The sequence below is a fragment of the Megalops cyprinoides genome, chromosome 6, assembly GCF_013368585.1.
Source record: "Megalops cyprinoides isolate fMegCyp1 chromosome 6, fMegCyp1.pri, whole genome shotgun sequence".
NCBI classification, from domain to species: Eukaryota; Metazoa; Chordata; class Actinopteri; order Elopiformes; family Megalopidae; genus Megalops; species Megalops cyprinoides.
The window spans coordinates 3,923,581-3,984,528 of NC_050588.1; the positions used below are offsets into that span (position 1 = coordinate 3,923,581).

Here is a 60,948-nt window from a genome sequence, read left to right on the forward strand (position 1 = left end):
ATCCTCCAAACACATAAATCTGCTAGGCACACAAGTGTTTTCTTGCCAGCCAAGCAAGGTGAGGGTATTTCATGCAACCTGATGTTTTCCACCACACTAGAGAATTAGCATCAGCTGACAGTGGTTTTTCCTTCACATGAGACCACATCTTCTGTTGCAGTGTTGTTTCATGGTTGATGCTCCCAGTGTTGTCCTCCCCCCTGTATGAGTCCCCAGACAGATCACCCATTACAGGCAGGGCTGTTTTCTTGCCCACATCATGTTTTTTTCACAAGGCTCTCTCAAATCATCATCATCTACAGTAAATGGTGTCATTTCCACCATATTGATGATATGGACTTATATTTGTTGTTCTGTTAAGTGGAATGATGAAACTGTGGATCAAAGTATGTAGCTTCACTCAAAAGCATAAATCTTTATTCTCTCTGTGCTAGTGCTTTTTCAGACTTTAGTATCCATCTTTTTCAGGCCAGGCATTTCTCTATGGAAAGGCATATTAATTTGAGATACTAGTACATTCTGTAAGGATAAAACAGCAGATGCAGTGGGGTATTTATCTGTGGGCAAAGCTTTGGCTGTGATTTTGAAAAGTTTTCGGTGTCATTTATTTTTAGGTAGGTAATAACAGAATCATGAAATATGAAAATTGGACAGCATGTCTGAAATGCATTCTGCTATATTGTCTGCAGTGTTGCTTCCCCTGAGTTCATTGGTTTGAAGGACAAAATACTCAAGTTCCCATGAATTACAAATGCAGTGTGCTGTAACAGAGGCATGGCCTGGCTGAGGGAGTCCTATCCTGCAGTATTTTCGCATGCTTTCCTGAGTGGTATCAGAGATTTAACTATGTTTTTTTTTTCATTCGATGATTGGCTCAGATCACCTTCGACAATGCTGAGTAGTCACATAAGTGTCCCCCTGCATAGATTTGGCAAAGGAGTAATTGTTGTCTGAGAGAAAAATCAATGTAAATTGTGGCTTTTTTGAATCAGATGGCCCTGGAATTTCTTCCCTTATCTCCTTGTGTTCCCCCAGGTGATGATTTTAAAAGTGAATTGTCATGTTGCTCATTTTGGTGTGGTGGTTCATGCTTAACATTAAAAAAATATAGCAAATGCTATCTGAAAACTATGAGAAGCTTAGTAACGCTAATGAAAACATAAACCATGTAACATGTGCGCTACATAGCGTAAAAAATAAGTTACGTGTGAAAGGGTTAATCAATGATTTTGTTTTGAAGGAGGAGTTACTTGAGAAAAAAAACAACATGTTTTTTAAAGGCAGTTGGACCCGGTCGAGAGCTACTAGAATATTTGGGGAGACGAATGGCCAAGACCGAGACAGGTCCGAGTGCAAATACCAACAAGTCCAAGACAAGTCTGAGACAATAGTATAAACGTCTCGAGTATGGACTTGAGTACTACAGCTCTGCTGATTAGCAGTTTAGAGAGTCTGAAGAGCTCTTATCTCTGTATCTCTGCAGGCTGTCAGGCTGTCAAGTCACAGAGAGAGGCTGTGTTTCTCTGCCTTCAGCTCTGCATTCAAACCCCTCACACCTGAGGGAGCTGGATCTGAGCTACAATCACCCAGGGGACTCAGGAGTGAGAGCACTGAAGGACCCCAGCTGTAAGACACTGCTGTAAGTACAGAGGACAGCAGAGCTGTGAGAGTGAGTGGAGCTGTCCCACTGTCACAGGGTCTGAGTTTCCATACTGCACCGCACAGAGAGGTTGTGTGTCACCCAGTCACTGTCTATTCTTGTGCTGTTCCTACAGTGTGGACCATGGAGGAGAGAGCAGGAACAAACTAGGACCCAAGAAATGTGAGTGTTTCTGCACTGAACAAGTTTCACTTGAGAGATGGAAGACATGTCAGAGATGGAGGGAGGAGAGAGAAATGGAGCACAGAGAGGAGAAAAGATGTCCCTCAGTTTCCTCTCCTCTGTCTCTCCTTCATTCCCTATCACTCTTCTTTTTGTCTTTCTCCTGTTTAGCCCTTGTCCTTTTTGTCTTTCTCCTGTTTAGCCCTTGTATCTTATGTACACAAACACAGACCTCTAGAAAGACAGTCATATGGAGGCAGACAGACAGACTTTGACAGTCACACGTGTTACACGTCTCTGTATTTACATAGAAGCATGTACCAACATACATACTGAAGTATAGTATATACAGTATTACATAGGGTTGTGACGATAACCGCATCACCGCAATACCGCGGTCATAAGATGCTGTGGTGGATATCCCCCTGGTCTGGGCCAAATGGACAGAGGGTCTTCCTCCACATTTTGATGCCTTCCAGAAAATAATAAGTCCTCACAGAGTCTGATGTAATCATGGTTGTTTGGTTTATTGCATATGGTGATCAATCACATACAGTAAACCGGGTTGGTCCGCGGAGCAACAGGTGTATATGCGGTGTGTATACATTCACAAACACTCCCCAATCACTCCCCCCTTCCCTTCAGCCTACATCCATCCTTTATGCCTTTTCTCACTCCTCCTATCCCAGACCACAACTTCCAACTCCTCCCAGGCTCCTCCTTCTAGATCATCCCATTTTCCATTTTAATACAGAGTTCATTTTATTTTTAAGCATATATATGCCTGGAATATCACCATTATTTGTATTTATTTAAGGGTCAAATAACTCAGTTAGCCAGACAGCGGTGCTGCAGACTGTAAAAAAGGCACACAGATATCTATGTGCCATAAGCTACAAGGTTAGGCCTTAAAGCAAAGGGTTAATGTAAGAACTAGGCCCCGTCTAGACACGGCCCAGAAGATGGGCCAGAAGAACTAAACCCTGCAAAGGGGGGCCATTAGCTCAGCACTACTATGATGGGCAACTATGACAAATTGCAGTAAATCCACATACAGTTTGCAAGCATTTGTCAGTAGATGTCAGCTAGGCCAATGCAGGCAATCAGCTGTTATTTTCTAGCTGTATAACTCATAAAAGAAAATATAAAAATAAAATGGGATGCATATGTTAAAAGGGGCAAAAACAGGCTGATGTGCTGTAGGGGCATGTCAAAGGGAGGAGATACAATAAGCGAAGGTGGCATGACTATGAGTCAGAGGAAAAAGATACAATAAGCGTAGACCGTAAACCAATAGGAGAAGTGAAGGGAGAGAAGATACAATAAGCGTAGACCATGAACCAACAGAAGTTGGCATGACTATAGAACAGCAACATAGTGCACGAAGGTTCTGGGGTGACTTCCAGGGAGGGACAATGCTGAAGGCAGTGTTCCTTCTCCAAGGTCACCCACTGTCCTGTAATAACCCCAAGATTACCCCCCTAGCGGTGTCTTACAATGGCCTACATGCAATGTTTATGACCTAGGGTAACCCCCAGCATTATTTAGGCATAGAATCACATCATATTACTTTTCAGTAGTAGTGCTTAATGCAAACAATATTTTCCACCATACGAAGTATAATAGAATACATATTATTTAAGGCTAACATATTAGATTGTCTGGTTTCCTTATACACTTCCAGACCTCCACATGTACAGTAAAGATAAAGTAAATAGCTAATGTAATATATCAATAACTTAAGTTAATATGTCAATAACTGTGGTTAAAATCAAAAGCTAACATCTGTTGGCAATGCTTATGATGTTTGCTGGCAATAACTTATTTCCACCATGTAACAAGCTTAATCGTACCACGTCAAGCTCCGCTTTTCTCTGGGGGGAGGGTGAAAGTGGCAATACTCATAATTTACATATGGGGTATACACTTTATCAAAAATTTTCCACCACAATGCCTACCGCGGGGTTGAGCTCATTATTTTAGGGCTGTCAACGTTAACTCTAACGCGTTAATGTTTTAACGCAAATTAATCATATTACCAAGTTTGACCGCAAATTCCAGCACGGATATTTACCTTGCTGAATTACTGAAAGGCGTGGCAAACGCAGATGTGCTGAACAGCAAATTTTGTTTTAACCCTTTCGCATGTAACTTACTTGTTATGGTATGTAGCGCACGTGTTACCTTATATGGTTCGTTATGTTTTCATTTGCGTTAAGTTTCTTATAGATTTCAGTTAGCATTTGCTATATTTTTAGAGTTAAATCGCTGTTTCCTCAAAGCTAAAATTAGCTAGAATTTCTCCAATCTAGTGTTCTGAACGCAACAGTTTAATCACCCACGCGCGAAGGGGTTAAAACGAAATTTGCCATTCAGCACATCTGTGTTTGCCAGGTAAAATAAAAAAGACCGTAAAATAAAGAATGAGTACATTTCGATTTTTTGCAGCACTTTATACAAGCAGTGATTGTAGTACATCGCCTACCGACGTCATGAATGTTCAATTATGTTGCACATTTAAAAACCATTAGCCAAATGTTCTTCTTATTTGTCATTTGATTTGAAAAATAATTAAAACTGTTTTAATGCGGCTACATATAGCCTACCTGTTCATGCTGCTTTAGACGCCATTATTGTATAGCCTACAGAATTATGTGAATTAAAAATATAAAAATGTTAAATGTAAAAATGTTAAAATGTAAAATATTTGTAAGTTTGCAATCACTTTCTAAGTTGTAATCAGCCTTCCCGAGAATTTTGAAGAAAAAAAAACAAGTTGTTCATGTGCAAACGTTATGGGTTGCCTTTTTGTGTTGCGCGCTACCGCGGGAAGAAAAAATCATTACCGTCACAGGCCTAGTATTACATAGTACACTGTGTGTGTACATATATTAATTTTTCAAATGCTTTTGTTTACAGATAATGTTTACAATCAAAGACACATAGACATACAGACACACAGACATGCAAAAATTTAAACAATGACACACAAACAAAAACATACTCTACTATTTCTCTCTCACACACACATAATTACATGAATGTTAATAATCATAATTAATCTCTCTCTCTTGTCTGCAGATGCCTGTCAGCTCACACTGGACCCCAACACAGTGAACAGATACCTGTCTCTCTCTGAGGGGGACAGGAAAATGACAGAGCAGCCATATCCTGATCACCCAGAGAGATTTGACTCTGAGTGCCAGGTGCTGTGCAGAGAGCGTCTGTCTGGGACTCGCTGTTACTGGGAGGCTGAGAGGAGTGAGAGTGAGGGTGGGTTTGACGTAGCAGTGACATATAAAGGAATCAGCAGGAAAGGAGGAGGTGATGACTGTGAATTTGGAGAGAATATAAACTCTTGGAGTCTGGAATGCTTTTTTGGCCGTTACCATGTCCGACACAACAGAAAGAGAACAGCCATACCTACACCCTCCTCCCCCTCCCAGAGAGTAGGAATGTATCTGGACTGGTTGGCTGGCACTCTGTCCTTCTACAGCGTCTCCTCTGACACACTGACCCTCCTGCACAGAGTCCACACCACCTTCACTCAACCCCTCTGTTCTGGGTTTGCAGTTTATACCCACTCAGTTTCCCTGTACAAGCTGGAGTAGAGTCCTGAAACACACACACTCTCTCTCTCTTTCTCCCATACACATATACACTCAAAGACACACTATACCACACTCACTACACACATAAATTCCTATGATTGCACACCTACTACAATAACACTACACATACATACACACACATTTTTACAATCATACACACACTCACACGCATGCTGTTACTCACAAACACGTGAGCACAAACTCCTCATCCACTGTAACACATTCAGTCACATATTTATGCTCATTCACTCTATCCCACTGGCTCCCTGTAGCTGCCCGCATCATGTTCAAGGCTTTGATGTTTGCGTGCAGGGCAAGCAACAAAACTGCACCTACCTACTTGAACTCACTACTACAACTCTATGTTCCCTCCCGACCGCTATGCTCTGCTACTGAATGGCGTCTGGTGGTCCTGTTGCATTGCGGCATAAAATCACTATCCAGAACCTTCTCCGCCGTTGTCCCCCAATAGTGGAATGAATGAATGAAGACACAGCTCTTCCGCTCTCACCTGAAACACTACCCCCTAAATGAACATCTCTCATGTTTCAAACTGTCTCTTACTAAACTATAAAATATTATTATAAAAAATATGTAATCTAATGGTTTAACGCACTCGTTAGCTTTACCTGCTAGTTTGTACCTTGCCTGGCAAACCATTGAAACCTGGTCATGCAATGCTTCTAATGTTGTTGACTCCGTATGGTTTTTTGCTTGTGTTGTGCAAGACTATGCAAGACCCCAGAGCAAAGAGAGAGAGGAGCCCCAGTGAAGCTATGTGCAGATTCAGTCTGATAGGGAGCTGAGAGAGCCGTCCCCAGCCTGAGAAGATAGGGTTCCTCCTGAGGTGGGCAGGAGTGTTGCTGGAATGTTTGAGGGGAGATGAGGTGCTGCCTGTAACCTCCTGGCTCTACTCCCTGTGCCTCAGGCCCCACATCGCCTGCTGTTTGCCTGTTCTCTTTGTGTCACTGTCCTGAGGCAGTGCTGGGACAGCCACCCACAGCACAGCTCTGCCGCAGAGGTCGCCAAATAGGTTAACCCAAGAGGCTGTAGGGGAGTGAATTTAGGGTGCCATGGCATGTCCAGGCTCTGCTGGGCTTGTACTACTGGCCTCTGGGACCCATTGCTACTTCCAGATAACCTGCTGTTTGGCATGGAGCCACAAGACAACCAGTTGCCACAGGCTATCCCTGGGAGGAACACTAGGATACAGATGCACTAGGATAAACCAAGAAAAGAGTGAACACAATGTAAAGGACTAATAATATAACCTCAGAATGGGCGTAGAGAGACCACCAGATGATATTTCACACTGAAATGTGGATAATTTAATATTCCCCTCTGGTAATGTCTGAGTTCTGAAGACCCACCTAAAGGTTTAAAATCCCAAAAAGTAATTTGATTGGTTGCAAGGGTTTTGGGGCCTCGGGATACTGTAACTCCTGCTGTTTAGTTTGTTATTTTGGTACTTTTGGTTTTTGTTTAGTGGGCACACTGTGTTTTTTTATGTGATTGCACTCTGAACAGATGCCTTCTGCATTCTGTGACAGTCTTTTAGTTACTATGGAGTGATTTTGCCTCATTTCATTTATGCCCTGTTAATTTCTCATTCTTTATGCTTGTCTCTCAACTTCATGCTTTCATTTATTATTTTTATTTCACCACTTGAAGCTCTTGATATACTGATGCACAACAACTCTTGTTGAATGGAATTCTTTGCATAAAATTTGGCAAGATTATGTGCTTGTCCAGAAGATCATTTGTTTACACCTGAAATACTCTTACACACACTTTTGTCACATTACATTAATAAACATGCTCCACGACTCACCTTTTCTCATTTACAACCAGTTAAACAAATAACTTAAATTAACTTAAATTAATGTCAACAACGACAGTAAACACTTTATGTTAAAAAAGGTATCTCCCGTTAGGAGATACTCAACCATAGTGACAGAGTGCTGTCACTATGGTTGAGTATGCGCTCTGACTGCCATACCAACGAGTCTGGCTCTTTAGCGTCGCGGTCAAAGTCGCATGGTTGGTACCCTGTAAGGCCGGGTGGGATGACTGCTCTTGCCCTTTGCTACAAATGGTGTCAGAGTCGGATGGCTTGCCGCGAGGCCATCGGAGGCATGCCCAATGTGTGAGCTGTATGAGGGACCCCCCAGGTTCAGTTGACCCTGGTGTGCGAGGGACCCCAGAGATGGGTGAAGCACCAGTAAGTGGGGCACCCTGGGATGGGAGAAGTATGGTGGGGGGATGTGTGAGAGATGCCTTGGCGCATGAAGCGTGTGGGTGAAGCACGTGCGTGTGCCAATAAGGCCATCTTAGACAAATGAATACAGGCATTAGCATACCTTAAGTGAGAGGATCTGTGCTATCTTATGCTGCACCGAGTGAGCTGGTTTAGGGATCTAAACCAAAATCTTACAGCAGTGTGACAGAGTGCCATCACTACGGTTGAGTATGTGCTCTGACTGCCATACCAACGAGCCTGGCTCTTTGGTGTCGCAGTCAAGGTCGCATGGTTGGTACTCTGTAGACCTGAGTTCAAGGCTGGGTGGGATGACTGCTCTCGCCCTTCGCTACACTCCAACATCTGGTCTAATACTGGTGTGCCACTGATATTGTCCAGTCACTTGTTTGCTGCTAGCCAGCTTTTTCTGGTCTGCTCTGGGCCCGCCAGTGGCAAACATATTGCCCTGCTTATGGCTGCTGCTGCACAAATGGCTAGGTGAGTGTGCTATTTCATTTTATTCAGTCATTCATTTATTTAATAATTTGTATGGTCTCTAAAATCTCGACAATGAAATTTAATTTCTTATCTATTTCTGATCTGATCTATAATTTTGTTAGTAAGCAACCAAGCACACTACACACATGTTTAGAAAACAAAGTTTTAAATTACTGTCAGGCTACACTGTTATTGTTAGGGGGGGCAACTAAGAGGGCATTGAAGCTACAGGCTGTGCAAACAGTTTTAAATGTCTTATGGTAATGTGTTAGTGTGCTAACTAGCAAACTTCTTTCCACGCTGTTTGTCTCAGTCAGCAGCCACTGTTTCTGGGGCAATGGGAAGCAAAGGGTGGTTTGTTGCGCACATTGCGCTGGGACTGTATTTATAATATAATGTACATTGGGTGGTATATTCCAGTTAACACCTTTTTTCATATGTTTATTTTATGAACATGGGTAAATCTGAAAATGTGTAAAATGGCAGTTATAATTGAAATGCTACTTGTAATGTAGATTATTTCTGCTATTTATTGCATATTATCAGTTTGGATTAAAAAGATTAAAATTGTTTTGGATCATCCCAGCCAGCTAGGAGGGTATTTAAGGGAGTCTTCGCCCTCATTTTGGGTTGGTTGGTTGGTTGGATGGGAGTGAAGACTGGGAGTCAAAGTGTGTACAGTGTGAGTGGGTATTACTTGAAAACCCTATAAATACTGTAGAATGAGAGAACTGTAGTTTTGTCTACCTGTTTGTTGTTTTATTTTTTTGTTTATTTTGATACTTTTTCCACCTGCACTGTATATAGCCTTCACCTTCACCTGCACGCCTGGGAACCAATAAACACCCTTGCCACTTGTTTGGCTCCATTTTTGGAATTTTTTTTTGCCTGGCTGCTGCAGTTGTCCCGTCACAAACCAATAGGAAATTGTTTACAAATGATATCAACAGGCTGAGGCACTAAACTATGTCCATGACCCAACCATTACTCTCCAAAATTTTATTCATTTCAGACCTAAAATCTGGTAGCTATCATAATGAATTGACAGCCTTAGAAAACACCCACATGTATGTGCCACAGGTCTTCTCTCAAAGCCCTGGATGTTTGTAAAGTAAGTGGTTATAGTCTTGCCTAGAAACAGATCTGAGCCTGCACAAAGTCTCAGAAACAGAGACTGTCACTTTGTATCACACTCTCGCAGGTATGTTGTCAAATGCTTTGCTATTTCCTTTTCTTGGGTATTCATTGTGGTGGGGAACTTATGTGATCTTATAATTTTCCTTGTTGTTGGATGCATGTTTTCATACACAGCTCCCACTTCCTCAAGCTGCTTGTTGAGAGGGGCAAGCATGCTTGTCCACTGCTCAATAACAAAAGCAGGCTCTTGGATGAGAGTTTTGTGTGCCAATTCTTGTAGAATTTGTTCAAAGTTTTCTGCAGTTGGCACTCTTTGGCAGCTGTAGTGGTCTAAGATGTCCAATAATTCTTCCTGGTCTGAGCTTCTGAAGTTTGTTCGGCAAGGTTCCAAGACAATGCGGTCAGATTCTGAGACATACTTTAGAAAGTTATCAATAAGATCATGTACCCAAGGGCTGCTTGCTCTAAGCAAGTTTAATGGGGAGGTATTTCTCTTTTTGCCAACCAAAAGAAATGATCCACCCTACACTCTCCCATGTTTGCTTTCCGTAATCATGCCGAAGGAAGGGTACCTTGAAGGTGTTGCCCATGGTGCACTGTTCATGGAATTCATGCCGGAATTCAGAAAGGCAATCTCTGAGAACCCCTCCTTCATCCTGCCAGATTTTCATCACTGAAATGTGTAATAAGCTCAGAGAGTACCTGACTGTAATGGATGACAAGAATTTTTTTTTCTGGTGTCAGAGGCAAGGTGTCTTCCAGGCTTTGCTCTTCAATTGTAGATAGGTCTCCAGTGTATTGTAACAATATTTGATATTGCTATCTTCAAGTATATCCTCAGTGAGGACTGCAGAAGTGTTCTGACCTAAAGTGGGATCATCTGTGGGATAAAAGTTAGTTACATTATCACTACCAAAATTAGATTTATTTCCAGTGCTTCCAACATAAATCACATCTAAAATATCTGAGCCTTGTGATGATTCTGCCAATGTTTGATAAGCTTGGATGCTGGAAGAAGAAGAACCAGCACCACCCTGTAGGTTTTCCTGTGTGAGATCTATGCTGTTTGGTTCTTCCTGCGTCTCCACACAACTGCTGCCCCCTCTTTTTTTGTTGTCAAGTCGAACCTCAAGATTGTTAACTTTGTGGCCTCATGTAGCTCTCCTACTGTACTGTCATCATCTACTGAATGTTCTCCAAAATTCTTCAAATCCACCTCAAACTCTGAGATGCTTCTTTGACCATTTTTTCCATTTGGGAAAAATAAACGTACTGCCTCCTCTATTAACTGTTTCATTTTCCATTCCTCAGAAGCACTTTTGTGTTCCGCCTCCTTTTTTGGCCTCATTTGGACAAACCCTTGTGTTTCGTCATCATAAAGCATCCAGCCCAGCTCCACTTTTCTCATTGCCCTGTGTGCATTCCTTGTATCCGCCTCTTGGTGAGACTTATCGTTTCTGTCATGACTGCACTTTTGTTTTTTACACAACTTTGCTTTCAGTCTCTGAAAAAGCTTTGATTTTTTAGAGCTTGGCATATCTTCCTGCCTCCTGCAATACCCCATCATTGCCAATCCGTCTCCATGAGAAGGCAAATAGTTCCTCAGCTGCTCATCTGTCATTAACTGCAAGACACTGGCATCAACCTACAAAAGAAATTATTTTTCAATTTTAAAAGCACCTGGTGTATCGCAATCTCAAATCATAATATTACATGGATCATTGTGTCGCTCTTGCCTAAGGAGAGTATACCCTTTTGGTAGCTGAGTGAACATGGAAACTGAACAGGAAAATATCAAAGGGTCTTTACATTTAAAATCAGACAAGAATTGGGAGTAAGACAGGCTTAGGGCTCAAATTGTTTTCACATAATTTCACACCTTTCTAGTGAACAAAGCTGAACTTTGGTCATGATATTCTACATACTGCACATATAAAGATACAGAGGTCTGATTAAGCTCCAAAATGGTTGCTCTCTTGGAAGGGCAAAGCTCTTATACGTGTGTATTTTGGGTAATAAAGGATATGAAATTCAGATTTTTTCATGGTAATCACACTGAATACCCAGAGTACATAATCACCAATATATTACTCCAACTATGGATACAGTACAACACATATTACAAATATGTTTGTATGCCTGCAAGAAGAATGGCATATGGGAATATTATTACAATCTTGAAGTGCTCATAATATAGGAGTCCTGTTATGAAGTTCATGTGTTCAAAATGTTATAATTGTTATGAAATTCTTTCATTGTAAAAATTGTTGTTCAATCACAGCTCCCTATTGAGAAAAGCTGTATATAGCCTGTAAACCTTAACTTGGTGGGACTAAAAAAAAAGTAGAAAAATAAATTCTCAATGTAACAGTTAAATTGAATTAGTACCTCTAGTTGATCAGTAATTTGAATCAGAATTGGGGGAACCATTATCTTTGTAGTCAACAGCAAAGGAGAGGGGGGTCATCTGAATTCTGACTAAAACAGTGACCCCAGGTAACTAAAGGGAACACTTACAAAATACATTAAAACATTGCTTACAGGTGAATTTGTAATTTTACCATGAGACTTTCAAAATGGTAATTGAAAAATGTAAAGCTCTGGGTAAACAAATATGCCCACATATGATTTCCTACCATTGGAGATATACCACAAAACATTTTATAATGTTTTTTATAGATAAAATATGAGGAATTAAGGGCACAAGCTTCATATTTATCCATATGTATGAAAGTAAAACTGACTGATTTTCACACACCTGCTTTACAACCTGTCTGGTTTCAGATGGGATAACCCATAAGTAGTGTATGTAAAACTACTGCTCACAGTCTCCATCAACTGTTATATTCTCATATTGCTCTTTTTGTTCACTAAAATAATATGTACTACATTCATGAATGCTGATTACCTTATCCTCTATCATTTTATTTATGGTGGACTCTGATATATTTCTCTCCGTCTCCCTCAGGAAACCGATAAGGTCGTCCATCCTGTAATAGTGCATTAACACGAGTCCATTAATACATACAAGCTAATACAGTGACACAGTGTGTAGATGTACTAACACTGAAAAGTCACAGCAATCAGTTACTGGCCACTCTGATACCATACACATTTGAGTTAAGGAATATATCCCAAAACTTTATTTCACATAATGTTGGACAATCGTAATCTGCTGGCCAGCTAGTTTGGATTTCATGTTCACTACATTTTGAAAGCAATACGACGGGTGGCACTAGTACTGCCTTTATTGCCTTGGTTTGAGTTATGTTTGTCTAGGACTTCTAGTAACAATTGAATGACACGTCTGATATTTTTTACTGACCGTAATTAGAACGTATATTTTGTGCGATGCCACGATTGTTATGGTCTTGTAATGCACAATGCATTAACGTTAGATAGGCCCTCATCACAACTGATGAGGTGAAAGTTTTATTGCCCCTTTTCATTTCAAACCTGGTTAACGTTTACAAGATCATTATCGTTGCAAGTTTCTATGTAGACTACCACTCGCACACAACTGGAAATATTAAAATACCTGCACAGAGCTGACGCAGCCATTGTAGCCTTCACCCCTGTCTGCTACTGTACGCGCATTGCATTGAAGCCGGAGCAGAAGTGATGGCTCAAGATACTTGTTGGTTGTTAGAAAAGAACTCAGAATTACGAGAAATAAAGTAGGAATTCCGAGAAATAAAGTCGCAGTTAAGCAAACTTTTGTTTAATGTGGCGGAAACGGGCTTCCATAGGTTTTATCATTATTCTGTCCTGGTGAATAACAGGGTCAATGGCCCTTTAATACGGGATTTCTGAAAACGGTACCACCATGTAGGGGACTTGAACTGAGAGTGGGCTGAAATGGAGGGGGCCGCAAAAGACGCTACTGGAGAGCTAAGAAGCTAGAAGATTACATGTCCCTCTTCCTAGACAATTAGCTGTTGTAGCAGAAAATAATGTCATTTTAATTGCAACTGGCTCCTGATCGTGGGTATTAGAGAAGACAACGTCGTCGTTTGGGATTAAATAGCTTTAAGGAAACGCAACTACGCCATCTGACATTGCAAGAAATGCGTATCGTGGGGCTCAGAAAATACGGGACTTGGGTGAGGTGTATCGTTATTTTTTGTTCTCCAGGTGCTTGGAAGATGAATTTACATAGCAATGCACTGCTAACAACTTATAGTTTTTCATTTTTTTAATAAGCCGTGGTTCGTGCTGGCATTTTGTTTTGCTTTGCTTTCGTTTGTCCTCGCTGTTGCATTGGGTTGCCAAATTTTATCTATGGGAGTTTTCTCTCTGGAATGATCTTTTTTCCACACTTGTTTTTCTGGGTTTTCACTATTCGAATATATTTTTCCATGTTTTTTTTTATACAGGACGTTGAATTAGTTGTTTGTGTAATTGTTTTGCGAGTATACTGAATATCTGCTGTGGCCAGTTCGGTCACCAGTAAATTCATTTTATTTATATTCCGTTGAAGTCCCGTTGTTTAGAGAGAATTTAGGGGTCCATCCAAAAAAGGTGGGATTAATTGTTATAAATAGGCGACACAGAAGGATTCTGAACTGTACTAACATTGCATACAAGTTATAATGCTCATCTAATAACCCGAGTAAGTCTTACAGGGAAGAATATGTCACTGTGCTTTCAGTTAGCCAGCTGTGTGCTAAAGGCCTCCTCAGGTCCTCCTCACTTTCCTCTTCTGAAGTTTATGATATGTCCTGGTCAAATTTACTGTCCATATTAAGTGTCTGCATTTCTCTGGCAACACAAGAAGCATCAGGACAACTGTTTGAGGTTGTTCAGGTGCAGGGTTATGTGCTTGTTAATTTTGTCTTATTGTCCAGTGGTTTATGTCTTTACTTTCTGGTTCTTCTCTGCAGTGGATAGAGAGAGGTTAGTTACAGATAAATCAAAATCATTGTTAAAATGGTATCTGTTTGTTCCTTCATGACAGTCTAAATGGCATAAATTCATGGAATGCATCCACACTTTCACAAAGCTACTGCATGTCACCATTACATGGTTATCAACAGATAATAGCCAAAGTACATTTGAATGTTTGTACATTGTATTTTACTGTGTAGGCTAATTACAATAATAACATAAGTAAGATGTAAGGTTCCTCTTTTATAGTCAGCATATTCCATGGGATACAAAAAGTGGTGGAGGTCGGCGTGGGGGGTGTAAGTGGTAGAAATGGGTGTGGGGGTGTTAGTAACAGAAGTGGGTGTGGGGGGTATAAGTGGTGGGTGTGGCGGTGTTAGGGACAAGTGGGTGTGGGGGGGTGTAAGTGGTGGAGGTAGGTGTGGGGGGTGTAAGTGGTGGAGGGGGGTGTGGGGGGTGTAAGTGGTGGAGGTGGGTGTGGGGGGGTGTAAGTGGTGGAGGTGGGTGTGGGGGGGTATAAGTGGTGGAGGTGGGTGTGGGGGGGTGTAAGTAGTGGGTGTAGGGGGGTGTAAGTGGTGGAGGTGGGTTTGGGGGTGTAAGTGGTGGAGGTAGGTGTGGGGGGGTGTAAGTAGTGGAGGTGGGTGTGGGGGGTGTAAGTGGTGGAGGTGAATTTGAGGGTTTAATTGTTGAAGATTTAGTGGGGGGGGGGGGGTGTCAAAAAGAGGCAGCAAAGGTGGTGTGTGGCATTTCGACCGCTTTTTCAACAGGTATTTTATTTTCAACAGCTTTGCTAGTTGCCAGTTGTACAGCTTAAGCTCATCCCAATAAAACAATGTCTGCACTCATGCTAGAGTGAATGTAGTCCTCTAATACTTTTTTATGCCGATGCACCAGTTTTTTCCTTTAAAAGTCCCACAGTGCACTACTTTGAAATGGGCACTCATTGGACCATAGGAGCTACTCCACTGAAGTTATGTGAGCAACTCATAGGCGCTTTATGAATTGCAGGGTGCCTAAGAGCAATAATACGAGGGCAATAATATGCCTCCACGTGACTTGTCTTTCCCCTATTAGTTATTAAACTGATGTGCGTGATAAAAGTACCAACAGTCAACTGAAATTGCCTCTCTTGTAGAGCACTAGGGGACTTGTAGTTAGTAAAACAGCTGTTACTGTCACTGTTGCTTTAATTGGCATTAGACCTCCTGCAGAGCACTATGGGACTCGAATAAAGTAGCTGTTTGCTACAGATGAGTGGATCAGATGATATCATGCACCTCACTTCAGTGCTTTCTGTGTGGGATGAGAAGATGAATGTGTTTATTAGGGTCATTAAAAGTTATTTCACAGTCTGTCATAAATGTTGCCTGTTTCAACAGTGACAAAGGTTGATTAAGAACTAGAAATTCACTGCCCCACTCTTCTGAAGGTTGTAGTAAATGTGAGCAGGTCTGTACTTTGACTCATCTTGTACCAGGGATAAAGAGGGAGTTATTTATTTCAGTTTTTTTTACAGAAAGAACGGAGAGGAGCAAAGGAGGAATGAAACAACTCCGTAAGTACAGCAGAGTTTAAGGGTGGGGGGTGGGTGTGTAGTTGGGTTGCGGGATCATTAAGTACATTAAGCCACTGTTTTAAGTTAACTTCCTGTATTAACAAACACGGTCTGGATTACACAAAGGACATGCAGAACGGCTGCAACCCAACACTCATTATATACCTGGGGCCAGGGGAAATGACCATTTTTACATTTTGATGTTATTAAATGTATACATAGACTACACATAAGAGCACATACAGTATCTGGTCTCTTTTTAAAAGATGTTTTATTCTTTTGTTTTAATTTGTCTGCTTAAATACAACACAGAAACTGCACCCAGGGCCAGGACAGATTCAGACTGTGATCTGCAGAAGCAAAGGATTATCAGGCATAGTGTTTACATCTCAGCTTTCTAAGCGTATCATATTTGAAATGGTGCAACATGGATATCTTTATATTTTATTACTGAAGTCAATAAAATGAAGCACACCATTTTATAAAATTCACAGGATGATTAACAATTAAATAATGAATCATTGCTATTATTACAGCCTAATGGAAGTGTTCTTTATGACATAAACAAAATAGAGAAACCTTTTTAATGCATGCGTGTGATAATGCTGTGAATGAACTGGAACCATTTTAACTACTGGAGGATATTTTCAAGTGTTTCCTGATATTACATGAACACACATCATTTGGAAGCAGCTAAATCAAATGCATGGCAGCTGAGGCTTGCTTGATCTTGTTTTGGATTGCATGATCAGTGCTGCGGTCCTTGGAGAGAATATTGCCCGCATAGTTGATTGATGGAACAATTGTGAGTGGTTTGTGAAAAGTGGTGAAAATGGGCATAGTGGGAGGGGGCTGGAGCTCCACTGGCAGGTCACTTCTGTTGGGATGGTATTGACACGTAGTCCCATCCTACTGTAGGCCCTGACAACCACAGCAAGGATGAACTGAAGGTCCTCTGTGAAATGGGCCACTAGAGAGCAGTCATCGGCATACTGCAGCTCAAAGACCTGCTGCTGGGAGAGTTGCTTGGAGCCTCCTGATGGTGAAGAGGTTTCCACCAAAACTGACTTCCACTGCAACACTGCTGATATCCTCAATTTCCTTGTAGAGAATCTGGGTGGCACGTAAGAGGAAGATGTTGAAGAGTACTGGTGCCAGTGTGCACTTCTGCCTCACCCTGGTGGGTACAGTCAGTGGTACCAACTCTTGGCCACCTGTGGTCACCTGAACCATCATTCCATCATGGAAGTGATGGAGGATGTTAACATACTGAGCTGGGCAGCCAAATTTGAATAGGACGCCCTGTAAATGTTAAGTGCTAACAGTGCCGAAAGCCTTGGAGAAGTTGACAAAGGCCACAAAGAGGTCGTCATGTTGCTCTTGACACTTCTCTTGAAGTTACCATGCCACCAGAAACATGTCAGCCCTGTTCTTCCTGATCACACACTGTGACTCTAGCAACCGTACATCTGTGATGCCATTTATCAGTTTTTGTAGTATCACCTTGCTAGCAAGAGCCAGGAGAGATATCCCCTGCGGTTGCCGCAGATGGACTGTTTGCATTCCTCCATTGTTGAGGGATGACTTCCCTGTCCCAATCCACAGTGATGTACAGATGGAGTGCTCTTGTACCAAGATACCCATTGTGTTTTAGTAGTTCTGCAGGGATGTTGTCAGTTCTAGAAGGGATTGTGTTCATAATGGAGGGGATAGCTGAGACGTCCAGGAAGGTTACTGGGTGGTTGAGGTCGTGCATAGGTGGGTATTCAGCCAGCTCTTCCAGGATGGTGTGATCTGCTGGGGAGTGCTGATTGAGTAGGCACAGTGGAGTCACTTCTTACTGGACATAGGGTTAGGGTTAGGACAGGCAAGTAGGACACCACTGAGTGGTACTAGTTTTACTTCTTCCTGACTTATATCAGGATATAAATCCTCATGGTAGTATGTTCTATTTATCATCATTATTATCAAGTAAGAAATTGCTGTTCGTTGAGAGCTATTCATATGATAGTATGTGTGTATCACTTGATGGTAAATATTTGATTTTGCTGGGTGTAAGGTGGGTACAAGAGATGTCTAGCAATGTATAAATCATGGCATGCAATACAAGAGACCATTGTTCAAATACACAGTTTTGGGCCATCCCGTCAAGCACCAGGCCTCACAACGTATGGAGTGTGGCACGCAGGAGTAAACATTCCCAAGCCAAAACAGCAGCCACCCAGCTGAGGAATAAATCCCCACTCCTTCACACTAAGGAACCCCATGACAAGATGAGTCGCCACTGATTGGGAGACTCAGAGGGCCTGGGATCTTTATGACCCCAAATCCTTCAGGGACCCTCCCAGTGGTGAAATCACAGTCCTCGGTTATAAACTACTATTTCTGTATATTCTGTTTGGTTCAAGGTATACATGTCTTGTTTGGTCTCATTTTGATCCATACAGTGCGAGTAGCAAAGGGGTGCTAGTTCTATAACAGTATGGGGTCTCCAAACCATTCTGCTGGGAATTTGCCCAGAAAACTAAAAAGATGCACACCATTGCGCATGCCCCAGATAACGGGACATGAATAAACTCCGGCACTAATCAATCATCTGGGAATGACAAAACATATCAGGGCCCTTCCCATGATCTCATCTCACGTGCTGATCAATTCTTTTTTTGTTTGAGTATATAGAGGGAAAGATTTTGCACTTCAAGGAGCTCCGTCAGCGTGGGCTCCTGTGCGCCAAGCATATATCCATATAACTCGGTATAGGTATATGTGTATTTATCATCATTTGCACTATACCATACTATTTGCTGTAATTTTGGAATTTCTAACTGATTGGGATAATTTTGACTAATAAACGTATTAGTCTTAACCTCTGTTTGAGATCCCTCATTCGACCATTTTTAATGACGCAAAGAGCAGGATTTGAGGTTTTTCCGTAAGTTCTTGCCCTACCGTTCGAAACCCATTATTTTTATTATTTTAAAATGAGTTATAAACAAAATGCAAAGCGCCTGAGAGAACTATTAAGTTCCAGTGAAACGGAGTCTGAAATGACTACGGCGCTATCAGAAGAAGACCATGCGATGTTAGTGTCAATGAATGAACAGATGAAGCACCTAAGAAAGCTGGATCTGCTGCACGATGTCATAAAAGATATCGTGGAATTAAAAAATAGCAGTAGAATACAATAATAAACTTATAGAAGACCTAAAACAAGAAAATGTAATCCTAACAATCCTAACAAGAACAAAAACTCTCTGATGAAAATAAGCAAATGAAAGCTGAACTACTTGACTTAAATGTAAAAGCATGCAAAAGAATATTGTTGTAATGGGAGTGAAGGAGGAGGAAAACGAAAAATATACTGCGACTGAAAACCTGCTGAAACAGTTCTTGAAAAACGAACTTAAGATTTCTGACAAGCAGGTAGCAGAAGCTGAAATTGAGAGAGTGCATAGGATTGGCCACAAAAAGGATCCTAAGAAATCCAGACCGATAGTAGTGCGATTTCTCCATTTCAAAGTGAAAATGTCAGTGCTAGAGCTTGGAAGGGAACTCAAAGGCATAGCCTTTTCTATGTACGAGCAGTTCCCTCCTGAAATCGTGGAAAGGAGACGTGCTCTTTTACCCATAATGATAAGCAACAGGGCACAGAACAATAAAGTGCGATTGACAGTGGATAAATTGTATATTAACAACCAGCTTTTCAGGGACTCCCAAGATAACGTGGCTGTAAGTGGGTGCTTTCCTACTTTTTATTGGGTCTCACTGTTTTTGTTACTTTTTTTTTCTCTCAGAGGGAACAGATGGGCAACTTTGGGCGCTGTTTGATCACTTGGAATGGGAACTTTTCTCTCTCTCTTTTTTGTTCTTTTTTGAAGATGTACATTGGGATCACCAGCGAAAACACTGCCTTATTTAGAAGCATGAAACGTGTTTGTGGGATAGTGTCGAGGGATGCCCTTTGTGGATGAAGTGGTTTTGGAGGTGTGTGAAATGTGGTGAAGGAAGCAGAGGTGGGTGGACAGAGGTAGATGTTACTTCACAGTACGTTGGGAAAGGGATGACACTGGGATGGGGGAGGGAGGTGGGGGGACAATGCATAATTTATGTAAAACTCAACCATCTTAATTTTATGCATGACATAACTACACTGCCTTGTTTGACCCATTGGGTTAAAAACTCTGTCAAACTCAAACTTTAATATCTAAATATGGTTATAGGAGAACAGAGAATAGCCAGCTATAACTGCAATGGTTTAGCAGACCATAATAAAGAGACAAGCGATTTTCACCTGGCTGAAAGGTAAAGGATACAATATTTTTTGTTTACAAGAGACACATTCTATACCTGCGGATGAAACAGCTTGGGAGAAGGAATGAGGGGGACCAATTCATTTTTCTCATGGTACAAAAAACTCAAAAGGTGTTATGACACTTTTTCAAAACAACCTGGATGTTAAAGTAACATTTTCTCAAACTGACCCACAGGGAAGGTGGATCATCCTGACCATATTAATAGATAGTAAACATATTAGTATTATTAACTTATGTGGTCCAAATAATTATGACAACTTCTTTGAGATTATTTGTAATAATGTATCAGGCTTACAAGCTACAACCGATTACCTCATCATGGTAGGAGACTACAATACTGTTTTAAACCCTCAGCAAGGAAACCACTGTACAAATTATCACCTGCAAGCCTTTAAAGGAAACTGAAGTATTATGGATACCATGGACCTTGTAGATATATGGAGACTCAGAAATCCAGATTTACCCAGACATACTTGGAGGAGACAGAATCAAGCTAGTCGTATCGACTACTTCCTAATTTCATTCTCTCTGGTACCAAAAGTTAAAAAGGTATTAATTGAAGACAAAATGAGATCCAATCACTAGCTCATAGCGCTCCCCCTAGTACTTACTGATTTCCCTAGAGGCCGAGGATACTGGAAATTTAATCAGAATCTTGTAATGGACAATATGTTTTTAGCTAAAACAAAAGTTTTTATTACAAATTTCTTTTCTAATAATATAGGTTCAGCAGATCATCTTACTGTGTGGGATACACCCTTTAGAGGCCACACAATCCAATACTCTTCTTTTAAACAAAAGCAGATGAGGTCAAAAGAGAAAAAAACTAACAAAAGAGATTGAAAAGCTAACACTAATTATTGATAGCACTGATAATATATCAATAGGTGTGTTAGATAAGTTAGATGAAAAACACAACTTGAAGAACTTAATCGTGAAAGATCAAGTAATGAATATTTTAAAAATAAAGCAAAATGGATGGAGAAGGGGGGAAAATGTAACCAGTTCTTTTTAAATGTTCAATACAGAAACACATCTAAAAAGAATATACAGAAACTAATCACAACTAATGGTGAAACTCTTGTGGCCCCAGCTGACATATTAAAAGAAGAAGAAAAATATTTTACAGAAATGTTTTCATTTCAGTCTCCACCATTGCCACTGAATGAGGCTCATTGCAAAGACTTTTCCCCAAAAAATCATGTAAAGCTTTCAAATAAACAACAAGAATCCTGTGAAGGCCTAATTACAGAAGATGAGCTCAGACAGGCAATAAAGTCATTTGAACCTGGAAAAACACCTGGCCTTGACGGCATCCCAAGTGAGGTGTATCAGACTTTTTACGATCAAAATAAAGAACCATTACTTACATGTTTTAATTACTCATACGATAAGGGTGTACTGTCTGAGACCCAAAAAGGTGGTTTATTTTCTCTATTACTAAAACAAGAGACCAGCAGCCAATATAAAGACCCAGTCTACCTAATAACCTGGAGATCTCTTACGCTTCAGTGTTGCAATGCTAAAAATATTAGCAAAATGTATAGCCCATCGCATTAAAAGTGTCTTGTCAGATATTGTCCACTAGAACTAGTCTGGGTTTTTACAAGGTCGAAATATTGGGGTCAATATTAGGCAGTTACTTGAAATTATAGAGAATTATGAAATATCACAAAAGGCCGGCTTAATTTTTATAGCAGACTTTGAAAAGGCCTTTCTTTGGTGTCGTGGTCAAAGTCGCATGTTTGGTACCCCGTAGACCCGGGTTCGAGGCCGGGTGGGGTGACTGCACTAGCCCTTCGCTACAAATGGTGTTAGCAGTGGGATGGCTTGCCGCAAGGCCATCGGAGGTGTGCCCGTTGTGTGAGCCGTATGAGGGACCCCCAGGTTCAGTTAACCCCGGTGTGTGAGGGACCCCAGAGATGGGTGAAGCACGGTGTGAGGGACCCCAGATATGGGTGAAGCACTAGTGAGTGGGGCACCCTGGGATGGGAGAAGTACGGGAAGAGAATGCGTGAGGGACGCCATGGTGCGTGAAGCGCATGGGTGCACTTCCCGAGGAGGAGGGCAGTGTGACGGAGTGCCGTCACTACGGTTGAGTATGCGCACTGACTGCCATACCAACGAGCCTGGCTCTTTGGCGTCACGGTCAAAGTCGTGTCATTTTTGGTACCCCGTAGACCCGGGTCTGGGTGGGGTGACTGCTCTCGCCCTTTGCTACAGCCTTTGATAAAGTTTGTCTAGATTTAATTTATAAATGCTTAGATTACTTTAACTTTGGCAAATCTCTAATAAAATGGGTTAAAGTTATGTATAGCAACCTCACATGTAAAATTATAAATAATGGTCATATTTCATGTAATATTTCATTGTCAAGAGGGGTAAAACAAGGTTGTCCTTTATCACCGTATCTGTTTATAATGGCAATTGAAATACTTGCTTTAAAGATAAGATCAAATAAGAAATCATTCTTCAAACTATATGAGGAAAAAATATACAAATTTATATGGAATGGTAAAAGGTAAACATATGTATCTCTACAATGAATATGGATCAGGTGGCCTGAAATTGTTAAATCTAAGGGCCTTGAATCTCTCACTTAAAGCCTCCTTGATTCCAAAACGTTTTTAAACCCAAAATGGTTTTCCAGAACACTATTAGAGAATGTCCACCCAATGTTCAAAAAAGGACTGTTTCCCTTTCTACAGATAAAACACTTCCAGTTCTCACAGCTTAATGAGGATATTCTCTCCAACGTATCCCTCTTTTTGAAAGAAGCTATATAAAGCTGGCTGCAATTCCAGTTCTATCCTCCAGAAAATGCAGAGCAAATTTTACAACAAATATGGCTTAATTCTAATATCCTGATAGGTAGAACGTTTATTTTTTTTGGAAAAACTTTGATACTATTTTTATAAATGATATTATGAATAGAAAGTAAACTAATGTCCTATGCAGAGTTTACCAATATTTATGGCAAGGTTTGCCTGTTAGAAAAGTTTAATCAACTGATTGCAGCCATACCACAAAAATGGAAAAGAATAATTGGTAAAGGAAGTGGCCAGCAGCTAGTCTGTTGACCACATATGAAAGATTTTAAATGGACTAAAAGACTAAATAGAGTAATGTATCAGTTTTATCTAAATTCAAAAAATCGAATAGCCACTCCATATATTTTAGACTCTTGGGAGAATATGCTAGACTTTCCGATTCCATGTAATCAGGTGTTTAATTTAATTTACAAAGCAACAATTGATTCATCTGTAAGATTTTTTCAGTTTAAACTAATATATGAATTTTTGGCCACTAAAAAGATGCTTCATACTTGGGGAATTGAAGAGTCACACTCGTGCAGATTCTGTCAAGAGGTTGAGTCGGTGGATCATTTATTTTGGTACTGCCCCTTTTGGTGCGTTTCCACCAAACAGTACAGTACAGTACAGTACGGTACGCAATTATTGTTTTTCCATCATCAAAAGTTGCGAACCGTACCAAAATAAGCGTACTGTACCGTACTGGTTTTTGGTACCCAAACCGCACGGTGGTACGGTTTGTAAAGGATGGAGCTACACCCACTGCCGTCCTTTTATTGGTCAACAGAGAGTCGACACTTCCGTGCGACAACGTGAACACAAACTAGGGCTGTCAACGTTAACACGTTAACGCTCGTTCGCGATTAATCTGGAAACTCTAACACGTTAATGTTTTAACGCAAATTAGTCATAATATCAAGTTTGACCGCAAGTCCTTTCCGTATTTCCAGTGCGGATCTTTCACACCGGTGTGATTAGCCGTTTAGCGCATATTCTAAAACTGGTGTGATAAGAACACTAGATTGGAGTAATTCTAGCTAATTTTGGCTTTGAGGAAACAGCGATTTAACTCTAAAAATATAGCAAATGCTAACTGGAATCTATAAGAAACTTAATAACGCAAATGAAAACATAACGAACCATATAAGGTAACAGGCGCGCTACATACCATAACAAATAAGTTACATGCGAAAGGGTTAAAACGAAATTTGCCGTTCAATAATCCAGCCAGGTAAATATCCGCGCTGGAATTACGGAAGGAAGTTGCGGTCAAACTCGATAATATGATTAATTTGCGTTAAAACATTAACGCGTTAAAGTTTCCAAATTAATCGCGAACGAGCGTTTTGACAGCCCTAATACAAACACAAAAGTTCCTCAACCGTCTCTGCTGTGTTGCGTTCTTCGCGCGCTTTTATGATGTCACGCTACTTACCTACCTGACGCAGCAATCGCCATCCAGCATACGCCCCGCCTATTAAGTATGGTACGGTTGGCAGCGGAGACAGAAGCCGTACCAGGTTTACCGTACCAAACCGTTACGTAACGAACCGAACTGTATTGTACTGATTGGTGGAAACGCACCATTTGTGGCTCTGTTCTGGACAGGGGATCAGGGGTGGTTGTCTTCATACTGTAGTCAGTTTACACTAGATTTGTCCATGGTGCTGTTGGGCGATCTAAGAAATAGCACCCAAATAATACTTAAATTTTCCCCAAAAGTATTATAATGTTTTTATTTTTAAGTCAAAATCTGTGGAGGCTTTGAGGACAGAGAGATTCAAACTCTCTGTAAAACATCACAGCACAATTGAAGGTTATATGGCACAAGAAAACAGTAGGCTAATTGTATATAAAGACAGATGGAAGGCACTGAGAGTGGCAGAAGGCTGGGATTAAGAACAACATAGACATGTGTAGCTATGGGTGAATACTGTTTGGATACATAGTTTGGATAGGTGGTATAAGTGTACTTACTGTAAAAAACAGAAGGAAATGTGTAATTTATAAGCACAAAATGGAAAAGGCGTCATGAGTGGATCACATAGATAACAAAAATATGTCAAGTCCTTTTTTGTTCTTTTTGTCTTTAAGTGTATGTTTTTGTTTTATCTTGTATGTATGTATATATATATATATATATATATATATATATATATATATATATATATATATATATAAAATAAAAAAAACTCCCATAGCAGTTTGCAGCCAGTCAGATCTGTCAATCTGTGTGTTCTCTCTGTCAGTGTTGAAGAGTGTCCATTCTGTGTGAGGAGTTTCCACTCGTCCAGTGTGAAAGAGAGTATCTGGAACCCCCAGCACAAACTGAGATCTCCTGAGTAAGAACATCTGACAGCCTTTCAGAACATCTGTCATAAATGAATTAATGATTGAATTAATGTTTTTCAGAGCACTGGGCACGTTCTGCAGTACACTCTGCAGGCCTCATTGAGGGGAATATCTTAGAACAGCAGACATGTAGAACACTGTGAGGGTTTCAGTGAGGGTGAACATTCTAGAACAGCAGTCAAGTAGAACACTGGGTTTCAGTGAAGGGAAACATTCTAGAACAGCAGACAGGTCACTGTGTGAGTTTCAATGTTCAACAGCACAAACACAGAGCAGATAAGAACTTAATTACAAATAGTTCTATGTAATATGTTAAGCTGTTTTAGATAAATAAATTATACTTATATTCTTGATGAAGGTGGCTTCCTGAGAATTGGCAGAGTGCTCATTAGACCTTGATCATTATATAGCTACAGTGCCCTCAAAAAGTATGTTAACAGTAGAATAGAATGTGTAATTTTTGCCATTAATTTATGGTGTTTGGATTTGAAATGAAAAGATGAATGTGAAATAAAAGTACAGTACAAACTATCAAATTTTATTTATTGGTCTTCACATGCACATACATTTTACAATTTTAGAGAAATGGCTGTTTTTGTGTTGAGAGTCCCTGTTTTCAGGTGTGTAAAAGTAAGTTAATGCATGATTGACAGGTGTAACTTGTTGCTCTGGTGTTTCCTTTTGCATGGATTGTTCACACATAACAAGAAGTGGGTGTCTAGCCTCTTCATCTTTTCATCTGTGGAGATTACATTTGGAGCAAGAAAGCATACACCAGCATGAAAACCAGAGAACTGACTATGGCAAGAAATAACAAAAAAAGTCATTAAGAATCATAGCACAGGGAACAGCTATGTAAAAAAGAAACCACTGGTGGACTTCAAAATAAACACAGAGCAGGTTGCCCATGGAAAACAACTACAGCTGATGAACGAAAAGTCCTAAGAGCTGTGAAGAAAAACCCTAGAACAGTATACAGAGTACAGGTGTGAAGGTATCACAATCCACTGTTTGCAGAAGACTTTGACAGCAGAATTATAGAGCGTATACTGCAAGATGCAAATCTCTTATCAGCAGCAAGAATTGAAAGGCTAGATTAGAATTTGCCAAAAAATACAGAGGCGAGCCAGATGAGTTCTGGAACAAAGTTTTATGGACAGATGACACCAAAATAAACCTTCACCAAAGTGATGGAAAGCCAAAAGTGTGGAGAAAGATAGGAAATGCCCATGATGCAAACCATTCCACCTCATCTGTGAAACAAGGAGGAGGTAATGTCACGCATGGCCTGCGAATGTATGGCTGCTTCTGGAACTGGCTCACTCATCTTTATTGATGATGTAACAGATGATGGCAGCAGCAGGATGAATTCAGAAGTGTGAAGTGCAAATGCCTAAAGTGGTAAAAATATCAAATTCTACTCTACCGTTGAGAGCACTGTATAACAGGTTGATGTGCTGAAATTACTGATTGCCCTTTTAACGTGGATATCAATCTTATGCAAGTGTTATTTGCTGTAGCCTTACTATAGAGTCCTGTTTACACAAAAACAAATTGTATTACATTAGAAAGTATGAAGCCCTTCAGAGATGTGGTTTATGAGAAATTCAGTCATTATTTTACTTTTGATAGATGTTTAATCTGGTAATGAACAGTTTGCTTCCAATACTGACAATGATTTCTTTTGCATAATTTCCATGCCATTGTTTCTTCCAGAAATGAAGGGGGGTCAGTCAGAGTGTCTGTGTTTACTTCTGCTGCTCCTCCAACAGACCTCTGTCTCCAGACCAGGTACAGTACTGTCATCTGTGTGTATCTGACACAACATTACATCTTGACCTGGTCTCACTAACTGCAGTACTGACACCTAAAATGTGTGTCTGTCACAGATTGAGTCTCAGGCCCCGTTTATACTTGGTTTTAAAATGCGTCTTGGGCGATCTGATCACAAGTGGACAGCGCTAAATACAAGTGTAAACGACCACCAAGACGCATTGTGATCCAATTACTCAAACCACTTGCCGAGGTGGTCTGGGATGCATTTGACCTCATATCTTTTGTAGTGTAAATGCTAATGCGTCCTGACACGTCCCTGACAAGAATGTAACAGGAAAATACGTCATCAATGCAGGACTTGGTGGTTGTGTTGGTGACAGTGCGCCAACGCTCGAAAAAATGCTTTTCTAAAGTTTGTCCTTTTTCATCTTGTCCTGCGCTCTTTTGCAAGTCGCAAATGACTTTGTCCTGCCAATCTCAACAGTTGGAATAGCCCATACATGTATATTAGTTCTTGAAACATTTTTGTTTTCTTAGCTAGCCCGTGCTAAAAAAAATCTGGCGCTTGTCTGGGGACAGAGACGGGCGTGGGCGGGGAGATGTAGGCAGTAATGAAATCCGAACACAAGTGGTCAGCTGGACTCCTTGGAGAAGCATGTTAGACGCAGGTGTAAACGGCGATGTGTCTTGGCTGTCTACTTGTGATCCGATCACCCAAGATGCATTTTAAAACCAAGTGTCTGTGCTATTGGTCCAGCTACAGTCTCAGTCTGTGCTGTTGGTCTAGCTGCAGTGACTGTGATGTTGGTCCAGCTGCAGTCTCAGTCTGTGCTGTTGTTCTTTGCAGAAAAGTTCCAGGTTTTTGGTTCAGCTGATCCTGTTGTTGCTGAAGTTGGTGAAGATGTTGTTCTGCCCTGTTACCTTAAACCCAACATCAGTGTCGAAGACATGCGTGTGGAGTGGTTCAGAGTTGACTCCAGTGATTACGTGCATCTTTACCAGGAACGAGAGATTAGAAATGAGAACCAGATCTCATCTTACAGAAGGAGGACTGCACTGTTCCCAGAGGAACTGAAGCAAGGCAATGCTTCCCTTAGACTGACCAGAGTACAAGCCTCTGATGAGGGACAGTATAAATGTTTCATTAAGTTCACTCAGTTGCAGTATGACGATGCTCCTGTTGAAGTGGAAATAAGAGGTCAGTGCTCTTCCTTCACTACACTACACCTACACAGGTTTAAAACTGGGTGCAAATACATATTTAATAATTATTATGAGTTATTTCAGTAAAAATTGTTCTTTCAAAAAATGATCATTACTGATCATTACATGATTGTTTTATATGATGTAACCTCTTTGTTTGTGTCTCCGTAGGAACTGAGCCAGTGATCTCCATGGAGGGACACAGAGAATGGGGGATCGGCCTGCTGTGTGAAGCTAAAAGATGGGATCTTCAGCCTGAACTCATCTGGCTGGACAGTGAGGGACACAGTCTCCCTGCTGGACCTACAGAGACACACAGAGGCAGTATGGACTCCTTGATTGTGAGAAAACGCATCGTCATACAGGACAGACACACGAAGAGGGTCACCTGTCGAGTTCAATTGCAGCAACGTAGCTTGGAGAAGGACACTGAGTTTCACATAACAGGTGATTAACGCAATCCCATCAACCCTAAACTATCACACACTTACAGAAAGTGTCTATACAGTATGGCAAGCCTCAGAGTGTGGGACTGACCCTCATGGCAATGAGAAATATATTGAATGAAACAGGAACACAAAAATGCAGCAGACAAATATTTTTAGTGGGGCAATGCATACAAAGGACATGCATACAAACATGAAAACGGTTGTACAGTTCCAAACGTTGTATGATTATCCAGAAAACAGAGCTCTTAGTCCAATAGAAATCAGATTCAGTTATCCTACTGGGTTGTATGTCTGAAAAATGGTCAGACTCTATGAAAGCCACAATGGTGGATGGACACTCACACTCACATGTTGCCTGGGCTTTTCACTTGCCTTATATTTTGCAACTGGTTGTAGTAGTTGGTCTCTTTTATCCAGCCTTGCAGGAACATCAGTCAGCTTCAGTTGTCCTGGTTTTTGCCAGGAAATACACATATGGCAGTAGGAGCTACCCAAATATCTTAGGGGTGGAGCCAATAGTGTAAATAATCACACATTTATAGAATGTGTCCACATTATTTATATAATCCTACATGTATGGAATTTGGCTAGTAACAAGCAAACACAAGATCAATTCCAATGGACAGGCATGAAACATTTTCAACAATATTACAGCTGGTGAGGACCAGGGTATTATCTGAGTTGCTTATGCTTAAAAATGACATACACCATATATCCCTAGAAACCAATTTGAGTTACAATAGTTTCAGAAAGAACGGTGGTTATCACTATAGAATCACACTTTATATGGGGTGACAAACATAATGCACAAGACAAAAACTCAAATGTTTTCCCCCCAGATTTAGGCTAAATCTAAATCTAAAAAGATAAGGTGATTGTTAAATATATAATCTAAATCTTAAATCATTATCTCAAGAATAAACATTTAGTATATGCATTATATCTGAGATTTGCAAAACCAAGGATTTAATATTTAATTTATATATTTTGTAATTTATAAGCCTGACCTGCAAAAATAGATATTTAGCAGAAAATAATATATTTATTTAAAAAATAAATGCTGTATTTAAAAATACATTAAATGTGGCTGAACTGAACCTACATAACTCCGCCCTAAACAGTGGTGTCAGGTTGAATATGGGCCAGGAGGAGAGGGGTGTTCAGGGATTCATGCGGCACCTGAGATGTGGCTGATGTTACTATGTTACCAGTGATCAAAATGATGAGTGATAGTTATGTACAGACTGATTAGTTAAATTGAAAGGTAGTTAATTATACCAGTACCCAGTCTGATAAGCCATGAAAACCTCCAATGCTTTAAAATGGCAACCTTCAGGAAGCATGGACTCATGCCAATGAGTGATACTGGGAGTAGAGGTGCAATGCGGAGTTTAGCGAGCTACAACAGCTCACTCACCCAGACAGGGGTACACAGTTGTTTATGCAAACCACAAAAATGATAGATTATGATAAATAGCTCTTATCTCACTGCAGTTTCAACCTGAAGGGATGGGTTGGTAAGGTAAGTGCTGTGTTGTATGATGTGCTTTTGCTTATGGTGTCATCATGAAAACTTAGGTTCCAATCCCATTCTGATCGTTACCATTTTATCCACTTTTTCATATGAGCAGCTGAACCTCCCTTTATTTAATCATACAACAGCTTCTAAATTACTGACATGGAAAACTCTAAAATATGAAACAAATTATTGTAAAACATTAATGAATGAGTAAAATTAATAAATAAACTTTATTCATGAATAGAAATTTCATGGGAATTGAATATGAACAATGTTACTAAATTCACATCATTAATAGTATTAGTATTAAAAATTATGACTGACGAATTCTCTCTGGTTCAGCTGAGGTGACAGGATTGATAAAGGAACATTATCGCTAAATAGACAATGTCAGTGAACTATGTTAAGAAATGGACATTATTAATGAGTAAACTGTATTAATGAATACAATATTAATGAAGGATCTCTCTGTTTCAGCTGAGATGTTCCCTCTTGCCCCTTGGGAGGTGGCCTTAGCTGTGATTTTCTCTCTGGCTGCTTTTGCCCTCATTGGATCTTGTATTTATTACTACTACAGAACACTGCGCAGAGAACAACACAGACAGGAAGGTAATTCACTTATTTATGTCACTGTATCACAAACCCATTTAAGCCCATTATTTCTCATGTTACTAGAATGATTTTCATTGGGCTGGGATGTGATTAGGGGCTGTGTTTCAGTCTCCTGTCCTCTAGTCTGCCACGTGCTTAGTAAGCCACTAAATGCTTATTTAACAACCAATGATGCTTCACCTCAGTGACATTAAGGTTACGTTCATGCCCACCCCCTACATCCTTGTTCGCTAATGTCCCTTGCTTGGGAGCACACCACCCACCTTTTGTATGTCCCAATGCTGGAAAATCTGAGCAAGAGGGGGAGTTTATCACCTCTTCAACTGCCCCCTATCTCCATTTTCACATATGAACTCCAGACAATTGTCCGGAGAATCAGGTCCTGACATTGTCCGGAGTTGCCCTTTCACACATGTAGCACACAACAGGAGATTGTCCGTGTCAAACGCATTCTCACCTACTGGAAATACTCCGGTTTGGTTTAGGCGAGGGGTGGCACCTGAGTAGAGAGTGCAGGAGACAGCACATGACGCAAAAAGCACGCTGCAGAAATTGCAGTGGCTGTATTCGAAACCGCCTACTGCATACTACACTGTATACTGCATGATATTTTTCAGTGTAGTACCAAGTATACGACCATTAATGATTACATTTGTAGTATGTTACATTATCACGTGAAATCAATGCGAGTTTAGAAACATCCAGATTTTGATTTCCTAGTGGTATTTTCCACTTAGACGCCACTTGCATTCTCACGAGTGAAAAGTATTCTAGAGTTGAAGTATTTTCAGGTTTTTTCTTTACAATGTCTTACCTTTCGGTGGTACGGGCACATAATCTGGCACGGACGAGGAGAAAGCAAACATAGCTGTTGTACTTTTGGGTAGCCTATAAAAAAATATCACAGATACCCATCCAAATGTTGCTACTGGTACACATAATTTATTATTAATTATTAGGGGTGCAGCGGATCACAAAACTCACAGTTCGGATCGTATCATGGTTTCTGAGTCACGGATCGGATCATTTTTCGGATCAGCGAAAAAAAGGAGACTAATATAACTTTGCTTTCCATTTATTACTTAAAGAACACTTAAAGCAAGGAACTTTTGCCCATGGTCATAAATGAAAACAACATTCAAGATGTCCAATAAAATCTTAAAATAAAATATTCAATACTCAATTGCTGAACGCTTGTTCTGCTGTTCTTAGGCTGTGTCTGAAATTGCTCCCTATTTACTATATAGTGCATAAATATATATATACACATTTTACACTTGATCGTTGGACTTAACTGCCAGCTAGCTAGCTAACGTTAGTTTCAACTAATTTGAACAGATGAAGCTGGGTGCTAGTTCTTTATGTTAGCTAGTGATAGCTAGATAGGTAGCAGTATTATCTAGCTAGCAGGTTAATGTAAGTTGCAACTAGCTAGTCATTTAGCTTGCTAGCTGGCACAGTTCGACACAAAGATGTCCATACAAATGTTTGAATAAACTTGCAAACATAAAACTATATCCAGAAAGTTATTAATTTATTGTATGACTGTGAGTGAGTGAACAAATGAGCATTTCGGAAGCAGCCTTCGCCTTCGCAATGCCTCTGCTAAGTAAGGTTGCTAGTTTTTAAAATGGCACTTAAATTTACTGGCACTAATTTAAAATGGTATCTTTTTACTGCAACTCTGCATCGAGGTTTAAGGAATTATTACTTTAAAAAGTAAAACTGTATTTCACACTGTTATGGTTAAATTTTGCAATTAATCTGCTGTTCACATGCCTGCCGAACCATGGAGGGGAGGGGGGGTCCGCACGGATCATGGATCAACTACGGTCCGTTACACCACTATTAATTATACATTTTTTATAACAAGAAGGTAAGTTTTTGTTGTTCGTTATGTAATGTTAGGTCACCAGTCACCTATCTCACTATACATTTCACTATTAGCTACAGTTTAGCTAGCTACTAACCAGATAATAAACTACTAAGCAACGTTATTAATCATCCTAAGAGACAAGTTTTGGCAGTATAGGTATAGCTAACTATCGCTTTAACGATCTTTGGACTCAAAATAACATGTATTTGGCCGTAACCACAATATCAACGAAAGAGTGGAAATATACATGCAGAAAAGAGTACGAAGCAGATGTTTGTATTCTTCCGGTTTCGCACCAGTCGCATAATAGAAATGTCATCAACACGCCCAGTCGCTCGCTGTGAATTCTCCGGAAAATGACCTGCTCTATTCACACATGGACCCAATCCGATATTAGTTGGACTTTGTACTAGGGAGCTGGCGGAGTGAAGTCCGTCTCATGTCCAGTCTGACTGATTCGGACATGTCCGTTCTCACATACAGTTCCTCCGAGTAATGGCTAGATAAGTTCTGGCTTTCAGTGCATGTCTGAAAGGGGCTTATGAGTGAGTCTGAAAGAGCTGCTCTGACTCATAACTCTTAGTGTTATAGCAGGAGACAGCTCAAACCAATGAAGTTTAGTCTGAAAGGGCTGTATTGCCCTGTAACTCTTTGCATTATAGGAAGGGACAGCTCAAACCACTGATCTGCAGTCAGTGGCTTAAACATGTAGAGAAATCCCAATTAAAAACATGGCTTACACTCTTTGGTGTAATGTGAACAATAGCACCTGGGCTGTAAATGTTTCTTGGCACAATTATAAATCAAACTCAATTTGTATTTTTCATGTAAAATACATTATCAATCAAGTACAATGTTTCAATAAATATGTGTTGTCATTGAAATAATGTAGCTACCTGGCTGGGCTATCTTGCTAGCCACAGAAGCACATATGTACCAGCTAGTATGGCTAGGTAGCTTGCTTCTACTTTCTCATTCGAACAACTCTCCTGTATGGAAGATGAAAGCTGCCAAAATCAAAAATAAAGAAATCAATAAATGATTTGAAAAATAATATACATTTCTTTATGCATTTCTTTTTACATTTCTTTATGCATTTCTTCTTTTTACATTTCTTTATGCATTTCTTCTTCATTTTGCAAATGAGGAGGCGTTGCTTTCATGTTCAGTCTTAGCAATCAACTCAGAAAAGATAGGCAGGAAGTAGCTGTAGGAAAGAGTGGAAGTGTTTGAAAAGGAGCGGGTAGAAGGCTGTAATGGCGACGTCGGCTAGACGCTCCCCAGATAGCAAGTGTGGCAGAGCTGAAGTGAGTAGCTCATGTGATCCCTGCATAAAGCCTGTGGGGTAGCGGGTAGCAGGTAGCTGAGCGGTTGCACTCCCTGAGACCTGGTTAACTAGCGTTGTTGCCTTTAGCTCAACTGGCAGTGACGCTGGCCTTAAGGGGTTGGCAGTGGGAACTCATGTTCGAAACTTGCTCGCTTACTGACCCACGTTCACCCGTTACACAAGCATACGTTGGCCCGACATTGGAACAACGGCTTCACAAACATTGGCATAACGTTGATCACTGACTTTGGGTCAACATCATTTTGGCGGGGTAACGTTGTTTCTACGCTGAACATCAAATAATCTGCATTACGTCACAATCTAACCATCCAGCCTATTTCTGGTTGGCAAGACGTTGGCTAATAACTTTGTTTTCCATTTCATTGAGAAGACTTTGTAGAATACGCGAATCAATAATAAACAGGTCATTATGTCATGTTATCATGTGCAATGACTAATTTTTCAAGACATGCCTATTCGTGAGCTGTAAGGTCTATACCAACATAATAGGGCTATGCCATAACAAGAGGAAATTGTTGCTGATAACCAATTTATTCATTGATAAACATGTCTTAACCAATTGAGACAGATAGGCTGCAAGTTGTTATAGATATTATCAATATTTATTGGAGTGTATAAATAAATGAATGGATGAATAAATAAATCAATCAATCAATAGAGAGAGGGAGGGAGAGAGAGAAATGTTAACAGTAATGTCTTCAGGGACCGGATCCTAGTTCCTGGAAAAATACAAAAGTAAGTTAGATCAATATATAGGCTATAGGCTACATATTCAAAGAACAATGGAAAAAGAGTTAAATGTAGGCTGTTTGCCACGTGTGCTCACATTTCATTACCCTACTTACTCGCAATCTCTTGAACTGAAAAACACCTATGTTTGATCACCTGTGGAAAAAAGGAGATACTCAACTGGGGAGGAGAGGAGTGGGCTAACCTGATATGACCTGATAGCACATGTTGACTAATATTCCTCCTCTGAAAGCAAGACAAGATCTACAGCCTACATTGGGCAAATGTATGCTATCAGGGACCCCTATTACTAAACACTCCCCGACACTTCCAATTAGGGCTGCAACTAATGACTATTTTGATAGTCGAATAATTTATTGATTATTGAAACGAATAATTGACTACTCAGATTATGAATCGCACAATTACTCAACAGCTCTTATTTATCTTTTGCCTTTTAAATTTAGCTTGAAGTTGTTTTAAGCATATGCTAACTAACGATAAAGACAATAAAGATGAGAACTTCATTCAAAAAAACGTCTTTTAATGAATGGTTACTAGGACTAATTCAGTGAGGGTAGTTGCTTGTTGGGGAGTACAAGTCTGCTTCCTTTGAAGAGAGCCATCCATGGTAGCATTACGAGATCCAACAAACCCATAACTTGTTCGAATTCATTCAAATGCAAACCACATTGGGCACGCATGGATAGACACGAGTTGTAGAAATCTTGTCGCGATTTAGAAGGTATCAAATTCTCTGGTGTTCTCCAAACTTGTGCACTCCGCAGCAACACTATCTCCAGCCGTAAACGTCACCATGACAACAATGCAACGCTTAAACAGAGAATTTCTAAATAGCAGACAGGCTCTGGTTTAACATTGTAAAGTTAGGGTACATTTGGAATGTGAACAGGATCATTGTGAATAATAGGTTATTATTTGCTGCACTGTATGTTCAACGTCATTAATAATTTATTGATCAAGAGAAAATCTATTTCAAAATAGAAACGTTACAGCTCATAATATGAAGTAACATGGCTTTTAACATTAACATTAGCTATGCTAGTTAACTAACTTAACGAGACAAGTCTTCATCATCCAGAGAGCCAACGTGCCACCTCTTCAGATGCTCGAGCATAACTGATGTGCTTTTATACCAGGCAAGGTCAGGTTTGCAAATGTTGCAGTTCACAACCTTCTTGGCAGAGTTAAGAGTGAAATGCTGCCACACTTTTGAGGTCTTTGGTCATGAAGCAGGGTTTCCGTTAGTCGGTAATTAGGTAAACTAAAAACTTGCTGGTCAAAATGTCCGGTAATAATGCTTATACAAAACGTAGCCTACATTTTAGTGGCTAATGTTGAGGTTTTGCTCAATCATTACTGTTCATTTTGCTTACTCATTACTGTTCATTAAATAGTCAAACTGATTTGAGGTCGTTATCATTCTTTCATCAACCTAGGTGTACATTATATTTGCATTTGTAACACAGACTGTTATTGAAACGTGACCGGTAAGTTTCAGATTTGTCCGGTAAAATAAATTCTTTCTGGACACCAGACCGGCGAGAAAAAATCCTAGTGGAAACCCTGTCCTGAAGGTGTTGCCAACTTTATTGTTCACTCCAGTAAAGCAACGTAGCGTAGGCTACATATCTGAGCATTCCAACGCGCAATGTCGTCACCAACTAATCAACAATTAAATTTGTTGCCAACTAATTTGGTCATCAATTTTAGTCGACTACGTCGATTATTCGTTGCACACCTACTTCCAATGATCTACTTCCTACTTCCCTCTTATGATTGGTCACTTTCAGTGCAATCACACCCACACAACCTCCTTGAACTTTGATTGACAGCTTCTGTTAACTGAACGACGGGCAGCGTTTGGCCGGAGGCTTGTTGTTTTACATTTACATTTATTTATTTAGCAGACGCTTTTTATCCAAAGCAGCGTACAAAAGTGCAAATAGTGGGTAAACAACTGGCACAAGGGCAAGATGTTTACAGGTTGTACAATGCAGATAGTGCTGAAGCTGAGCGCAAGGTCAGTGTAGCGAGACAGAACTAATCTGATCTAAGGTTACATATCAAATACAGTCACTGGGACAATAAAGTGCTACTATATTACCTAGGCAAAACGTGCTACAAATACAACGTAAAAGATAGTGCTACAAGTACGAGTCAAAAATCTTAGATTTACAAGGTCAAATGGCAAGGGTGTCAGTCCAGGTCGAGTCTGAAGAGGTGTGTCTTCAGCCCACGTCTGAAATTTCAAGCAACTGAAATTTCAGACAACTGAGTCCTGACAACAAGTTCGGACTTTAAGACACAGTGGACAGAACAATGGCGGCGACACCTGCAGATTTATATGTAAGTGATACTGATAGATGGCTTCGTCTAACAACCCAACAATTTACTTACTCTGAAATTTGGTTGCAACATGTAAATAGCTAATGTTAGCTAATTAACGTTAGCTATGCTTCCCCTATCATTCAGCCGATTGCATGCAATAGACCAAACGTTAAGTAACGTTAATGTAAGTAAATTGCTGGGTTGTTAGGCGAAGCCATCTATCAGTATCACTTACATCCACGTCCACTGTGTCTTCAACTCTGAACTTGTTGTCAGGACTCAGTTGTTTGAAATAACAAGCCTCTGCCCAAACACTGTCTGCCTGTTGTTCAGTTAACGGAAGCTGTCAATCAAGGTTCAAGGAGGTCGTGTGGGTGTGATTGCGTTGAAAATGACCAATCATAAGAGGGCCAGTGCTTGGTTTCCGCCCCCAAATTGTCAAAGCTCAGGTCGATTTGTACGAGCAGAACTCAACTTCGAGAGCAGAGTTAACCTGTGCGAGCGCGTATGCTTTGTGTGCAAGAATGTTTTCTGTGCTCGTGAGCATGTTTTCTGCACTTGTGAGAATGTTTTTTGTGCTGCCGACTTTTGACATAAATCTGACGCCATAGTGTATGCCGCTAATTGAAACACTGTCAGTCAGAGCATCCACACGAAAAAGTAAATAGTCCTGATTGACAGTATTATTTTCAGCTAGATCAGCTAAGGGCCTCAGTTCTCTAGCGATCTCCTGACTGGAGGCAGCCATTTCTGTAGTGAGCCTGGCCACAGGTGTGTGAGCAAGGCATGTATAGTCAATTTATGCTCTGATGTCAATCAACCAAAAGTTGACCCATGAAACACTTTGAATGACAGCCCCCTCATTTGCATAATGAAGAAGAAATGCATGAGGAAATGTAAGAAGAAGAAGAAGTGCATAAAGAAATGTATAAAGAAATGTAACAAGAAGAAATACGTAAAGAAATGTAAAAAGAAATGCAGAAATAAGAAGAAATGCATAAAGAAATGTATATATTTTTTATTTATTTTTGATTTTGACAGCTTTCATCCTCCATACTCCTGGGTAAAAGCAGAAAGACACAGTGGAGTGTTGACCATATAGGCGAGAAAACTCAGTGACTTTAAGTGATTTCCAGGAGAATATTGACTCAAATAAAAACTTGTTTGTCATTACAGTATGTTACATTACATTTATGTATGTATGCAAGAGTGCTAGGAAATTATTTGGCATCCTTGAGTTAACAAGCTCCTTACCACTACACCACACTGCTGCCCTAGTTAGCAAATGTAGCTCCGTGACTGGTCTATGGTCTCCTTAAGCCTCCTTAAGGTGATGCCACAGTGACCTAATGTGGCCCATTTTAGGGTTGGGAACCGAAACTTGGTTCCAAATTAGAACCAAATCCAAAATGCCAAGTACCGGGTACCTATAAAAAAATAATTGAATTTCAGTTCTGCTTATCGGTTCCTAAACGCGATAACCATTTATTATTTCAAATAAAGGCTACATATCTGCAAGGACATACATCGGGGGATGTCAATAAAATTCAAACCATACCCAACCCTAAGTATAATCCCTTTTAAATTTGCTTGTTTTTACGGTTAAAATTGCCTCTCAACGAGGTGTTTATTTGTTGATAGTGGGGATTGTGTGTGATGTACTTGACTAGTAAAATATTGGACAAATAAAGATGCATGTGTTTGTCACCAAAACACTAAATTAGTCTCTCCAAAACAACTAGCAGTTAGTTTAACTACTCTAGATTGACCTTTATCTATTATTAAAGATTTTTTTTAATGCATGTCTGTGGATCATACGTTTTTATTGTATTTATTTAGTAAATACTAGTAAATAGTAAATGCTGTTTACTTTGTGAATGTTCAGCTAATGCTTAAAATAATAAAGATATTTTTGTTATCTAAACATTTGACCTCTTTTTTTTACCATTTTGGAATCAAACCGGGGAATCGATAAGAATCGGACTCGATAAGCAGAATTGGAAATGGAATTGGAATCGATAAAAAAAAAAAAATAATAATAATAATAAAAAATCGATAAATCGATAAAATTCAACAATACCCAACCCTAATCCTAATGAGCTCTCTCAGGAATCTAAGGAGAGAGCAAGCCACCATCGCAGACTCTCAGTCCTGGTGTGTTTCCATAGGAACCAGCAGCCCTCATGCTTCACACCTGACATGTACATATTACAAAAACTCTACATTTTAGCCACTGGCATATTAGCTGATTTGCAATACTTTTCATTTCTGTGATAAATCACAAATGTTGTTCTTCTGACTGCTGCAGAAATGTCCTAACATCTCATGTACATTTTAATTATTCTGTTCTCAGTGAGTTAATTCTGCTTTCTTTCATCTGCAGAGGAGCTTGGCCAGCTAATGCGTAAGTTGAGTGTGTGTGTGTGTGTGTGTGTGGCATAAAAGAATAATTATTTACAATAATATATATATATATATATATATATATATATATATATATATATATATATTACTAAGAGTATGTGTAACAGGCTGTTGTGGCTTCACTTTGACAAATAGTAGCTGTCTGTATAAATACAGGATCCACTTGGGGGATTGTGCTGGGATTGTGAGCGAAATGGTTGAAAAATGATTGAGAATTTCAGGAACAGAGCAGCAGTAGAAGAGGGGTTCTGAATAAGTCTCAAACCTCTGAAACAATTCTTGTGTTTAATTTAAATTATTCTCTTCAAAGTTAAGTTTAAGTTAAGTTAAATCTCTTTTCTTTCATTTACAGAGCGGGGTTCCCAAAACCAAAGTGAGTAGTGGAACTATGTGTGTGGCTTAGAAAACATAATTTTACATTGAGTAACAATTCAAATGGTTTTATAAAGCCTGCTGCAGAGCTTCTTAATTTTCATTGCTGCAATTCATTGATTCCCTTCTGTGTTGTCTTTCATTTGCAGATGAGCACTCTCCACTGATGAGTAAGTAGTATGGCTTACAGTAGTGTGTGGCTGTTCCTATACATGATAGAGATTGTGTTTGATTAGAATTGCATATTAAGGTGCTGCATGTATGCATTTTCTCTTATGCTTCAGTAACTAGTTATTTAGAATCCTGGTTGTGCTTAATATAAGCTTTGATGTTGAATATGGTGGTTATGTCATTGAATTTGATCATTTTAAGAACTGGAAATGCTATTCATGGATCTTTTAACAAAGAAGTTACTGGACTTTAAGATGTACTGTTTGAGCATGCAATGAGTGGACCATGAGAAAAGTTTCAAAGAAAGACCTGTAAGAAAGAAAGGGTTATTATTAACTCCTACAGTGTGGGAATGACAGGGTTATTATTCACTCCTACTGTGTAGCAATTAGTGTTAATTTTGTGAAAACTGTGATTAAAACTATTCATTATGGTAAAAAAGGCCATAGACTAAAAGATGAAGATAACTAGACAAAATACCTTTTAAAATGATAACTAACCACTGTTTCCTTTTCTCTGACAAAAACTTGACAAGTGGAAAATTTCAGTGATGGACTTGTAGACATTCCATTCCCAGCATCTTCTCTAGTGCTGTTCTTCCCAACTCAGCTGGCTATGGCATGGTGGCTGGAAAAGCTAGATTGCAGGATACAGCTTGTGCTGCTCAGACACTGTTTTCTGGCATTAGGTAGCATCACAGTTTATATTGACTTCCAAACTAACGTAAGGATGATATAGTTATGGAGGATGTGGATACAATGTGATCATTATGATAATACATTACAAAATTTTGAGGGGAAAGGGGCAGCAGTGTTAACTGAGGAGGGAGAGAAGAGTTTTTATAGTTAGCTAGGAAGCCATCCAAGTTACATGCTTTTCTCACTGGTTCACCTTCCTTGCATTCCGTCTGGGTTGCTGTAGCTAAATATATTCCTTTTGGAGGCCAATTTGTCAGTTAGCTTTAGAGGTTAGGTACAATATAGTATATTATAACAACAACCTAATTTTCCCACAAAATATGAAATACATTTTCTCTTGTCATTAAGGCAAAATAATATTACCTAGTGAGTAGTATTAAAGTTGAATTGATTGGAACTGTAAAGAATTAGCTTCTAAATTAGAGTAGTAATTGATATGTCCACTTTGTTTTTCCTGCATTCATTAATTCATTTAACAGTTTACCCAATGATTTCATACCTTAGATTTATTGAAGTATGACCACAACAGATTTCAACCTGTCAATCAATAAGCAAGACTTTTATTCCTTGAAATAGATTTGCTGATGTTGGCAGAATACATCAAATACGCAGCTGTGTCTCCAATCTGTAGGATAGAATCTGTCAATAGAGATGTTTGTTGTTTTGTTGGCTTAGCAATCAAAGATATTCCAAGAGAACATAGTCTATATGCATCTGTGTATGGTCAGTGAATTGTTAAGGCTTGTACTGATGTAATGAAAAGAAAATTAAGTATTAATTCAGTAAAAATAACTGAATTGTGATTTTTAAAATGTGATTAAAACTAGAGGAAAATGCCCAATGTTTTCAGCTACAGCTAACTAAAGAGGATATAGGATACACTGATGAAAATGTAACTGAGACTAGCATGTATTTAAGTCAAAAGAATAAGACTAAGACTGAATGAATCTAAAAAAGCTGCCAGAATGAACATTGGTGGAAATAACAGGGTTGTTACTCATTCCTACAGTGTGAGATGTGGAAATGACAGGGTTATTCCTAACCACTGCAGTGTGGAAATGAAAGGCATTTTATTATCTTTTACAGTGACAGTTATTATTAGTTTATCTTATTTTTCTTCTTCTCACTAATTTCCATTGAACCTAAAGCAGAGGTAGTGCAATGGTCTTGTGTTTCAGAGTGTTTCTAGGCAGCTGTCTTGACATCACTACAATGTAGCACTCACTTACATTGGTCAGGGATAGAATGCATTTGAAATCTCACAGAATTGCTCACCCATAATTGCTAATTTTCCTTCCAAGTTTCCAACATTCATAATATGACTAAATTATGAGTGAACAATAAATGTTTCTTTTTGGGACTGACATAACAAAGTTTACAATATATTTTTGAACATTATTATTTGTCATATTTTTTCTCCTCAGATGAATCCATTATAAGAGTGCAACAGAAACTGAAAAATGACCTGAAGAAGAAGTTTGAGTGCATACCTAAAGGTTTAGCTAAGCAGGGCCACTCAACCCTCCTCAGTGAGGTCTATACAGAGCTCTACATCACAGAGGGGGGAAATAATGGGTTAGCATCCAAGAGGCAAATTATACATGAGACAGAAATCCTCTGCAATGACATATTTAAACCTTCATCTGGTCAACGCAAAACTATCAGAACTGTGATGACAAAGGGGACTGCCGGCATTGGAAAAACTGTCTCTGTGCAGAAATTTACTCTTGACTGGGCAGAAGGAAAAGCCAATCAGGACATCCATTTCATTTTCCCTCTTTCTTTTCGAGATCTGAATTTGAAGAAGGGGAGAAAATTCAGTCTGATGCAACTTCTCCTGCGCTACTTTCCAGAACTGAAAGAGATTGAAGGTGCTGAACATGATGCAGTCAAAGTTTTGTTCATCTTTGATGGTCTGAATGAGTGTTGGCTTCCTCTAGATTTCCAGAACAATGAAATCTGGTGTGATATAACAAAGCCAACATCAGTGGATGTGCTGCTGACAAACCTAATAAACGGGAATCTGTTTCCCTCTGCTTTCGTCTGGATCACCTCCCGACCAGCTGCAGCTAATCAGATCCCTGATAAATGTGTCCATCGGGTGACAGAGATACGAGGGTTCAATGACCCACAGAAGGAGGAGTACTTCAGGAAGAAAATCAGTGATCAGAACATGGCCAAGAGAATTATCTCACACATAAAGTCATCTAGGAGTCTCTACATCATGTGTCACATTCCAGTCTTCTGTTGGATTTCTGCTACTGTTCTGGAGAAACAGGTAATTGGAGCTAACACTAGAGAAATCCCAAAAACTCTGACTGAAATGTACACACACTTCCTACTTATTCTGAGTAACATAAAAAATCAGAAGGATCAGGAAAGAAATGGGACGGGTTCACAAACAAAACTGGACTCAGATACAGAAATCATCCTGAAAGTGGCAGAGCTGGCTTTTCAGCAGCTGGAAAAGTGCAATCTGATATTCTGTAAACAGGACTTGAAAAAGTGTGGCATTGATATCAATGAAGCTCCAGTGTACTCTGGGTTGTGTACAGAAATCTTTAAAGAGGAGTCTGGGTTGAATCAGGAGAAAGTGTACTGCTTTGTGGATGTGAGCATTCAGGAGTATCTGGCTGCATTTTATGTGTTTCATTCATTTGTAAATCAGAACATAAATGTGCTTACTTCAGATGAATCAAGACCACAAGGTAACAATATGCAGCCGTCTGACTTACACAAGAGTGCAGTGGATCAGGCCTTACAGAGTAAGAATGGACACCTGGACCTTTTCCTACGATTCCTTCTTGGCTTCTCACTGGACTCCAATCAGAGGCTTCTCCAAGGCCTTCTCACACAGACAGATAGCAGATCACAGAGCATCGAAGAAACAGTAAAGTACATTAAGGGGAAGATCAGAGCGGAATCTTCAGCAGAGAGGACCATCAATCTGTTCCACTGTCTGAGTGAACTGAAAGACAACTCTCTGGTGGAGCAAATCCAGAATTCCCTGAGATCAGGAGCACTTTCTGATAAAGAGCTGGAACCAGACCAGTGTTCAGCTCTGGCCTTTGTGTTACTGATGTCAGAGGAGGTCCTGGATGTGTTTGAATTGAAGATGTACAACACATCAGCAGCAGGTCATCAGAGACTGGTGCCAGTTGTTAAGAACTGCAGGAAAGCAGTGTAAGTACTGATTTGTTGTTAATAATGTAAATGTCTGACTCTTTTCATAATCACTCATTCATTGCTTCTTGTGGAGAAGCAAGTGATGTGAAAAAACCTCAGACAAACCTTCTAGGAAGACCTAAAGGAGACTATTGTACTTTTTTACCTTGTACTTTCTCAACTAAAACTATATGAAACAAAACACCCACATTGCTGGATTGAGGGCAATGTTGTCGTCACAGTAGTGTATTGATATGAACAGAGAGTCAGGCATCCAGTTCAGTGCTTTATGAGGGCTCACATGAGCAACACAACCAGTGCAGGCTGTCTGCACTGAGGTCAGATGATGGGTGTCAGTATCTGGTAGCTGGATGTGAGGGTTTGGGTTTGTGTGAGTAAGCCTGATTGGTGTAGGTGCAGACAACTTTCCAGGGAACTCTGCTGCTATGAAATACAAAATTCTCACATAACTGATTCAGTCATGTTATTTTTTTCTTTTGTTTTTCTCTCATTTATTCATGTATTAACATAGTAGTGGCAGTACAGATTCAGTCTTATTCAAAATAGTGGTTCATGAAATACAGATTCAAGTTTTGACAAACATTGAAAACATTTTCTAAAGCTACACAAGTGATCACAAGTCAGTCTCATCAGAGCCACTTGCCATTCTGCGGTCTTCCTCAGTTAACAGTTGCATCCCATATGAGTGGTAATCAGTTCAACTGGCTGCACAAATGCAAACTGTGTTCAAGAGGAATAAAGGACATAACAAGTAAACCAAGTAAAAATTCCACCAACATTTTTTTTTTAATGTATCGTACATTCTGGCTAGTTCTCAGGGACAAGAAATGTATAATCATTTTCTGTTTTTGTGAAATAGGATATGACAATATTTTCTCATGCCTAGCGAATGGTGACCTGAGGGTTTTTCTTGGGGGTGGGTCTCTGCTTCAGGTTACCTGTAGGGATGCAATTGACATGGAGTAACAGCAGGACAGGTTTGGATAGGCTTGGACAGGATTGGACAGGTTTGATCTGTTTTTAAAACACAAAAGACCTATGAGAGCAGAGGAGCGGAGGCAGACATGTGGTCTTCAACACCATAACTGAGGGTGTGATGATCCTATCTGGATGAAGCGTAGCATGATTTTTCAGCTGTGCCATGTAGATGGATGTAAAACTTTTTTGGAAAGTTGTGGTTTAGTGCTTTGCTTAGTTAAACACAGAACTGACTGCAAAGTTGTACCACTGATCTATATATAATCTACGGCATGGATTATATATAGTGGGCCTCATTCATCAAAATGTTAATAGAAGTGAGAAAAATTAGTGTGAAAAACATTGAATTCATGAAATTTGCAGAAATACCCAATTTTGTTTTTACACTCACTTCTATAATAATGACTCCCTGTTCTTATGAAACTGTTATTAAATTAGATGCTTGTTATCTGTAATTAGTATGAGTGAATGCCCTGACCATCATATAAAGAGATTTTGACTTCCAAGTTGCCAGTGTAGCCAATGCTGCTGATAAAACCAGGCATACCCCTAACTAACAGGAAAGTGATCCTAACAGGCACTGGGCTTTTATATAAAGAAGGGTGGATTACTACAGGCTTTTCTCAAAACAAAACTTGCATTCAGACAAGGTCTTTACTATATGTAGGTTGAATATATTCAGTTCACAGCGTCTAAGATACTTGCTGGGAGGGGGACTGTGGCAAAGCAGAGGTACAGCAGAGGTACAGAGGTAGTCATGATACAAACCCAGCCTATTATTCATTCTGGAAGTAAACTAGTGAAGCAAGTTTGGCTACTATAAAATACTCACAGTGGCCATAGGGGCAATGCAGAAATCTTTTTGTAGGACACTATTTATTTTTATGGTGGGAGGCAAAAAAAAAACCTGGGCCAAAACCACATCTGTACAGCTAGCAGAGTTTAGCCCTTATTACCATCACTATCAGTTTATGACTACACAGTCAGTGTTACATTTCAGGTCTTACATGGTCTATATTAAATGTGTTTGAATTCTTGAACTCTGCAGGCTGGATAGCTGCAAACTCACACAGAGGTCATGGGACATTGTGGTGTCTGCTCTTGAGTCAGTCCCCTCACACCTGATAGAGTTAGACCTCAGCTACAATAACCTGGAAGAATCAAGAGTGGAACAGCTCTGTGCTGGACTGAAGAGTCCAAACTGTAAACTACAGAGCCTGAGGTGAGTAGTGCTGTGTAATATATCACTTGTAGTAAATACAGTTTAGTGATTGTGGCTCTTGACAGAGGTACAGTGAAATGTTAAAAAGCCCAGCCTTCCTTCTTTGTCCATATTAGTCCCACCTTTCTCTTGTTACTATTCTGTCAGAGCAAAACAGGATAACACCACTGTATAGATTATTTTTAGGTTTGTTAGGTAATTGATTCTCAACTTTAATATTCAGTTTTATTGGAATATGTAGTTTCTGGTTGTAGACTCCAAATGGACATTAAAGGTGCCCTCTTTGTTCACATTAGTCTAATTACTCTCTTCTTATTCCTCTATCACAATAGAGCAGGATAACACCCCTTTCAGATGCATTTTACAGTGGCCAGCTCCTCAGTTCATGACATTAAAATTCAGATTAGATTAGATTCAACGTTATTGTCATTGTGCAGAGTACAGGTACAAAGCCAAGGAAATGCAGTTAGCATCTAACCAGAAGTGCAAAAGAATAGTGTTATTTACAGATAGTGCAGGTAAAAGTAAGTACTACAGCATAAGTGATGCTGTATCTTACAGTATGTACAGTTTTATTGACAGTGGAGAACAACATATACAGTATACAGATTATTACATATGTATAATATATTAAATATGTTATACATAGAGGTGAAGTGGACAGAGTTGGAAAGGGGAGTGTATATGTAAGGGTTGTATGTACAGTATAGACAAGATATGTACAGTTTGTTGTATGTACAATATAAATAATAGTAACCGAACAACTTAAGAAGTTCAGCGTGTGCTAGAATGAGCAGTACAAATATAAAAGTACTGAGACAGTGCAGTAATGCTTAGTGCTGTGGTGTGGAGTTCAGCAGGGTCACAGCCTCAGGGAAGAAGCTCTTCCTGAGCCTGCTGGTGTGGGAGTGGAGGCCCCTGTAATGCCTCATGGGAGGAGAGTAAAAAGTCCATGGTTAGGGTGGGATGCATCCTTGATAATGCTTTTCGCCCTTCCCAGGCAGCGTTTATGGTTAGGTTTAATGGTGGGCAATTGGGTTTTCACCACCCGCTGGAATGCTTTAAGGTCTGATGTGGAGCAATTTTTAAATGCTTAACGTGGCTTAATGTTCCAAAACTGCGATCAATGATCACCAAATTTCTCTCGGACATCTCTTGTCAGAAACACTTCCTCCTGTCAGAAACATTTCCTCCTGTCAAAAAATCAAAACCAAAATCTTAGGAGTATGGTCGTTATTTCACATTAAGCATTTTCCTCTCCATTGACGCCCATTATAAGGAAAACGCTTCGTAGCTTAGCCTAATTTTCCAAACAGCAATCAACTAACAAAAAAGCAAAACAAAGGACAGCGCTGAATGTAACGTCAGCCTAACTACCATATTCCTTGGATTTTAGTTTTGCTTTTTTGATAGGAGATGTTGCTTATGACATGTGAGATGTTGCACATTTGGTGATCATTGGACGCTATTTTGGAACATTAAGCCACGTTAAGCCTTTTCCTTATAATGGGCGTCAATGGAGAGGAAAATGCTTAATGTAAGATATCGTCCATACTCATAGGATTTCGGTTTTGATTTTTTTGACAAGTGGAAGTGTTTATGACAAGAGATGTCTTTTATTGTGTGATACTTGCTACTAGGCCCACTACTATTCAACTTTGAAGCAATTATTCAGTTGCCTTAGCCTATTCATAGCACGCAGCTAGCTACATTTTAGCAGCTAATGTTGATGTTTTGCTCAATCGTTACTGTCCGTTTTGCTTAATCTTTACTGTTCAGTAAATAGTCAAACTGATTTGAGGCCGTTGTCATTCTTTCGTCAACCTAGGTGTACATTATATTTGAGTTTGTAACACAGACTGTTATTGAAACGTGCCAAGTAAGTTTCAGATTTGGTAGATCCGGTAAAATAAATTCTTTCCAGACACCGGATTGGCAAGAAAAAATCCTAGCAGAAACCCTGGTATATACGCTGATGAGCCAAAACATTATTACCACTCACAGGTGAACCGAATAACGTTGATCATCTCCAAACAAGGGCACATGTCAAGGTGGATCAGTTCTCGTAGTCAATGTGTTGTATGCAGGAGAAATGCGCAGGAATGGTCAGAGTACCCATGATGACCCCTGTCCACTGTCAAAAGCGCCTACAATGGGCACGCAAGCCTCGGAACTGGACCTTGGAGCAGTGAAAGAAGGTTGCCTGGTCCGATGAGTCCCGTTTTCTATTAGATCACGTGGATGTCCGTGTACGTGTGCGCCGTTCACCTGAGGAACTGATGGCACCAGGATGCACTGTGGGAAGATGACAAGCTGGTGGAGGGAGTGTGATGCTCTGGGCAATGTTCTGCTGGGAAACCCTGGGTCCGGCCATTCATGTAGACGTCAATTTGACACATGCCACCTACCTAAATATCGTTGCAGACCAAGTACACCCCATCATGGCAATGGTATTCCCTGATGGCAGTGGCTTCTTTCAGCAGGATAATGCACCCTGCCACACTGCACACATTGTTCAGGAATGGTTTGAGGAACATGATGAAGTGTTCAAGGTTTTGCCCTGGCCTCCAAATTCTCCAGATCTCAATCCGATTGAGCATCTGTGGGACGTGCTGGACTGACAAATCCGATCCTCGGTGGCTCCACCTCGCAACTTACAGGATGTGAAGGATCTGCTGTTAATGTTTTGGTGCCAGATACCACAGGACACCTTCAGGGGTCTTGTAGAGTCCATGCCTCGGTGGGTCGGCGCTGTTTTGGTGGCACATGGAGGACCAACTGCATATTAGGCAGGTGGTCATAATGTTTTGGCTCATCAGTGTGTGTACGTACAGGGCCACAACTACCTATTTCTCAATACACGCATTTCTAGATACACGCAAAACCCTATTTAGCGCCCTCATTTAAATGTCGCAGAGTGTGAAGGTAATGCACAACATCTGACCTTCCAGCTACTGTAAATAGGACTCCTGCGTTGTAGGTCTGAACTACAGATTTATGATCCACAATTTACTGTGTCACAAACAAACTCCATATTTAACACTTCAGAGTTAATTCAAAGTTCACATTTATGTTAACATAAATATATATGCTATGGCTGAATGAAAACGAGACAGCAGGTTTAATGTATCAGCTGGCCCAGTTCACTTTCACCAGACAATCCTGCAACTGCCAGCTGTAGCACGGTCACTGGGTCCCACCAAAACAAAATGCAGATTAGTGTTCTCTCGAGTCATCCAAACAAATACAAATATAAAATAAACCTCACCACCCCACATACATCGCCATAGCTTATATATGTTCCTTAATAACACACATATTACAGTATTTTCACAGAATAGTGTCACGCCCTCCCTGAGCAGGGATATTGCAAGCCTGTCTTGCAAGCCCAGCCTTGGCGGTCTACCTTCCTACAGATACGCCAGGCAATGTCGTTGTCTTAAGGGGTTATCGCGCTATCCCCGAAACCTCTCAGGGCGGCGTGCAGCTAGTACACATTCGGCTTGCTTAAATACAACAGAAAGAAATGAAAGATTGACGTTACCTACAGTTTCGATAAAAACTATTATCAATAATAATAACAGGCTCATCTGGGGACTAGATCTCCTGGCACTCTCAAGGGTCATGTTAGATCTCACAGGAAATGGCCTGTCCTTAACAATAGTTACAATATTTACACACAATAGTTACAACAGACCTATTTATACACAACCATTGTAACCAGTTACAACACTTTTACACGCCTTTTTTTTTGCATTAGACCATCGATGTAAAATTTCATCAAAAGAGGTTGAACAGTCAAATCTGGAAAAACCAAGTCGAGATTTGTCTGGCCTTTTTTGGTCTTTCAGAATGCAGCCTGCAGGGTAAATTTCTCGTGTAATATCCCTACACACATCACTTGATGTTTGTACAGTTCCAAAGAAATTCACACACTCTCTGTTAGAGGATCCTGCATCACATAGCAATAGATTAAGGCTGTGGTGTTTGGGTTTTTCTGTTGTATTAATTCTTGAATGTTTTTCTGCTGCAATAGCATTTCACAATTCATTGTCAATAGTTTTTTCCCAGTCGCAATCAAGAGTTTAATTCCTTTCATGCAAAGTAAGCATCTATATTACAGTTACCTGTTTCATGGTGTTGTAGTGTGTTTGAAAGAGACTGCCCGTTACGGTGCTGCACATCCTCTCTCCTTCACTCTTCTGGATGAGGCTGACAGTATCCCTGTGCTCGCTAGACTCCTCTGCCCTGACCTCACTCTGGATGGCCTTACTACTCTCCTTACCAACACTGGAAATTTAGCAAGGCATATGTAGCTAGTAGGTGCCATACCCTACTTCAGTCTGCTAGCTAGCTATGTTTGATTTTTAATAAACTTAAGCTATATTTGATTTCAGTTATCGAGTGTGGTCTTACACCTACCTCTCTTCATCTCCTTTAGAGTCCACTAATGTAGCTTCTCTCTGCTGCCTGTTTACATTTACATTTACATTTATTTATTTAGCAGACGCTTTTATCCAAAGCGACTTACAAAAGTGCATACAGTAGGTACAGCGACAGTACGGGGACAGGATGTCCCCGTTCTCTCCATCTCTCCATCTTCACTTCTGAGAGACCCCAACAGTAAAGTTTGCTAACATCATGTAGCAGCGAACTGCTCATGTATGCCGCTATTTAACTAGCTAACTAGCTACCTACCTAACTATCTAACTAGTTACCTAGCTAGCTACCAAATCCCCAAACAAATATTGGGCTACGCTAGGTAGCTAGGTAAATCTGTGCCCTGCCCTCAAGGGAATTCTAAATGTTACCTACCTCTTTTCAGATGTCTCGTTTTGCGTAAGCAAGATATTAAATTTTTATTTTCTCTGTTTCCTGTTGCCTCTGTTTTCCTCTGTTCTTGGCACCAGAGCTTTTTTTGTTCTCCATTTTGTGTTTTCTCCTCTTATGCAAATACACTACTAGACTTTAGGAGAGCGATCTCCGGCGATGATGGGATTCTGCTTTGGTAACCCGCGCTGCTCTCAACCACTCACGCTGCTTAATAGGTCTGTGCTCACGACCGATATTACTCTGTGCTGGTACCGTATGAATCATCGGACTTTCCTAGCCCGCTGAACCTTATGCAAGTGTTACAATGGTTGTATTTTAAGCATATTAATTTAACTTTTCTTTTGGCTGTTTAAAGCCAGCTTCTGCGGCACCCCATGCATTGCATATGTTACATACCCCCTTTTTGTGCCTCTGTGTGTGTATATGTTCACAGTGTTGAATATTGACTGCTTGACCTTCTCGTTGCTCTCAGCTGCTCTCAGTTTATCACTGGACTGTCTTTGAATTCATCTCTGTAGACTGGCCAGCTGTGATCTCACAGAGAAGTCAAGTGTTACTGCGGCCTCCGCTCTCCAGTCAGTCCCCTCAAACCTGATAGAGCTGGACCTCAGCTGCAACAGCCTGGGAGATTCAGGAGTGGAGCGGCTCTGTGCTGGACTGAAGAGTCCTAACTGTAAACTACAGAGACTGAGGTGAGTAGTGCTATGTGACACATCACTTTTAGTAAGTGTGCTTCCATCAGAGCACTAGAGGGAGTCGTACCACTCTCTCTTTCTCTATAAAGTGCCCTGTATTATTCTAACGTCTTGATTCTTGGTTATTTCTCATACCTGGAGCTTAACTGAGCTATATACATAATGGTATAGGAATGGAGCATCTCTATACTGGACTGAAGACTCTAAACTGTAAACTGCAGAGACTAAGGTGAGCAGTGCTGTAAGGGTGTAGGGGGCAGGTAAGAACGCAGCCTGAGACTTTGTAAAATGAGTTTCTCAGATCTCTTCTCACTCCTAATTTCATCCATATGAAATGAGACTTCATATCTTCTTGTATTCTTCTCTACTATGTGAAACTAAGGGCACAACTCCTTCAGCTTTTCTATCGAGGCTAGTCCCCTAGCCTTTGACCTTGTCTGGGTGGTGCAGCAAGACAGCAGCACTGTCTGATCCATAGCTGGGGTAGGGATTGGCCAATTGCCACTACCAGCAGCTTCCATGGCAACCTGTAAGTTCGGTCCAAATGTGAAACTGCCATCACATGTTTAGCAGCCGGGAATTCTTCACAGGTTGATGGAATATAATCATCTCTGGCTACAATTTCAGTGTCTTCTTTGTAATTGGAGTTTAGTGGAAAGGACATTCATGGAACTGGTATAATCAAATCCTGACAAACCCTCTTATCATATATGGGGCAGTGAACCAAAAAGAGTGAAGTTTTCCTGGTGAGTCTTTCCCTAAATGTATGTTGAATGTATTCTGTTCATGGTCTCTGTAAGATATTTACTGAGAGGTCAGGGTATTTGAGCTTTAGCATTGATGACAAATCTCTTATTTGAAGTAAACTCAACACCCTACCTTATACTCTAAATAATTGTTGGTATGACAGTAGATCTCATGTTAATGGTGTTGAATGGTGAATTACCTCACAGTGAAGCTGTTACACCAGAATACCAATTAGTTCCACTTTCACCAATGCATGTCTCTGAAGTTTAAAATGGTGTATTCCACATGTAAAAAGTAACAGTAAATGCAGCACAGATGGAATCCTTGCAGTTGACATCGAGGTAGGAGCAAGATACAAACCCAGACCATGATTGATTCTGGAAGTGAACTGACAGGCATAGCCTCTATAAAACATTCACATAGTGGGCCATAAAGGGCACTGCAGAGATCTGTTTGTAGGATGCTATTTAACTTTATGATGGGAAGGAAAAAACTGGGTCAAAACCTCAGCTCTACAGTTAGCAGACCTTAAGCCTTATGATCATCACTTTCTGTTTATCACTCAACAGCATCAGTGTTATAATATTATATAATGTTTTCTGTTAAATGTCTTTGAACTCATCTCTGCAGACTGGACAGCTGTGATCTCACAGAGAAGTCATGTGACACTGTGGCCTCCGCTCTCCAGTCAGTCCCCTCACACCTGATAGAGCTGGACCTCAGCTACAATAACCTGGGAGATTCAGGAGTGAAGCAGCTGTGTGCTGGACTGGAGAGTCCAAACTGTAAATTACAAAGTCTGGGGTGAGCAGTGCTGTGGAGTACGTCCCTATTAACAAATGCAATTCAGTGATTATGACAGAAGTACATTGAAATGTTAAAAAGGTCCTTCTCTCTCTGTTTACTCCTCTGTCCTCCAGCCTGCCTTCTTTGTTCACATTATATCCTCTATATATAGTCTCTTCTCTTATTCCTGTGTCACAGCAAATCAGGTTAACACCCCTTTCAGATGAGTTACAGTGGTCAGGCCCTCAGTTCTTTAAAATTAAAATCACAGTAAGGCAGGATTAATCTTGCTTACCAGACATATGAATGACTATATGTTCTCTGACATCCATGATCAATACATAGTTATTTGGCTGATACAGCCTCAATTTATGGGTGTAAAGTTGCCAGTTTTCAGCTATTTTTCTATCAATGTAATGTAATGTATCAGACACCACAATCATATGAAGGTGCATCTAAGGGTGCTTTCACACTAGAGCTTTTGGACCCGAGTCCTCTTGAGCCGTTAGTTTGGTTCATTTTGTTGATGTGAAAGCTTTTTACCGAACTCAGGTGCGCACCAGGGACCATACCTGAGTCCTCCAGAAAACAGGGGTCTGGGGTCCGGTTCACTTGAACTCCAGTGCGGTTTGCATCTGGTGTGAAAGCTATCCGATCTAAAACCAGGAAGTAAACACTATTGATGACGTGTAATTTGTTTCACACTTGTCGCATCTAAAAACTATTTGGAAAATAATTGCAGGTAGCCACACTGTTCGCTCACCTTGAGGGTATGCACGTGTGCTCTGCAAGCAAAGCTGCAAATTCATTTCGCATTGCCGCCTATCTCCGCAAAAACCTCCTTATCTGAGCGGCTTGTATCACTCTCAGACAGCGGGATGCATTTATGGCATAGTGAAAATGCTGAACACGGTTATTTTGGTGCTGACACCATATTAACAAAAAGATGAATAAGAAAACAAATATAGTGTGGCTTTCCATTTTGCCTCCCTTTTCTGTCGTTGCCTAGCGACATTGGTAAATAAAAGCTGCACATTCCTTACATATTGATGACGTAAACGGACCAGGGTTCGCAACCAAAAAATGTAATGTGAAAGGAGACCAACGGGGGCAGGGAGAGGGGGGGATAATCGCACTCGAGTTTGGACCAGCAGAATGGACCAAGTGTGAATACATCCTAAAAGTCAAGGTTACTTATTCATACTGGAAAATTAAGGTGGTGTTCCTTATAAATGAAGTTAGATGTATGATTGGACAGCATGGCTAACTAGTTTGCTACTACATATACTCATGTATCTAGTTAGGTAGTTGCTTGCTGAGTTAGGTGACTAAAATGTTTCAGTATAACAGAATGATGTTTTGATCAAACATTTTGATAACCTGATAGCTAACAAGCTATTACAAGTATCTGTGTACAGCTACCTGTACATTGTCTGAATGCAGTGTAGGTTATTTTGTTTTAGCTCTCTAAAGTGCTGTGCATTTTGGAGTCACAGTTGATGATTGGAAGATAAAAACTGATGAGAAGCAGAAAGGAAGGTTTTTGGGGCAGTGTTTTCTGTTTGTGCTCCAGCTCTGCAGTTTCCATCTGTATTCCTGGTAAAGCTGTGAGGGGCATCTGTATAAATGGTTTTAAAAAAGGGAATAATATGTGATGTTTTAGGTATTCTGATTGAATGCACTCAGAGTGTTTGTATTTGATAATCATTATCAAAACTTTCACAGCCCCTCATTTTCTATGGTCCATTTGTTATTTTATATGCAGCTACTGTAAGGTCTATAACAATGCCATGTGTCTGAATGTTATGGTTTGTCGAGAGCTGGGATAGTGAAGAGCTCTTTTCTCCTCCTCTATGCAGGCTTTCGGGCTGTCGAGTCACAGAGAGAGGCTGTGCTGCTCTGGCTTCAGCTCTTCATTCAACCCCCTCACACTTGACAGAGCTGGATCTGAGCTTCAATCACCTAGGGGACCTAGGAGTGAAAGAGCTCTCTGCTGGACTGGACAACCCCATCTGTAAACTGGAGACACTGCTGTAAGTACAGAAGTTGAGTTGTGTGTAAATATAAGTCTATCTCTCTTTTTCCCAACTTTTCTTCTTCATCCACATTATTCCCATCTGTCATTTTACTCCTCTCTTAAACTCTGCAAAGCATAATATACAGTTTCAGGTCAATGTGTACAGAGTACAGTCAGAATGGTTGATCACCTGTTTTAGTCATAGTTTACTATTACATTGCCTGGTAAAATGTTTGGGTTCCACCCTCTATAGTGACATTTGTGAATGTTGAATAAGTCCACAGGACCCTTTTACTGTGTAATTAATTACAATGCAGGTAAAATATAGCAATGTCTTGTCACCACTATCGTCACTGGCACATGAACTGCAAACTGTGTCTGAATTTCACAGTGAAAGCATATTCTTTTACTGTCAAACATGAACTTGGGTGTATTAATATTATTCAAAGGCTCAGTTTTAATAGCATGTCATGTGCAAAGAAGTGTGGCCAAAGCAAACAGGTAACCCTTCAGTTTACATGTTGTAAGTTTAGTTGGATTCAAATTGTGTTTTCTGTGCGCGTTCATCTGTAAATAAACGGTCACTGCCCGATCCAATTTGACTTATTGATTACATGCATTGCACTGAAATAAATTAGTGCTGATGCCAGCATCACATCTGGAGCTCTGTATGTATAACATAAAATCACGAGCAAAATGTATCTGAAACAATAACTGTATAGCTAGCAAACATGAATTGCTAATGTTAGCTACACGCCAGTAAGCTAAATTAGTTTGCTGTGAATGAACTAACACTCAGCCATCTTGCCTCATCAAACTAACTAGCAAGCTCATTATCCAGGAAGCTAGCTACAGTAGGTAATATCACATGTTTTCTCAGAAAGGGGGAGTTTTTAAGCCTAGATACCATGTTTATATTTCTCACATCCGCCGAAACAGCATGATTGAGGCAGCTCAGTCAGATTAGGCAGTGACAGTGGCTCAGCTTGGATCCTAATATGAGGTTTAAGGAACCAGACATCCCCTCACTCACGTCTCATCAGTTGGGAGAGGATGTGCTGGGTGCAGTGACATCTCTTTGGGGACTTGAAATTGGCGAAAAGAAAGAAGGAAATAATTCAGTAACAGTAATCATTTTGAGGAGAGTTTGTACAACTACAGAAGACGACCTAGGAAGCCACAACAATCTAGACACAGGTTCAGTCTCTACTTGAGGAGAATTAATTGCGAAGCAAACACACAGACTTATGACAAGGAATTTTTACCATTACATTTTTATATTAGTTAAATTTCTATTATTATCTATTATCTATTTCTATTTTTGGGCAAGTGGCTTGCTGCCTAACTTTCCTGACTGGGCAAGTGAGAAAGACCCTGAGTAAATGAACTTTCTAGCTCTCATTTTTCAACAATAAATAATTAATGAACAAGAGAAGGTTGTCGTTTTGGTATCCATTTCCCTACCCACTCCCATCCAATCTTTCGGCAACAAGACGAACATTAATTTTGTTGTGTTTATGCTGTGAATCAGGGGAAATGAGGGCGATATACAATAGACTGCTGAAAAAAATGCTGAAGTCACACAAATATCGTGAATAACGATTAATATCCTGTATCAGGCCAAGCTTAGATTATACATACAGTACACCTCATTGGAGTACGATGTTTGAATGACACTTTTTTCTGTTACAGAAGCTATTTCATTCAGAGTGTGTGTGTGTCTGTATTTACATGTGTGTTGATATAATGAGCAGAAGCTCCATCCTTCAGAAGTCTCCTCTTCACAGTTTGAGGGAGTGCAGTCTCACAGAGGTGTGTGTGTGTGTGTGTGTATAATATACAGAGATCTCCTTTCCACAGTTTAAGAGAGTGTAACCTCACAGAGGGGTGTGTGTGTGTTTGTTTATAATATTTATAATGAGCTGAGCTCTTATCTCCTCTCTGCAGTTTGGGGGAGTGTAATCTCACAGAGGGCTGCTGTCATTATCTGGCCTCAGTCCTGAGTTCACCCACCTCAGAGCTGAGAGATCTGGAGCTCACAGACAACGAGCTGCAGGATTCAGGAGTGGAGTTGCTCTCTGCTGCACTGAAGGACCCACACTGTAAACTGCAGAGACTGGGGTGAGCAACACTGAACTGCTGATGTGTGCAATCTTTGCAGTTTGTCAAGAGCTGGGGGATTGAAAAGCTCTAATCTTCTTCTCTCTGTAGGCTGTCAGGCTGTCGAGTCACAGAGAAAGGCTGTGTTTCTCTGGCTTCAGCTCTGCATTCAAACCCCTCACACCTGAGGGAGCTGGATCTGAGCTACAATCACCCAGGGGACTCAGGAGTGAGAGCACTGAAGGACCCCAGCTGTAAACTGGAGACACTGCTGTAAGTTCAGAGAACAGCAGAGGTGTGGTATGTATGTTGTAGGGGGAATGGTAGTCTTCCTCACACGGGGTACCAATTATGTAGGGGACTTGCCTGTCCCCACAGAGGTACCGGCCATTTGACGAGGATAGTTAACATTCCTCAACGAACATAATAATTAATAAAATTAGGTCTTTTAAGCCTATTAGAGCCCAGTTTGTCAATACAAAATTCAGACGAGACGACAATGTAATTAAAAAAACAAGTTTATTAACACAATGCTGACAAACACTGACAAAACAACATAAACTAGAATGTCTAAACAAACAGAACAGAAAATGAATTAATGAATCAATCAGGTTGATTCAGAAGGTTACTGTGAGACAGGACAAGACGGAAAGGGGAAACGTGATGATAAGGTTTTGTGTGTTTCGGAGTGGTTATCAGCAGCTAAGTGAAACTACAGGAGATCATGAAGTGATAACCGTAGTTCGACATGCGCTGGCAAAACATAATTAGAAGTGTGTCTAACCGTGCAAGTTACCTTACTTGACAAGCTTAGCTCAACTATTTGTCAGTCAATCTAACCAGTCTCGTAATGGTAATTGTAACGGGGGAAAATTATCGTTGCACAAGTCGTGGATATGTGTAATCACATCTCGTATAAGATCAAATCAGCTAAGCAATAAATGATGCCAGCATTAAATAATAATAATACTCATTGAGCTATTGAGGAGGGCCAGTCCATCAGACTTGAGGGGATGAAAGCTCATTTGTGGCAGGCCTACTGGGAGGCCGCAGTCTGTTTTCCACCGGAGGCTTCTGAGTTTATTGCCGAAGACAGAGACACGTGCCGGAGAGATCCTTTGCCTGACCAAACGGTCCGTCACTGGAGGTCTGCTTATTCTGGCTTTCCTTGCCAGACACATAAAAGAAGCACTACATATTATCTGCAGCTAGGTCTTCTGGCGTCCTTGCCAGGTACAAATGTCGTCGACACGGGAATGATGAAGAGATCCAGTCATCTTCACATTCAATGAGATAGCCATCTCTTCCGACAGCCTCCAACTTCGCGTTGGGGCATTTCGGTCTCTGAGGTTGCGTCGTTCATTGTCGAGGGACTTGCTTCCAGAGCCGGTTGTGGATTCATTACAGAATGAGTTCACTGATGCATTGGCGGGATGCATCGCTTTGATTTAAGGAGGAGTGATCGAGGAGTCTTCCTCTTCCAGAGCTTGCTGATTTCAGAAAAATGAAGTGCATCTGTTTCAGGGGGAAAGGACCCCCCCCCCCCCCTCCCAGAGCAAGGAGGGGTCCCCTAGCAGAGCTAGATGAGGTGTGATGCCATCAGCAAAAGGGAGCGACAAGGGAGACCCTGAGGAGAAAGGGAGAGCCTTGGGGGGCTAGGGAAACAAGGGACACTGCTTTTACTACACTTATGTAGAGCCACTTCAAACGCTATAGTGCACGTGAGCACACAGTCTGGTCACTGATCTGATTGGACGAGAGGAGCCCATGTAGATGCTATGTGACAAAGACCTGAGAATCTCCAGTGAACTGTGTGTGATCCCATAGGGGCTCACGTTTCAGGTGTCAAGTGTCTCAGAGATATTGCACGCATGGCTGTGCCAGGATGTTTGTGTTTATCTTAAACCAAGAGCAGTGTCATGGCTCTTGGCTCTGTCAATGGCTTGGTGTTCTTTTATGGCCTTATAAGGGTGAGGGGTCATGCAGAGCCCTCACCCTCTTTTTACTGGATGGCAAGGGCCATATACATTCCCAAGATGTCAGGAGTAAGCATAACATGATTTTGGTTGTAGATATGTGTCCATATCCCCTACAGTGTGGAGCTGTCCCATTGCTACAGGGTTTCCATACTGCATGTCATAGACAGGCTGTGTGTCACTCAGTCACTGTCTGTTCTTGTGCTGTTGCTACAGTGTGGACCATGGAGGAGAGAACAAGAACAGATCAGGACCCAGAAAATGTAAGTATGTCTGCTTTACACATAGGTAGATGACATCACTGACATAGAGAGAGGAGAGAGGGATGGAGGTTAGAGAGGAGAAATGATGTTCCTCAGTTTCCTGTCCTGTCTCTTCTTTCCCTATCACTGTTTTATCTACCTCTCCTCCTGTTCAATCCCTGTCTTCTTTCTCTGTCATTCTCATGCACAGAAGCAGAGAGATACAGAGAGGCATACAGAATAAGACAGACACTCACATATGTCCAAATCTCTATCTGCACAAAGGCATGTACAACCATACATACTGTAGTGTGTGTGTGTGTGTGTGTATGCACACTTCATTTTGTCAGTCCAGTGTGCTTACAAATAATTTTTACAGACATGAATAAACACACACTTCTGTCTCTCTCATGCACACATACACATAATTCCATGAATATTAATTAGAATTCATCTTATTAATGTCCCCTTGTCTGCAGATGCCTGTCAGCTGACGCTGGATCTTAACACAGCACACAATTACCTGTGTCTGTCTGAGGGGGACAGGAAGGTGACACGGGGGATGGAGGAGCAGCCATATTCATATCACCAAGAGAGATTTGGCTTCTGGTCCCAGGTGCTGTGCAGAGAGGGTCTGTCTGGTACTCGCTGCTACTGGGAGGCTGAGTGGAGCGGGACTGGATTGGTTCTTGTAGCAGTAACATACAAAGGCATTAGCAGGAAAGGAGGGGGTACTGACTGTAGATTTGGAGGGAATATAAACTCCTGGAGTCTGGACTGCTCTGGTGGCCATTGTGCTGTCTGGCACAATAATAAGAGCGCAGCCGTACCTGCCCCCTCCTCCTGCAGAGTAGGAGTGTATCTGGACTGGCCGGCTGGCACTCTGTCCTTCTACAGCGTCTCCTCTGACACACTGACCCTCCTGCACAGATTCCACACCACCTTCACTCAACCCCTCTATCCTGGGTTTGAGGTTTGGCAGGAGAATGACTCTGTGTCCCTGTGCCAGATGACATAGAGTCCTGTACCACGCACACACACACACACGCACACACACACACACACACACACACACACACACATTCACATACCAGCAAATACACTACACACTCACTGCACACACATTCATATACAAACACACAAGTATGCACATATATGTACATGAGTTAATGTAATATACAGTACACACTCACTCACTCTCACTCTCTCTCGCTCACACACACCCTGTCTGATGTACATACATAAATTCACTCACTCACAACACTCTGACAAATGCTTCATCTGCTCTCTCTCTCACACACAGACACATACACACACCTATGCTGCACTACTCGCACAAACACGCCCCCCCAAGATGTGTGTTGTCTGCAGGTGTTGAGTTTTGCTCGGGTGTGTTTGTTTGTGATTCAT

At 40.6% G+C, this 60,948-nt stretch overlaps 1 protein-coding gene across 7 annotated transcripts; it reads left to right on the plus strand.

Moving 5' to 3' along the window:
• The first annotated feature begins 13,165 nt into the window (after window positions 1–13,165).
• On the plus strand, window positions 13,166–60,630 carry LOC118778689 (NACHT, LRR and PYD domains-containing protein 12-like). Of its 7 annotated transcripts, none has more exons than XM_036530312.1 (19): window positions 13,166–13,415; window positions 15,711–15,749; window positions 25,125–25,217; window positions 26,944–27,018; window positions 27,851–28,201; window positions 28,378–28,653; window positions 30,652–30,783; window positions 39,475–39,495; window positions 39,868–39,888; window positions 40,037–40,057; window positions 42,181–43,939; window positions 45,969–46,142; window positions 51,494–51,667; window positions 53,048–53,221; window positions 55,063–55,236; window positions 57,168–57,341; window positions 57,432–57,593; window positions 59,513–59,559; window positions 60,018–60,630. In XM_036530312.1, exons 4-19 carry the CDS (start codon window positions 26,946–26,948, stop codon window positions 60,554–60,556), a joined length of 4,272 nt encoding a protein of 1,423 aa, XP_036386205.1. In that variant the 5' UTR covers window positions 13,166–13,415; window positions 15,711–15,749; window positions 25,125–25,217; window positions 26,944–26,945; the 3' UTR covers window positions 60,557–60,630. The 7 variants fall into 7 exon arrangements, with proteins under 7 accessions (XP_036386205.1, XP_036386206.1, XP_036386207.1 ...); XM_036530313.1 differs by having other exon boundaries at window positions 13,166–13,410; XM_036530314.1 differs by lacking the exon at window positions 15,711–15,749 and having other exon boundaries at window positions 13,166–13,410.
• Window positions 60,631–60,948: the final 318 nt, after the last annotated feature.

Coding starts and splice junctions, on each gene's coding strand:
- LOC118778689 (XM_036530312.1), top strand. CDS start 26,946: ATGAAGGGGGGTCAGTCAGAGTGTCTGTGTTTACTTCTGCTGCTCCTC. Junction 46,143..51,493: donor TGTAAACTACAGAGCCTGAG/GTGAGTAGTGCT, acceptor TCATCTCTGTAG/ACTGGCCAGCTGTGATCTCA. Junction 59,560..60,017: donor CAGATCAGGACCCAGAAAAT/GTAAGTATGTCT, acceptor CCTTGTCTGCAG/ATGCCTGTCAGCTGACGCTG.